This window comes from Pinus tabuliformis, chromosome 9 (genome assembly GCF_031772625.1).
Source record: "Pinus tabuliformis cultivar Carrire ecotype Pingquan chromosome 9, CPIR1, whole genome shotgun sequence".
Taxonomy (NCBI): Eukaryota; Viridiplantae; Streptophyta; class Pinopsida; order Pinales; family Pinaceae; genus Pinus; species Pinus tabuliformis.
The window spans coordinates 1,681,537,267-1,681,609,355 of NC_142307.1; positions in this window are offsets into that span (position 1 = coordinate 1,681,537,267).

The following is a 72,089-nucleotide window of genomic DNA, read 5'->3' on the forward strand; positions in this document are numbered from 1 at the left end:
ATTTCAAGCAAAATTTCCTCTAGCTCAAAGAGTTAGCGTGGCATACTTCCTCCTACAGTCCATCAGGGACATGAGTTAAAATGTGAGAGAGGGTAAACACCAACACCTAGGCCACAACGGCCTCATTAAAATGATAGTGTTGGATGCCTTGAAAAAATTGAGAATCCATGTCCTTTGGCCCAAATTCATAGACATGGATAGAGAAGCCTTCATTAATACCCAAACCCTCACAATAGGTGAGACCCCGACCTCTAGTATTGGGGGAAGAGAGGGGAAATCAAAGGAAGAAGAAGGGGAAAAGGTAGGAGAGGGAAGAAGTAGTAGGGCCAAAGAAGAGGAAAGAGAAAAAAATGCAGAGAATATAGAGGAAGAACCAGAGGCAAAGGTAGAAAAAGAGAAATATGAAGAGGAAGAGGGGGAGAAATAGGAAAAATCAAGTCCCGAGAAAAATACTAAGCCCAGAGAAACAATATATCGCCAGAGCAAGAAAGTTTATTTCCAGTACCCACTAAAAAAGAGGTAGCTACAACTTTAGCTACCTTGAGCACCTCATTCAAAACTAAAAGGAAGAGAAAAATGAAAGCCCCCTTTACTTTAAGACTGGGAAAATAACCAAGATCAAGTAAGGAAAATCACAAACTCCCATGAGGCCCTTATCACAATTCAAGAGTCCCAAAGTAAGAAAGAGGAGGTGGGACCCATTAAAAGAAAAATTGAAGAGGTCACCTCTCCTAAATCCATAATAAAGACTCCTATAACATATGTAAGGAGACCCACCACTAGATTAACCTCCTTCAAACAACCCAAGACACCGACCACCCTCTAACAAGAAGAAAATAGGAAGCTACAGGAAGGGAAAATCATGCTACAGGAAAAACAGAGTGTGTTACAAGAAAAACATAGTGTGCTATAGGAAACACATTGTGTGCTACAAGAGGAATAGAGGATGCAATAGGAGGGGAAAATGAGCAACAGGAGGGGTAGAATGTGACACAACAACTACAGGATGTAGAAGCTTCCCCAAAAACATTTGAGAGGGACTTCCTAGAGTTCCAGGAGCCTAGTCCAAAACCTAGCCTAAGTTCCGATTATAAATTCATTGAAGGAGGGATAATTATTCCCCAAAAATTTGTAGTCCCTCTTTTCTTTGAGCTAGAATAAGAAAGAGGAAGAACCCACAGATGGATTTATATTGCTAAGTCTAAAATGGTGGAAGATGTGGGCCTCATGGAGGAAAAGGTCCTTGAAATGGGAAAATAATTAAGTGAGCTAAGAGAGATGGAGTCCACAATGAGGGAGCAACTATAGGCAAAAAATTGGTGGTTGAGGGAGAAGCTGCAGGTGAAGGAAACTCAACTGGACACAATGGAAAGCCTCTCCATGCAGGCATTACAATGCAAACAACCATCCAAGTCTTATGCACTCTTTGTCAAACATAAGTGGATACAATTCGAAATCAAGACCTTAGCACAACATGGGTCTATTCCATTTCAAGATTACAAAGAATTCATTGAATTTTGCAACCAAGTTAGCATAAAAGATAGAGAAAAATTGACTGAGTTATACATTCATAACCTCACCTTAACTGATATGAATATTTGGATCCCAATTCAAAATTTGAGGATACACAAATGACGGCCTTAGCATCCTGGATGACTCATGAGGATGCAAGAGTTGAGGAAGTAAATAGAGTCATGGAAAAGGAAGAAAAGGAACCCCTATATATTAGGGCAGAGCTAATAAACCCAATGGTTTTCATTAGCAATCATAGCATCATATCCAATGGTGTTGACCTAGCACCCAAATACGTTGCCACCCAGGAACGAGCCATCTCACATTTTGAAGACACGCTTAGGTTGTTAGGGACAAAAATCCAACAAGCCTTCTAGAGGAGATGGAATGCGTTAACCCACTATCTCCAAATAAGGGAGCATCACTCTCTTGAAAGGCTTAGGAATGGATTGGAGAGAACACCCATGTACAAAAAAAATCATGCAAAGATTAAAAGTCAATTGGATTGGACTCAATCTCAGTCCAACCTTTCTATTAGTCCTATAGGAAGGAATAAATGAAGCAGAGGAGAAGAAAGAATGGAAAAAGATAGAAGATAATACAAGATTCTATCCCCAAGAAGGCACACCATCTAAGGAGCCTTGGGATTTCAGGGAGGCCACCAAGGCCATGAAGGACATGGAAATAGATGGCTGAGTTTCTCAGAGGATGAGCAACAATTTTAGTATGGGGTTATGATTAGGCTCATCAATAGGTATGTTGGGTCCCTATAATACTAGTGATTACCCCATTACTATTGTAGTTATACCCCTTATTTATATTGTTGTGCCCCTATTACCCCCATATTGTTATTTATGTGCCCCATAGAATCCCTCTATTGTTATTTTTGTGGCTTTATATTATTATTGTTAGGTCGGCTGGATTATATTGTGACTCCTTAGACTCCTATATATAGAAAGGAGGTTTTGTCATTTGTATCATCCAAGAATTGTTCATTTATGTAATGTAAAGGAGGTTGCCCCCTCGAAGAGGCTGAATTCTAAGGCGTTGATCTATCTTTTCTATCTTTTCTTGAGCTGGTTTCATAACATTTGGTATCAGAGCTTTGGATTCTAGGGTTTCGCTGCTCCAAACAGGTCATCGTGGCATTTTAACTATAACTTTTTTTCTGTGACGTTTCAGAAGTCACAAAAAAACCCATTTGAGAAGAATTTGCGCTGAACATTGGGTCCGAATTTCAGAGCTTTTTGCGTGATATTTTCGGAGATATGATCTGAGGAAGTTGGCAATTTTTCAGACTCCTGAATTACATTCAAAACAGGTGACCTGGGGAAAATCGTCATAACTCTCTCTCTGAGGATCGGATTGAAATTTTGTAAAAAGGTACAGAAATAGGACAGACTGTAGTTTCTTGTGTGTGTGTTTCAGATTCAAAGGTTGAAACAGTGACTCGTGGCACGTCGTACAAGTTCGCTCTACTGAACCAGTCTAAAAGCAAGTCACTGTGGGAGATTTCACATAACTCTTCCTTGGAGAATCCAATTTGGCTCAGACTTGTGGCATTGGAAAGAGGACACAGAAGGCTACTACAGGTAGCAATTTCAGAACTGGATGATCTGAAATTACAGAGATACATCAGATTCAATATCAGGCTTCTATAAAGTGAAAAAAGGTGTGTAGTTTTTTTTTAAATTTTTGTGTAAGCTTGGTTTAACGGAATTCAAAGGGCATAGTAAAGCATTATTATCGGTAACTGATGCCCCGAGGAAAGAAAATGCAAACACCTAGTAAGGAACCTGAAAGCTCTAGCATGACTCATGAAGAAGAAGAAGAAATGCTACATGATATATCAAAATTACAAGAACAAGTGCAACAAATGTCACGCTCACAAAAGCTAACAGAAGCTAAGATAAGTGGCGTGGAATCTAAGATAAAGGGCATGGAAGCTAAGATGGATGATTCGAAGACAGATTTGAAGAGAGACATGACAGATTTGAAGATAGATTTGAAGACAGATATGGAAGAATTGAAGAAGTTGCTACAAGAAAGGGTCACTAATGGTGAAAAGGTAGTAAAGGAAACTCATGATGAGAACAAAAGAAATGTTAATCATGATTCCATAGACGCTAATGTTGGATCGAAGAATCACCATATTCCAAAAATCGATATGAGGAAGTTTGATGGCAAGGATCCCGCCACATGGATATTACAGATGGAGCAATTCTTCGATCTCAATAATGTGCAAAATGCACAAAAGGTACGTATGACAACTGTATATTTGGAACCAAATCAGTTTGTATGGTATCAATGGCTTTGCTCTCGTAAACAATTTATCACTTGGGCAATTTTTACGGAAGAATTGATAGCACATTATGAAGATACAAAAAGCAACACTTTTTTTAGCCAATTGATAAGTCTCAAACAAAAGGGTTCAGTAATGGAGCACATTGAGGAGTTCCAAAAATTGAACATAAGGGTAAAAGATATTCCAGAGGAGCATAGGATTGATGTGTTCATAGGGTCTTTAAAGGATAATATCCAACATGATGTTCGCCTTTGGGAACCTGATTCATTAGAGAAGGCATTCAGGTTAGCAAGAAAAATGGAAAGCAAAATTATGGCAACCAGGAAGCATACCACTCACAACTATAAAGACGGAAGTGTTGTTGCCCCTAGTCTTCCACAACCTATAAGGTTGACACCACAACAATTGGAAGAAAAAAGAGCAAAAGGGCTTTGTTACAGTTGTGATAGCAAATACACTAAAGGTCATAAGTGTGCTGAGAAGAAATTATTCTACATAGATTGTGAAGAGGAAGAAGAAAAGGAGCAAGAAAGGTCAAAAGAAGAAGATATACTCCAGGAACAAAGCCTAGATGAAGAACAAATAAATCCGACCATATCTTGTAATGCATTGGCAGGAATTACCACTCCTCAAACCATCAAGATAGAAGGACAAATCAAGAAGAAAAAGGTAATAGTGTTGATTGATTCAGGAAGCACCCACAATTTTATTCATTGTAGGGTAGCAAAAGAATTGAATTGCTTCCTATATCCAGCACCAGAGTGTCAAGTGATGATTGCAAATGGAGGAACAATAAATTGCTCTGGAAAGTGCCATAATATCAAGCTATCCATGGGAGAATATGTATTGACTAGCCCAATGCTTTCCATTCCAATGGGAGGTGCTGATGTTGTACTAGGAGTCCAATGGCTACAATCCTTGGGTACAATAGCTTTTAATTTTCAAGAACTTTTCATCAAATTTTCTTCGGAAGGAAAGGAAGTTGAATTAAGGGGTATTGCAGGGAAACCAGGAAAGATAATCAGCTCTAATGGTATGACAAAGCTTCTAAAAAAGGAGCAAAGAGGTGTAATTGCACAATTATGTTCGCTAGATGTTTCCACATTGGAATCATCTATTTCTCCAGATCTCCAAAAAGTCTTGGACAATCATTCCAAGGTATTTGAGACTCCCAAGGGTCTCCCACCTATGCGTGATCATGATCATGCTATTCATCTGATTCCAGGAAGTGTTCCTCCAAACATCAGGCCGTACAGATATCCCTATGTCCAAAAAAGTGAAATTGAACGTATGGTTGCAGAAATGCTAGAGGCTGGTATAATTCAACCGAGTCAAAGTTCTTTCTCAGCTCCAGTAGTATTGGTGCACAAGAAGGATGGATCATGGCGCATGTGTCCAGATTATAGGGAGCTCAACAAGCTCACTATTAAAGATAAGTTCCCCATTCCTGTTATTGATGAATTACTGGATGAATTGCATGGATCAATTTACTTCACCAAGTTGGATCTTCGTTCGGGATATCATCAAATCAGAATGAAGATTGAAGACATTCCAAAAACGGCATTTAGAACTCATGAGGGTCATTATGAATTTTTGGTCATGCCTTTTGGCCTTACCAATGCACCTTCAACATTTCAAGGTTTGATGAATTCAATTTTCAAACCATTCCTTAGAAAATTTGTGTTAGTATTTTTTGATGATATACTAATCTACAACAAGTCTTGGAAGGATCATGTTGAACATGTTGACAGGGTGCTACAACTATTGGAGGAGAAACAATTATATGCAAAAAGATCCAAATGTTTCTTTGGAGTCCAGGAGGTGGAATATTTGGGTCATATTGTATCTCATGAAGGAGTTAAGGTAGACCCTAGCAAAATTAAAGCCATTAAGGAATGGAAAATCCCCACATCCATAAAGCATCTGCGAGGATTTCTTGGGTTGACAGGGTATTATCGCAAGTTTGTTAAGAATTATGGGAGAATAGCAGCACCTCTAACAACATTATTGAAGAAAGATTCATTTTCATGGACTCCGGAAGCAACAAAGGCCTTTGAACATCTTAAAGAGGCAATGTGCCAAGCACCGGTCTTAGCTACACCGGACTTCACAAAAACCTTTATTGTGGAATGTGATGCTTCAGGAAATGGAATTGGTGCTGTTCTAATGCAAGATGAAAGACCCATTGCTTTTGAAAGTCGTCCAATCAAGGGAAAGTTTTTAAGCAAAGCTATTTATGAGAAGGAAATGTTGGCAATACTCCATGCACTTAAGAAATGGCGACCCTACCTAATGGGAAGACACTTCAAGGTAAAAACGGATCATGATAGCCTTAAATACTTTTTAGAACAAAGATTATCCTCTGAAGAGCAACAAAAGTGGGTCACAAAGATGTTGGGTTATGACTTTGAAATCATCTACAAAAAAGGGAAGCAAAATGTGGTGGCAGATGCACTCTCAAGAAAGGATGAGGATGTGGAAGCATTGTTGTGTGCCATTTCTATTATCCAACCAGATTGGATAAACGAAGCAAGGGAGGAATGGAAGAATGACGAAGAAGTGTGGGCACTTATTCGAAAGCTACAACAAGATTCCAGTACTTCTGATACATTTAGCTGGCAAAATGATTCGTTATGGTACAAAGATCGCTTATACCTCTGTAAGAATTCCCAGCTAAAACAAAAGATTCTTATGGAATTGCACACTTCTCCCTTAGGAGGGCACTCAGGATTTTTAAAAACTTACCACAGGGTTAAGAAGGAATTTTTTTGGGATGGCCTTAAATCAGATATTCAAAAGTTTGTGGCGAAATGTTTGGTTTGCCAGCAAAATAAAGTTGAAACAATTAAGACACCGGTTCTATTACAACCTTTATCCATTCCAAGCCAACGTTGGGAGGAGGTTTCAATGGATTTTATCACAGGTTTACCCAAGTCTGAGGGAAAGAGTGTCATCATGGTGGTAGTTGACAGACTTACCAAGTATGCACACTTTTGTGCATTATCACATCCATTTAAAGCCAGTACAGTTTCTACTGCATTTATGGAAACAGTTCAAAAGCTACATGGAAACCCAAAGATTATTGTAAGTGACAGAGATCCCATTTTCACTGGAAATTTTTGGACAGAATTATTTTCTTGTCTTGGTACTCAGTTAGCTCATAGCTCATCTTATCATCCTCAATCTGATGGGCAAACTGAGATAGTAAACAAATGTTTGGAAGGATATCTTCGTTGCTTTGTATCTGATAAACAGACACAATGGGTCAAATGGTTGCCTCTGGCTGAATGGTGGTATAACACTTCCTTCCATACAGCAACAAAAATGACCCCATTTATGGCACTTTATGGGTATCAACCACCATCCATCACATCATATTTAAGAGAAAATTCTAAGGTTCAGGCAGTGGAACATCACATCGAACATCAACAACAAGTCCTCCAACTCTTAAAGGATAACCTCGTGTTGGCACAAAATAGAATGAAACAACAGGCAGATCAACATCGCAGTGAAAGAAGTTTTGATGTAGGTGATTGGGTATTCCTACGGCTACAACCATATAAGCAAATGTCCCTAAAGCAAGCTAAGAAGGATAATAAATTATCACCAAAGTATTATGGTCCGTACAAGGTGTTGCAAAAGATTGGTACTATGGCATACAAATTGGAGCTTCCTGCAGCTTCTCGATTGCACCCAGTTTTCCATGTTTCATGTTTAAAGAAGGTTATAGGTGACAAGCTCCCAATTCAAACAATATTGCCAGAACTTGATGAGGAAGGAAAAATTATATTGGAACCAGAAGCAGTCACAGAAACAAGAACTCGACAGCTACGAAATCGATCAATTTCAGAGTATCTTATCAAGTGGAAGAACTTATCCGCTGAAGATTCCACATGGGAGGATGAGAATTTTATGCAGAAGTATCCAGAACTACTCAAGCATTGAGGACAACACTTTTTTGAAGGAGAGGGGCATGTTGGGTCCCTATAATACTAGTGATTACCCCATTACTATTGTAGTTATACCCCTTATTTATATTGTTGTGCCCCTATTACCCCCATATTGTTATTTATGTGCCCCATAGAATCCCTCTATTGTTATTTTTGTGGCTTTATATTATTATTGTTAGGTCGGCTGGATTATATTGTGACTCCTTAGACTCCTATATATAGAAAGGAGGTTTTGTCATTTGTATCATCCAAGAATTGTTCATTTATGTAATGTAAAGGAGGTTGCCCCCTCGAAGAGGCTGAATTCTAAGGCGTTGATCTATCTTTTCTATCTTTTCTTGAGCTGGTTTCATAACAAGGTACATCATAAGGGTCATAATTCCATCCTCCAACTTTAGAACTATCTCTTTCTCATAGTTTTTACAATTTTTGTTATATTATGCTTAATGAGAGCGGTAGAAGATGTTTTTCTATGTCATGTGGCCTAATATGGTTTAAATGTAGGAAATGGAGCATTTTTTAGATCATTTCAATGCAGGAGATTAGAGTAGATAGCAGGGAGAGATTCTATGAGGTTGTCCACCTCTTTAAATCCCTCAATTAGCCAAAATCACCACCCTCTCTCTCATCAGCTCGAGGTCATTGGTAGTCAAGGAGGACGAGGTCATTGGCAGCCAAGCAAATGCAGTTAAAGAAGATCTAGATCAACCCTTCTCAAGTTTTGGGAGACAAACATTCATATTTTCTAAGGAGATGTTAGTAGCTACCCTCTTGTATAAATAAACATGCCAAATAGCTCATTAGGATTCAAACTTTGTTTTCAACTAGGAAGTTACTGAGCTCAAGCACTTGATACTGTTTTTTTTTACTAGTTATGTGATGTATTTGACATTGATGCAATGATAATGAGAATTTTGTTATTGATCAATCACTGAGTTAGTTCCAGAGGGATGAGGTTCTTGGGTTTGGACCCAAACCCAGTAGCTTAGGTCCCTATTATGTATTGGTATTTCTTCTTAGCATAGAATGCTTATTAGTTTTCTACATTTCATTAGAACATAACCCCTCAAAAATCTTGTGATTGCAACCTCTATCTCATCTCTCTCATGGGAGAATGAATGGAAGAATCTACAATCACAACCCAAAAATGCTATGTTTATGATTTCTTGGAAGAAGGTCTATATTAGTCATCTTGGTTTGCATATGTTTTTTGTAGATTAGAAGTTGATTTATTGACTATATCAGAGTTTTTGGCATAGATTAGATGGTATTTAAATTCAACTCATCTTTTCCACCATTAGTTATTTTATTTTGTCAATGATAAAAGAGTATGTGCATGTGATGTTGCAAGGTTTTTGGATCTACAGGAAATGGGCCTTTCACAATCTCCATCCAAGACTTCTTCACCCTCTTTGATGAATCCCAAAATTCTTCTCTTGAGCTCATTCCCTTAGGTCACCATGAGCATCCCTCCTAGTTCAAAATAAGCCCTCCTAAAGTGTTGAGCTTGGATAGAGGTGTTGGCCACCTTTCATCCATCTACCACAACCTCCATCCACCTTACCATCCATTAAACACACCATTCCTACCTCCTAAACCTTCTCGTCATCCTTCCTGTAGCAATCTAGGGCTCCTGTAGCAGCTTCCTCTAGCATGCCTATAGAATCTCGTTTCACCATCTGTTTTGACATATGACACAAGTTTTACTTAGTTTAGGAGTAGGTTGACCCCAATATGAGTCTCCATGATCAAGTATAGGAGCTAGGCCATTCCAAACATCCTTTCCTTCACTGCAAAATAGAATAGCATTAGTTTCTTTATCACAAATTTAACACAAATAGAACATTCATTTATATGCAAGTGTGACCTAGATAGATGATGCATGAAATCTTGAGTTATGATTTGGTTTCCTATCTGCAAGTGGATTTGGTAGCTAGATGATTGATTGCAAGATAGTGTAGTTCCCTTTCATCAAGTAGTGTAGCTCTTATCTTTTCATGAATTGATTTAGTAGCATTTACAAAGTTAATAGCATCTACAAGTTGAGTTTTAAAAGAATTTTCCTTTTTTTCATTAGAGCTAGCTTCTGAATTGCACCTTCAGTAGTTAATTTCTTTCTAATTCAGTAAAAACAATGGTCTTGGAGCACTATTGATCAATTGTCCTAGTTGAAGGTGTATGTAGAATCCCATCTACTATGTATATAGCAATGTCACCTCGAATTTTGTACAAACCCCGGGTTGATAAATAGATTTGAGGAGCCCTTGGGAGTTGCAGCACTATTGGTGCAATACCAAGGCTCACCACCTGGGTTTTAATTTCCAGAGTTAGGGTCAATTATGTCCTCTCCTTTTATCTAAGGCCCTTGTTTGTCTTGGGTTCGAGGTTGGTTGTGTTCCGGTTTGCAGCTGGGAATCTGTCCCCACGACTCATGAAGTTTTTTCCTCTAGTTGGGTTGGATTCCATTGGCCTAGGAGGATGTTGGTGTTGTTCCGTGGCATTTGTAGTGTTAATGTTGGGGGTATGCATCCACTCTCAAAGTTAGTTTACCCTTGTAGTGTTGGAGACGCTAGTGGTGTCTAGTTTTGGGGTGGTGGATCCATTATTTTGCCTCCCTATCGTTGTGGTGTATTGCAGTGGGGAATTGGGGTTTTGACATATAATGGTGGTAAGGCACATCCGTTGGTCTAGATTCTTGCTCTGTCCAAGGAATTCCCATTGTATGTAGGTATGTCGTGGCAAAGAGGCTGACCCCACAGAAGAGGAGGACATCATGGGCATCCCATCACTGGTGTGGGCAAAGCCTCTTCCTCCAGCAAGGAATGCTCAACCATTATCGATAGAGAAGATGAGATAGCGTGGAAACATGGTCCTTCTCTTACTCGTGTTGTGCAGGGCCGAGGCTTCCTCCATGGAATCGATTTCTACTCAATTGTAAGGAATCCAGGCCAACCTGGATATCCTTCATGATCATATGTACGAGGATCGCAATGAAATGGTGGCATACTGGAATGACATTTAGTTGTCTCAATTTAAAATTCTAGAACAACTGGAGAATGTTCGTAGAAACCAATGCCAAACAAATGAATTCTTGCAAGAGCTAGAGGCCTGTTTGGAACACATAGACTTCCATATGCATGAGAAGCAAGGTCATCTAGCTACGCTAAACATGCATCATTCGTGTCCTCCACCTTGAAATTCCTTTGATAGGTTGTTTGCTTATTTTGTCATTTTTTTGGTTAATATGGCTTTGTAGTCCTCCACAAATAAGGTGGAAATTTCTAAATCTATTGCTCTATATTCCAACTCTCTTTACCAACAAATCTGGTCGAAATGAAGCAAGACGAACTGATGAAACTCTATATGTACTTGTTTTCAGCATGGTAATATGACTTGAATGGTTTGATTGACAAAAAAAAAATTTGACCTGACCATAATTTTAATCTATATTTAAAATATAAATAATAAAATTTTATTACAATTTAATTTCATATTTAATATATTTATATGAATATTTAAAAATATAATTTATTTTTAAAATTATAAAATTAAAATTAAAATTAAAATTTTCAGAATATAATTTATAGAAATATCAATATAAATTTTAACACAAATTTGTGCGAAACTCTAAATAATCATCTATTATTAATACCCATAGATAGGTTTTTCAAAAAAGACACTATGATCGACAAAGAATGATTTATCATAGTAGTTTTATTTCAAAATTTCAAAATAATGTTTAATATATTTAATTTAATTTTAAAAATACATATATACTAGTATTTAAGTTTATTTTAAATTTTGATTTTATTTAGATTAAAGGTAGTCATTTATGTTATTCAGGTAAAGAAAGCTCACCGTATAAATTAGTTAGTGTACAATGACAATTTCCATATTTATAGTTTTCTTGTGAAACTAATAATAAGAAATAAACATGATGAGGGTCTCTACTTTTTGTAGCTTCAAGTACATTCCCTTAAGTTGTCTCCCTTGAGATGATCGTTTCATCCAAGAAGCAGATAAAGAGCGACCATGAAGGGTTTCTGAAAGGGCCTATGGGGAAGCCAATTATCATCTGAGTTTCATTAGAGCTTAAATGTCGAACTAGTTTACACAATTTTCTAACTCTATTACTTTGAACTATTATGAGCCTTCTACTCCCTTTGCCACTGCGTTTGTCCCATTTGCACCACTTCCTACGATTGTTGGCTCCACGCTACTTTCCAAGGATCCTGCATCTTCTAAGGAACTTGTGAGTTAGCTCTTATCGTTCTATATCAATGACATACATATTTATAATGATTCAATTCAGATGCCTCAAAGTCGTAAATATATAAACTAAAACAGATGCCTTGAAGTAGAAAATATATCTAAATAATCCATTTTATTGACATAGAATGACTTCTCTAATTGATATGTATTTTTTAAAGCCTAGAGATTGATTTTTGTAACTGATAACATTGTGGATTCTCCCTATTCCTTTTGTTTACGTTAAAAATATAGGTGGAATTAGAGTTAATATAGGATGAACGTTTAATTAGCCTGATATTGTGCTCTCTACCTCGTTCCTGCATTCCACAATTAGTAAAGAGCCAATAGCTCTGTCAACAGCATGTTTAGATAACTGGTCTTTATTCCTGTTATAATTGTTGTAAATGATGAATGATATTTGACATTTGTCTTCCTTCATGCGTGAAGTGGGTTGGTCTAAAACTATTTTAATCATTTATAATACCTTTTCATGCTATCTTTCAAAGATTAAAAGTTAATTGTAATAATTTAGTATGCAACTGTGGTAAGCCTAGAAAGTCTATATCAACGAAGGATTAGTAAAAAAATTTGTAATATCTACATGCAGCAGCCAACCCAAAAACTCCATATCCTTACTTTAACTGATCATAAAAAAATCATTGGAGTTAAAGGAAGTGGAAAGCATGAGTTGCTTGTATTTAAAGGTTGAATTTACTCTTGAATAGTGAGTATTTTGATAAGTAAAATTGATTGGGGAGTTATTTGATAGGTAGAATTATGGAAAATATTATTGTTTATTATATGCGTGTCTAGTTAGTGCTATAAAATAAATTTTCTGGGTGTTATTGCAGGCGTTATATTTGAGTGATTGTTATAACGTAAGTGTACTATTTTTTTTGTTTTATCCACCATTAATGAAAGCTATAACACTCGTGACGAAAAAACAAGTATTTATTTATTTGTTTGTGTGGCTCAATATTGTATATTTTCCTTCCTTCCTGAAATCAAGAGCTGTTTTCGATCTCTCAACAAAGTCATCTTCGATGTGTCTTTCAATCCATTACACCGCCCTGAATTCGAGCTCCTCTGCATCCATTTCTGATTTGATATTGCGAGGAAATTTGGACTACCCTTAAAACAGTTTGAATTAATTAGATTACGTATGGATTTGCTTTAGGTTATGATGTTCGAAAAAATTTGAAGGTAGCAATGGTGTGATAGATCGAAGCAAATTTGAGGCTGACTCTCTATACATGGACATTTCCATTGAAATTTGTAATGCTTTCCCTCGCTCCGTAGGTTGGAATTGTGAATTAGCAACTCGAGGTAGATACAACTCTCTTATTTCTTACCTTTCTCGGGGTCATTCAAGCTGAAGATATTGTTCATCTAGTCATGTATTCTTAGTTGGTTTTGATAAGCTGATTTCTGATGAGCCCTGATTTCTAAAAAGAAAATATGGTTGTTGAAGTCTTTGGAGTGTTGAGAAATCTAGGGCATTAGCATTAGGTGATTTCTCTTATATTAGTGATTGTTTTTGAATTTTTTTACTTGTTTAGATTAGGATTTTCTTCATGTTAGATTATTATTGTTCTTTTTCATCAAACAGTAAACAATGCATGAACATAAATAAAAAAGAGACACAACATGTAGGCTATGAGCCAGGCCAAAACCTCTCACTCTTTGAGAGGAAAAACCCACTTAAATTTTTCTTATAGAGATTCCAATTGACAAATACCAAGACCAAGACCATTGACCTATTAGCCACTCTAAGACCAAGAAACTAGTTCTCTTGACTGGCTTCTCTTCTTCTTCATGACTCTTCTTTCTCTTCGACCTTTAATGAGTTGTAAGTACATTAGAGATGATACCGAGACATAACAATTTAGTGTCACCAAAATGTGAGCACTATAGCAACACCAAAATACATGTCTCCTATACACATCACTCAACTCTTTCACTGCGAGACAACATCCTATACCCTTATCACTTTTCTTCACCAAAAGTATCTTTGCACTTTCTTCGACCTTGTCACTTTATCTATCCTAAATTATGTTGACTGCGTTTCACCCTAGACAGAGACCCACAATCCCTTCTTCTTGTGATTTCATATGAATCTTATGACTGCTACTCGAATATGAATTGGCCTTGAATTAACCTCTTCCACTGTCTATCTGAAATCAAAGATATATCTGACTTGCTCTGTTCTTTGATCCAAATTTTGAGCTTCCCTTTAACTGTGATCACCCCTTAAGCATATCCTTGTTGTCTCTACTTGATGTCCCTTTTATTTGAATTTTATCTCTGAACAATGGATTGTAATCACCCATCTGAAAACCACAGAGAGATTTGAAATTATCATTGTCTAATGTGAAGAGCTCAACCACATATATATATTATTTCGTCCATAAAATAAGCCGACTTGTGCATCAAATAGGTGCGTCTATTAAATAGGTAAGCCGACATGATTTCTTCTTGTTTTTAGGAGGCCGAATTCAAGAGGATGGCTAGTGCTTGTTGTTGGAGAGATTTTAGACATTTGTGTAGACTATTATACATTGTTATATCTCCAATAAGTGTTCTTCAAACATGACATAGACTCTGTTAGCACTATGTAATTTTCTGAGGTTGCAGAAGAAAATCACAAAGGTAACCAATAAACCACTTTGGAAGCTAGGATCTAGCTCTGCCAGCTTCAGAGAGAGATCTCTCTATTTGATATAAATTTTTTGTATTAGATATTAGGCTAGTTATGAAGGTTCAAAGTTTGATTTTAAAATGGATTGGTTCATTAAGTTCATGAAACTTCCATTGGGTTATGGAGTCTATAGTTTAAAAGGGGTCTGTTTCAGCTTTTGGAAAGGAGTTTCACACGACAAGATAGCTAAAGTAATTGGATCATTTATATTAAAATGAAATGGAGTTGGAAAAAAGATATAAGTTCAATTGAAGTTAAAGATAAATTAAGAATTCCTTAACATGATATCAAAGGAAAAAATTGAAATTATTCATAGCCAAGATCAGAGTGTGCATCTAAAAAAATTATGTCCTTCAACTTTCTATTGAATAATTAAGATTTCAGAAAACATAAGCATGGAAACAAAGCAATAAAACATAAACAGTGAGAGAAGCACATCACCAGATAGTCTAACACATGAATTCCATGAAAATGTGCTTTTTATAATTGATCAGCCCATCTAATAAAAAAGTACAATATCTTTGTGGAATGCAGAAATCAACAAAATCAACCTTTGATACTTCAAAAAGAAAAGTATTTATAAGATATTTACAAAAAATCCTTTCAAAACCGATTAAGATGTATTTAGGAATTCCTAAACTCAATCTATCTAGCTTATTACAAAAATTTAGGAAAATTTAAACTGTTTGAAGTGGTGGCACTAAATTGGTGGAACTGCTAACGGTCTGGCCCTTCAAATCCTATTGTGTTATTGACGTTGAGTTGTACAACTAAATCATCTGCTTATTATAGCAATTCTTACTAGGGATATAATTCTTCAGTAATTTTCTGTAAACCTCGTCTACTTCGGTGTATTTAGCAAAAGTCGGTTTAGAGATAAATATATGCTTAATATCATACTGTATATCTAGATCATATGTTAACGCTTCCAAGAATGCTTTTCTTGTCATGTTGATTCTTCCTCCTGTAATTTTAGAACCATCTTTAGCCTTGGTCATCAATTTCTCACTTTAATCGGACCATGTAGTAAGCTTATCATTTATTACTAATAAATTACGAAGTCCCTTTTTGTAGAGGGCTTCCAACTTTTAGAAGAACCTCTGTACACCAATGTCCATAATTTGAAACTTTTCTTCAAGCTGTCTCATTAAATTTCTCTTAGTGAGTACCTTTTTGACCTCCAATATAGTTTTTGTTCTATCTTCAATCTCCAACTCTTCTAATTCATGTTTATTTTTAGAGTTGAGGAACTTGATGAGCTCAGTAGCTTCAATGGGTTTGTCACCCAACTATTTTTTTACTTCTTCAATGGCTTCATTAGATCTTTCAATCAGTTCCTGTTGCTCAAATATGATTTGTATTGAAGGCCAAATATCTATCATATCTTCATTGATCCATTTCCAAATATTTTCTTTGACCTGGGCTAGGATATTACCCATGGTAGTATATTTTTCCATCTATTGTAATCTCTAGGACAGTGTCTGGGATTTCTGCACCTCTGTTAGGAGGGAATTCTCATATCTTGTGTTCTTCTCTTGTAGGGTCTTCACATCCTCTCCAAAATTCTTTATTTCTTCTCCCTGTATAGACATGTTTTCCAGGGATTGGGCCAACTTAATTGAATCATCTGCAGTTGAAGAAGGAGGTACTACAGAGGAAGATGTTCCTAGTTTTGTCGTTGTTGTAGGGATACCTGTTTGAAGTAGAGAGGCAATTGCTACTACATCAAGAGGAGCTACTGCAAGTTGAAAATTTTGATGCTTCTCTTTGATCAAATTTTCCATTTCTACTTCCATCTCCTTGATTTGTGCACTATGCTCCACCAGTAGCTTCAACATTTCTTCTTTCTGTAACTCTGTCTCTCCTAACTCCTTTGCTTGGGTATCTTCAGTCGTAGGCAACTTTAATTGCTTCCTTAGAGATTCTATATCACAATTCTTCCTTTTAATGACCTCTTCCATCGCTTTTGAATTGTCAGGATCAAAGCCTACTTTAATCACCATTTCCTCCAAAAATTTAATTCTATTATCTTAGGCCAGGGAGGAAATATTCTCCTATTTGAGTTGAGATTGTTAGGCCCCTATAATACTAGTGATTCCCCCATTACTATTGTCATTGTATCCCTTATTTTTATTATTTTTCCCCTATTGTCCCCATATTGTTATTAGTATGCCCCATAGAAACCCACTATTGTTATTTTTGTGCCCTTATGTTATTACTGTTATGTCGGCTTGATTACATTGTGACCCCTTAGACTCCTATATATAGAAGGGAGGTTTAGTCATTTGTATCATCCAAGAATTGTTCATTTGTTTAATGTAAAAGAGGTTGCCCCCTTGAAGAGGCTGAATTCTAAGGCATTGATCTATCTTTTCTATCTTTTTGTGAGCTGGTTTCCTAACATTTGGTATCAGAGCTTTGGATTCTAGGGTTTTGCTGCTCCAAACAAGTCATCGTGGCATTTTCACTATAATTTTTTTTCTGCGACATTTTAGAAGCTAAAAAAAACCCATTTGGGCCAAAATCATTCTGAACTTGGGGTCCAAAGTTCAGAGCTTGTCTCGCTATATTCGCGGAGATATGATCTGAGGAAGTTGGCGCTTTTGCAGACTCCCGAATTACATTCCAAATAGGTGACCTAGGGAAAATCGTCATAACTTGTTTTTTGAGCATCAGATTAAAATTTCGTAAGAAGTTTCAGAAAGAGGATGGCATGTAGTTTTTTGTGCATCAGTTTCGAGTACTAAGGTCAAAATAGTGACACGTGGAACATTGTACAAGTTTTTTCCACTGAACTATTCTATATTCAAGTCACCATGGGAGATTTGGCATAACTCTTCCTTGCAGAATCCAATCTTGATCAGAATTACGGAGTTAGAAAGAGGACTCAAAGGGATACCGCAGGACGAGATTTCAGATATTCAATCTCTGTAATTACAGAGATACAACAGATTCAATATCGAGCTCTTACAAAGTGCAAAAAAAAAGGTGTGTAGTTTTTTTGAATTTTGCATAAGATTGGTTTGAAAAATTAGTTTGAAGGAATTCAAAGGCAATAGTGAAGAATTATTAGCATTAATTAATGCCCTCGAGAAAGAAAATGGAAACACCTAGTAAGCAACTTGAATGATCCAAGTGGATGTTGGTGGCCACCCACCTATCCCATTTGGACCCCCACAACTGTCTCTTTTTAGTTTTTCAGTTTCCTTAATTATAGCGCAGTTTACTATTTTTAGCAGTTTTTCGGGTCCTAAACTTCTGGATCCGTTTTGAGGCCCTAAACGACGTTTTTTGGGAAATCTACCTTTGCAATTTTTTGGTTAAAAAATCGTCTTTTCCGTCGTAGTCCTCGGAGAGATCTTTCCAACGGGCTATCATGCGCATAAAACGGAGATCGTATGCCAAAGTTACGACCCCGGGAAGTTGATGTACCAATTTACCCAAACGGGGCCCATAGTTTGGTGTTTCATCTTCTAGGGTTAGGTTTTGGAATGTTAAGGGTTTTCCATCGTTTCTCAATAATAAATAGGCCTTCGAGCCTCATTGTAAACACAGTTCGAAAAAGTTCAGAGGCATGTAGCCGACACATCTCTTCTCAGAGATAAGCTACCATCGCCCTAGCTGGGTTATTTCTATTTGTAAGCATATTTCAGTATTCTCCATTAATGAAATGAAGTATTATTTCCGCTGCATCTCTGTTTTTATGGTTATCGCATCTCTGTATTTATGGTTATCTCTGTAATCTATTGTGTTCCTGCTTAAATCCGGATCAGTGGTCTCAGAGCGGTCTGCTTTTGCTCTGTTTTTCTTTGCATGTCCCCAACGAGGTCGGGATATAAGGAGTTAGGGCTTGAATTGATCGAACCTTTGCAAGACCAGCCTCGCAAATCTCGACGACCTCCCATGGCGGATGAGAAGAAAGACGAGGGGGCAGGAGATCCTATCAGAATCTTGCTCGAAGAAGCCCTCGAGCGACAAAGGAACCCGATGATGGATAGCTTTGCGCAGATCCTTCAGCGGCTACCCAGAGGCGACGCATCGGCTTCCAACAGCTACTCTGGAAACGCCACACCGTTTAAGGTACAAGTTAATTTTGAAATCCCCATCTTCAAGGGTCAAATAGACGCAAATGCCGTAGATAAATGGTTAAATCTGCTAGATGGGTATTTTTCTGTTCATGAATTTTCAAGTCGGGAAAAGATTGTTTTCGCTCTTCTCAAAGTAGCCCCCCACGTCAAGGACTGGTGGGAAACATACTGCGAGCAGAAGGATGAAAGTACAGGCTCACTGTTTTCAGCCGCCCCCACTTGGAATGACTTCCGGGATTCCATCAAAGAGCAGTACTACCCTGTCAAAAGCTATGAGGACAAATACATCAAATGGACCACACTACAGCAGGGACGAGACCAAGATGTACCAGAGTTCACAAATATTTTTCATACCCTTCGCACACAGTTGGGTATCAAAGATTCTGAGCTACATCTGGTACTCAAATACCGTGGTTGCCTACACAGATACATCTAGGAAGAGATGGAGTTCTTGAACATCTCCTCACTCGGCACAGCATACCAATACGCTGTCAAAATCAAGCAAAAGTTCAAACAGAAGAAGCGAGACTTTGGATCTGCAAATCGAAGCCCAAAGGACAAAGCCAAGGCGGGGTGACCCAAGACAACCCCTCTAAGCTGCAAGAAAAGAAAAAGACCATGAAGCCAAAGAAGGACACAGGAAAGTGGTGTGAGTTCCACAAGAGTCCCACTCATAACACAAGTGAGTGTCGGACCAAGCAGTTGCTGGTGGCCGAGTTGAAGGCTTCTGAATCAGAGGCATGTTCTGACTCTGAGCTGGAACCCGACAAGGGGGATGGAATAGGGAAACAAATCATTGATGCGGATCCTAGTGCCACTGTTGCCACTGCCAAGATCCAGAAGAATGAGCCCGAAGAGCCAGAGGAGGGGGAACGTCTTTTCCACTCACAGAGGTGGGTGAAGGGTTCACCGCTGCAATTCATTGTCAATAGTGGTAGCCAAAAGAACCTCATTTCAGCAGAGGTCGTGAAGCGGTTGGGCCTACCAACTATGCCACACCCACAACTGTACAGTATCGGGTGGCTTCACGAAGGACGAGATCTCAAAGTTCACCAGCAGTGCCGCCTTCCCTACAGCATCAAGCCCTTCACAGATGAGGTATTGTGTGATGTTACACCTCTGGATGTTTGTGATGTACTATTAGGCCAGCCATACTTGTGGAGGCGACATGCTGTGTATGAGTCAAGGCCTCGCACTGTCATTATTTCTTTGGATAATTCATTATACAGGATACCAGAGGTAGCTCCACCTACCACCACCTCTTTGATCACTGCTAAGAAAGGCAGCAAGCTCATCTCACAGACTAGGAAATTTATTTTCTGTCTGGTTCGCTCCCAAAGTAAGGGGAAGATCGTTGCTACATCCATGACCCCCGCAAAGGGTTCCTCCACGCAGCAGCAACAACATAGGGATACAGTCATGACAGAACACAGGAACAACTTCTCCTTACCCAGAGGGGTACCACACAAGTTTCAGGTGGGCGAAAAAGTTTGGTTACATCTGCAGAGAGAACGCCTTACTAGAACCTATCAGAAACTCAGACCGCTTCGACATGGTCCTTACACCAGTAACAAGGCTGTGGGAAACAATGATTTGAAGCACAACATTCCTCCATTCCTTTGCTTGCACCGATTGTTCAATGTGGACCATCGCCGACCATGCATCCCACCATTTCTGGACACATTAGAGATTGCAGAACAGCTCACTGGAGACCCAGCTCAGCAGAAGCTTCCTCATCTCAAGGAGGAACGCAACGCAATGGGGACCATTGCTTCCTAAGGGGGGAGGAATGATCCAGGTGGATGTTGGTGGCCACCCACCTATCCCATTTGGACCCCCACAACTGTCTCTTTCAGTTTTTCAGTTTCCTTAATTATAGCGCAGTTTACTATTTTTAGCAGTTTTTCGGGTCCTAAACTTCTGGAGCCATTTTGAGGCCCTAAACGACGTTTTTTGGGAAATCTACCTCCACAATTTTTAAGTTAAAAAATTGTCTCTTTCGTCGTAGTCCTCGGAGTGATCTTTCCAACGGGCTATCATGCGCGTAAAAAGGAGATCGTATGCCAAAGTTACGACCCCGGGAAGTTGATGTACCAATTTAACCAAACGGGGCCCATAGTTTGGCGTTTCATCTTCTAGGGTTAGGTTTTGGAATGTTAAGGGTTTTCCATTGTTTTTCAATAATAAATAGGCCTTCGAGCCTCATTGTAAACACAGTTCGAAAAAGTTCAGAGGCATGTAGCCGACACATCTCTTCTCAGAGATAAGCTACCATCGCCCTAGCTGGGTTATTTCTATTTGTAACCATATTTCAGTATTCTCCATTAATGAAATGAAGTATTATTTCTGCTGCATCTCTGTTTTTATGGTTATCGCATCTCTGTATTTATGGTTATCTCTATAATCTATTGTGTTCCTGCTTAAATCCGGATCATTGAAAGCTCTAGCCTGACTCGTGAAGAAGAGGAAGAAATGCAACATGATCTATCAAAATTACAAGACCAAGTACAACAAATTTCACTCTCACTTAAGGTAAATGAAGCCAAGATGAATGGCATGGAAGCTAATATGAATGGCATGCAAGTTAAGATGGATGGCATGGAAGCTAAGATGGATGGTTTAAAGAAAGGAGTAGAAGCTAAGATGAATGGCATGGACGATGTCACACGGAATAAGTCGATCTTGCGGAAAAGATAGACCTTGCTAGAATCTAAAGAAGACCTAATGACAAGCAAACCAAGCAGACACTATCTTTCTCTAAATATGCTTTGATAGACAATAGCAAACAAGTGTTTTTAAGGCCTACCTTAGTTCCAACGCTAGCTTGTGGATGCACTCGCTCCTTCGATCCAAATGAGCTCCTTTTCGCGAATCTGCAAACACAAACAAGGCAAACAAATTAAATTGCACCTGAAAATCCAATTGCATGAAACATATTTAACATGAAAGTCAAGGAGTCCATGAAACAAATAACATAAGATACTTGTTGAGAAAAATGAGTTTGATTGTATTAATTCAAAAGAAGAAGAACCTTACAACCTTTGCCTTGACGCTGTACAAGCTCCTCCTAGGGTCCAGCAAGAAGTCTCCTCTACTTTGACAAGTTTCACTCACTCCCTAATGAAACCAAAAAAGGTATGTGATCTCTCCTCTTTAGGCTTAACTAGGAAGTCTTGATTTCACCAGCATTTACCCTCAAAAATGTTTAGCTTCTAACCTCCCTAGCAACCAGCCCAATGCCTGTATTTATAGTGCAATGGAGGGAGGTTACTAGGTCCTCCTTCAAAGGGATAAAGCCCTCCTTCAAAGGGATAGCTCCTCTCATCAAGGGATTAGCTCCTTCTCTTTTGGGATGCATGAACCACCTCAGAGCGAACAATCCATGTCAAAATTCCTTCTAGAAACCTCTAGAATTAACCCAAAGTGAGTTTTTTAAGATAAAACTTGCGCCTTTTGACTTTCACAAGGGTCCGCACCTACACCGTTAGGGACAGAGCGGGCAGGTCCGTAGTTTTTGTACACAGAAGGTGCGGGACCGCAGGTGACCATGAGAGAAAGTGCGGAACCAGAGTTACATTGATTTTTAATGTCTTTCTCTCATTTCCAAAGCTTGATTTGAAGAGCTGAGGTCTGAGACTTGATTAGGAGGACAGTACAAGTGATGATAGACCCATACTGACTGCAAATAATCATGATGACGATATTTTTGTGTAACAGATTGCCCCCTAAAGTGTGAAGTCTGTAGTAGATGAGGATTTCTTATCATTTAGGAAGAGTGAAGTACTTTATCATTTCGAGGATCATCTTGTGGAGAACCCGGTTGGAACCTGTAAAAACATTCAATGCAAGATATATATATGAGATCATATCATCGCTGAGGTAGGCATTCCCATACTCAGATAAAAACTGACTAGAAACTAACTACTGTTCTGATACAGGAATGATCTTGTAAAACATCACAAGTATAGACTCATGTGGACACAGTATGGATGCAGCCATCTGTTTATGAATAGTCCATTATATAATGAATACAAAATTTCTTGCAACCTGGATTGTGGAAACTAGATCCAGGGTCTTCATTTCTACTTCCCGAAACAGTACGATTCTATCCATGCGAATAAATGTGTTGATGTCGAACATGGTAGAAACCACTTGATTACCAGTCGATGATGTAAACTGTTAACAAGTGTGAGAGAAACTACCAGTAATGTCAATGGCTCTCAAAGTACCTAGTACAGTCCATGAGATGCGAATAGATGTGTTGATGTCGAGCATGTCACGGAATCCTTTGATCGAAAGTCAATGATGTAAACTATCGTCAAAGGCGAGAAACCTGCCATTGATGCATGCAGATCTCAAGGTACTGACGATTCCTAGATCGTCTTTCTAGATAATGAGCTGATGTTGATAGAAAGCTATCCGTCGTAGGCAAGCCCACAACATGAAATCATAGATCAAGTTGAAGAAATTTAGTTGCAAAGACTGACTCAGGGATGGTCAAGATGGATGTTGTACCTACATTTATGTTATTTAGTACCTACTTTACCTACTATTAGCTGTGGTACCTTAATCATTGTGGTACCTTACTAACTGTATTTCCTATTTCTTCTTATTTAGCAGTGGGAACTCGAGCTACGGGAGCAGTGGTACTTCTACTTTCACTTTTATCGATAGATTACGAATCAGTTCGACCTATAGATACCGGTAGTTTGTCGCTACAGGAACTGCTATCTTACCTATATAAACCCTACTACCATCATAATATACATATTGGGAACTTGAATATGAGACACCTAGAATTGATTAGAGGTATGTAGAAGTATGAATTTTTTAGACTATTTTGATACAGTACAGGCCTACCCAACTAGAATAGAACCACAGGAAAGGAAAGGTCCGGAGGGCTTGCGCTTCTGAGGGCAAGGGAGCCACCACTTTGAGGGAGGAGTCTCCACTTAGGCACCGTTATCACATATATAATATGAGAACACGTACGCACCCCCGTTAGGAATAAATAAAGAAGTATGTTCTTAATATTCTAATTATGAGAATTTGGACTATCCATTAGTGTAGTGTCCTCCGGAGGCCGAGCCTGTTTGGGTTTATGCCTTATTAGCTTTGATTTTTACACAGACATTAGTACCGGGGACCGAGCCCATTATCATTTTTCGGGGGCCGAAACAGTCCGATCTGCATGCATATTTGAAACCACAACCACGGTCGAAGTTTGTTCTTATTAGATTCGATACGCTCCAAGGATGAAGAGATTAGATTATTAGTTCGATACGTTCCAAGGATGAGATTACACCCGTGTATATATGAAAGGATTAATTACTTTGACCTCCGGGGGCTCAACCTGTCCATACTTCCAGCCTGTCCATACCTTTTGAGACCTATAGATAAGCAGTGGGACCTCCAGAGTCACTAACAGAACTCTATTTCGCTTTGGGACCTTGCTTCGGAATTCTACTTTCCTTCGGAACTCTACTTTCCTGTGGGACCTAGAAATAGCTTCTTTTTAGATTACACATACTTTGAGCTTGGACCTGGAGATACTGCTAGTTAGTTGCTACAGTACCTACTTTAGGAACTAGAGATAACGTACTACTTTACCTAATACAGACCATATCGCTGGTACTTAAGCGGCTCCTCGGAATGGAAGCGGCTTATCGTTACGGTCGCTGGAACTATTGATTGTTGCTGGGGGAATAAAGTGGCTACTCGTAATGGTCGCTGGAAATCTCGCTGGGACTTCATAAGCGGCTGCTGGTACCGGTCGCTGGGACTCTTGAATATGCCCCTGGTCCTTAAGCGGTGGTACTGGTCTGGGGCATCAAGCTGGGCTCTGAAACTGGTATGAAGCTGGCTGGGACTGGTCGATGTTAACACTTACTTACCCCAAATAACCCAACTTTATCAAACCAATAGGAGGGAGGAATCTCCACTTAGGCACTGTTATTACTTATATAATATGATCACACGTACCACTTTTCTTATATTATGTTAATTTGGACTTGAAATGAGTGTCCTCCGGAGGCCGAGCCATGAGGAGATTATGCCTTCTTAGCTTTTGATTTAGAAAAAGACATTAGTACCTCCCCGGGCCGAGCCCATTAGTAGGAATGTAACCTCTGAGGGCCTAGTGTTATCATACTTCACCTTCCTTAAAAACACTTTCCAGAATACAGGGGTTGAGGTACTCAATGGCGCACCCTCGGATTACGGGATCTTCAGGTAAAGCCCTCCCTCCTATATAGGCAAGGGGATCTTAAGGAAGGGGAAGCCCTCCTTCCATTAACAACTATGGTCTAAGCTCCCTCTTTATGTACGCTCGCCTGTAGTTGTTCATTCCTTCCGGAGGTTTACCCTTATTATCCCTCGTCCTTGGTGCAAAGAGAATAATTAGTATAGGAAAGGTTCATTGCGCTAAACACTCGTACCCCCGCTCGACTCCCTTAAGCAGGACGTTAAGAGCAGTTACCCGTTCAGGCAGGCCTTGAATATGGGCAAAGGAACAACTCGTCGAGGGGAGGGGGGGGGGCTCATTGCGCGAGCCTGAGAGATTAGAGTGAACCCTTGCAAACCCCGATGCTGTTCATGGTATCGTATAGGTTTTCATTCATTAACATATATTAATGGTTGAAGGTCATCCGTCGCAGATGTTGGTGTTAAGATTGAAGGAAGAGATAACTCCCATATCGTTAGACGTAAATGCCTGTACTAGCCGTAACTTAATGGAATATGTGCTTAGGAATATGTGTATAGTCGGATCATACTCTTATATACAATCATTCTCCCCCGGATCAAACTGTAATAGGCTCCCGTCCTGTCTGGATTCAACTTTCATAATATACAGAGAAAACCGTAATAAATAGGCTTCCATCCCGAGGCTTCCATCCCGTGCGTATCATCCCGTATTGAACAGGCCAGTCCGACCATGAATCCGTATAAACTGAAAGCCGTATCAACGTTTCACCCGTCAAAAATCCAGCCGCAGAGACATGACTTCCGTATAAAAAGTCCAGCCATATCATTCGTCCAGCCTAACCATTACATCCGTGTATAAAAGAATCAGCCGTATCAACCGTTCCAACCGTCTCAAAGTTACATATGTATAACCATGAAAGCCGTATAATAAGTCCAAACGTATCACCATGACATTTGTAGCATCCGTCCATCCATCAAACTGTGACATCCGTATAAAAGTATTCTAGCCGTAGAAAAGAATTCGTCCAGCCATACATATAAACAGTCCCGCCCGAAATCCGTACCACGATATCCGTACCAGAGCATCCCTACCATGATACGTACCATTCTATCATATAATCATTCCATCCGTAGAAAAAGAACAGCCATATAATATAGTCCATTCATATAATATAGTCCATCCATATAAAAGAATCCCTCCAGCCATACATATTGTCCATCCGTATCAATATGGGAATATGTATAATCAGTACATCTGTAGACACAGATCATACGTAAAAACAGACCATTCGTAGCATCCGTCCCGGATATCGTGGTACGGATTTCGGGCGGGACTGTTTATCGGGCAAGGAACCTAAACTACCACATGCTCATATATAACTACCACCATTTCACCGGGCTATCAATTAGGAGGGGCAGTCACTTACTCATTGTCTTGATGAACCAATTAGTTCGAGATCTCGATTGCATAATGACCAGCAGTCACTTACTCATTGTCTTGGTCGGCATTCATTATATACGTAATTACGTCATTCGAGATAGGAACCAGAATAGAATCACCCACCTCCTCTTTTCAATTTACTTATTGGGTCTCTCAAATAAGTAACTAAAAAAGAGTTCGACAGGCTCACCCTTGCCCTCCTAACGTCAAGCAAGCGGGTTCATTTGACTTACTTTTTGATCAGCTCCCTTGGCGGAGGTTTTGGACATTCTCCCTACGAGATTGGCCATTTTCCCTTGGCGGAGGTTTTGGAATATTGAGCAACGAATGAATGCATAATGACATATATAATGAATTCTCTATCGACCATAATGACATATATAATGAATGTCACTCTCTATCGACCATAATGACATATATAATGGATGTCACTCTCTCTGGTCTCGAAGTCGAAAATGAATGACGTAATTACGTATATAAAGAATGACTGGAATCACTGGTCGAAATGACATATATAAAGGTGCGAAGCCGCTTGTCCCTCCCCGGGTAAGGAATTTATTGCTTGCTTGACGTTAGGAAAGCAAGGACCGGCAGGGGCTCGACTGATAAGGATGCGTAAGCAGGCTCGACTGTTAAGGCCGCCATCACCTTTAGGGTGCGTAAGCACGCTCGACTAATAAGGACCCTTTAGGGGGCTCGACTGATAAGGAGAGGAGAGGTACTCGACCATAGGACCTTTAGGTACTCGACTATTAAGGACCTTTAGGTGCTCGACCATAAGGGAGAGGAGAGGACCGGTAGGGGCTCACCATTCCGATGGTGAGGACCGGTAGGGGCTCAACTGTTAAGGAGAGGAATTTATTGCTTTCTTGACGTTAGGAAAGCAAGGACCGGCAGGGTGCGTAGCACGCTCGACTGTTAAGGATGCGTAAGCAAGCTCGACCATAGCCCCCCCACCCAATAAGTAAATTCAACCTTTAGGTGCTCGACTATTAAGGACCCTTTAGGGGGCTTGACTGTTAAGGAGAGGAGAGGAGAGGGCTCGACCAATTCACTTCCATTCCATAAGGGCAGGATTATTCCGCAAGCCCAAGCTTCCGGGGCGGGAGGAGCAAGCACATAGTCCCGCCACCCCGGTAAGGGCCATCGCGGCTACTCCGACCATGAGTGCGTGCAGGAGAAAATGGTTGGGTGCGTTAAACACACCTGGTGGGGTGCGGGAACAACCTTCGGCCCAATTATACAATGAATCTACATTACGGGAAGTAGGCGGCCCGTATCCCACTCAATTAGCACTCCATCCCAGGGCCAGAGCTTGGTCAAACGAACATCACCCCTATGAAGGAAAAGGAATGAAGTGGTGATCTTCTATCGAAGGGAACAGCCAAGCATCACCATGACACTCGAGCTATCCCCTCCCCATGGATCATATCCCCCCCTTAGGTTATCTCCCTGGATCCCGTTCTCCCTCTTCCGGAACTTGCAAACGCCCTAGACAAGGCCCTAAAGACCGGGTACAGGGACAAGGAACCAGAAGAGACACAGGGATGAAGAAAGAAAATTCATTGAACAGGACCCTTTAGGGGGCGACTCGACCATAAGGGAGAGGAAGTGGACCTAGAGCAGAGGGAGGACAGTAAGAGGGGAATGATTGGTGAAATTTCGCCTAATATTCAGCTTTGAATGGAACTGGGGGAAATATCTTACCGCCTAAAAGGCCGCCATTCGAGTCACCAAATTCCCCTAAAACCTAGAACCTGAACTCGATAGAATCGATTGAACTTCCAAGGGGCGCAGGCTACGCAGAGAGCTCGAACAGATGATCACTGAAGGGACGATTTCTTCCCTCTATGGGACGCGTTTGGTCATCGGATGACCTCCCACGCTTCGGGACATGCATGAACTGTCTCCAGCCATGGATTCAGTTTCTCGAGGCATTGCCCGAAGTCTCTGAATAGGCCTACTACAGTTCGGCTCGATGTCCAATCTTCGGCCTGACCTAACAGGATTCATAGGCTCACCAATTTTCTTGCTGGGGTGAAGCGATGGGCTTGACCGACCCTCAAGGTCCGTTAGGCCCCTCCCATAGTGATTCTGCAAGAATTCCTATGACCGACTAGTTAGTAAAACACTATAATATGATCAAAGGTGGTGGGTGGCGGGGGAACGATGGGTAGGTCGGGGTTCCCGCCTTTGTGTGTTTTACCAACCGCTTGTTACGATATGTAAGACGATGTAGGAATTTCGCTATCAGGGAGAGAATATGACCAATGAATGGAACGAATTGGAAGAAGAATTACACCCTCAATTTACAAGTCTCACCGACCGCAACATATATAATATGTTGAAGGTGCGAAGCTGCTTGTCCCTCCGGGGGCAAGGAATTTATTGCTTTCTTGACGTTAGGAAAGCAAGGACCGGTAGGGGCTCGACTGATAAGGAGAGGAACTTGAGTTGCTCGACTGATAAGGACCCTTTAGGGGGCTCGACTGATAAGGATGCGTAAGCAGGCTCGACTGTTAAGGAGAGGACCTTTAGGTGCTCGACCATAAGGACCTTTAGGTGCTCGACTGTTAAGGAGAGGGAGAGGAGAGGGAGAGGAGAGGAGAGGATGCGCAAGCAGGCTCGACCGCTAGGGAGAGGAGGCGGAGGTTTTCACATCTTTCTCTCCTATTCATAAAGGCAGTCTCATAAAGGCAGTCTCATAAAGGCAGTCTTCCTCTCCTCTTGTTCGCTGACCCAACCAGACTTCTCTTCCCGGCATTAACTCTATCGGACCCAAGCAAACCAAGGCAGTCGTAGTCATAATTGTTCGCTCTCATTCCCCAACCAGAAGGCATTCTATCTTTCGGTCTCAATAGCACAATAATCTAAAGGTATTAGTGCCCAATGAATCATTTGCTTTCGCTCTTCTTAACAGGTTCCCATTTCACCATTAGCTTTGTTAGTAGATTGGTATGGTAGTATATGGGGATGTTCTTAGTTTATAGAAATAGTGTATATAGTATAGCATAGTGGGAATGGCTTCGTAACAGTGTTCCGTCCCTCCCGTTTATTGTTCATTAGTCTAAGTACTCACATGGTTCCGTATCATCCTGTACCATTAGGTAGAAGAGGAACATAGTTCCGTTCCGTTGAGTGTTCGTCGAACCATTGGCTAAAGCTCTTTCTTTCTTAGAACGCTATGCTCTATTATTAGCGCTCTGCTCTAGCTATAGGTTGATTAGCAGATCCACCTTTGTTTGTTTGTTTGTTCGCTCCCGGAGGGCATTATCGGTCGGCTGTTCAACCCCCACTCCCTAACCACCCCCCAGGGTCTCATGCAAGTGTACTTCTGGCTTTCCCACGGCCTAATGGTGGAAGTGTCAAAACGATATCCCACTTCCTCAAGGCAGCAAGGTCACCTTCTCTATCCAACCCCACGTCCTCATTACGCAAGTGACAAATCCCTACCCTATCCCTAAGTTTCTGTAGTCCCAGTGTTCCGTTCAGTGTGTTTAAGTCGAAGTAGTCACCATGTTCCTTTCCTTTTTTCCCGTTCAGTTTGGAAAGAAGCTAACAGAAAAGGGTTACTTACTGATTCACTCCGAAATGGGCTATATTCTCGGAAGCTAAATGGGCTATAGTGGATAGTGTTCCCAATAGGACGAACTAAGCTCACCAAGCAACCTAAGCCAACTAAGCTAATTACTAAGAACCCACTAAAGGACTAACACGAAGCCAACTAACAAGAACTACACGAGCTAAACTAACTGCACTAGCTAATTGGTAAGAACTAACGATGCTAAAGGCCCACTATGCCAACTACGCTAACTATGCCAACTAAGAAGAGCCCAATGAGCTGAGGTCCCACTAGCTACCAACCTTCGACCAAAAGAAAGGACACTTGAAAGACTATGAGCCAAGGAAGGGAAGGAGATGGTCACCAGTTAATGACACTCATGGTTGACTGATCGCTAACGGTTGTCCGTTCAATACCCATTACCTGAAAGACGTAGAGATAGAAGATAGAGAATTGTCCAATAAACTACAGCTATTTAACTAGAAAGAAGAGCATAGAGGGACAATAAAACCACAGCTCTAAGCTATTATCAAATTCACTAGTCCAATAAAGAGGAAACTATTCCAACTATTACAACTAAGAAAGCTAATTGTGCATTTTCACTTATATAATACAAAAGAATGAATGAATTAGCTAACAGGAATGGTTTACTTACTGATGAACGAAGAACATGGGCTATATTCTCGGAAGCTTGCCAGGCTATAGGGAATAGTGGAACCAATAGAACTCACTATGTGAACTAAGCAAACTATGCCCACTCAACTAACGAAGCTAACAACTGGATCAATAAGCTAAATTGAGGCCAATGCTACCTGGAAACCATGATGAGCTAACGGGAATGGTTTACTTACTGACTTATTCACTACGAAATAGGCTATATTCTCGGAAGCTAAATGGGCTAGATAGAGTGGTTAGTGGAAACTATAGCAATCACTATGAAAAACTATGCGAACTATGTGAACTATGCTAACTATGCCTACTATGCTAAATAACTAAACTATGCTCACTCAGAAGAGCCCACTAAGAGCACTATGCCCACTATGCTCACTAAACGAACTAAGCTCTAACTATGCTCACTATGTAAACTAAGCGAACTAAGAGACCACTAAGCTCACTAAGAGCATAAAATCACTATGCCAACTAAGGCAACTATGCTAAGAACTAAGAGCTAATAAACCAACGGCTAAAAGAAAAGAAAGAGTTAGATAGATGAAAGCTATATGGATGGTGGGAACTATCTAACTTCACTCTCTTGTTGATGCGCCAGGGTTTCGAAGGCCCCGAAAGTAGTTGTTGCTCTCCTGCCTTTCCCTTCCGGAACCAAGAAAAGATTATGTTCGACCGACATTGGGTTATTCTTATGCCCAAGGTGTTCCCGATCCGAACATGATGAATTAATGGAGCACCTAATCCGTAATGGTTATTCCAATAACTAGCTACATGCAAGCCATCTTCATTACCTTTCTCTTCGACTGCTTGAGATGACTTATGTTCTTTGTATACCGCTCATTCAAATAACCCCTTGCGGGCTGGGGTGAAAGCGCCCTTCTCGGTTCATTCGGAGTGGGCAGCGAAGAACATCCATCATTTGATCCATGTTAGTGAATCTGATACAGGTTCTGCATTAACTCCGGCCTCTTGATTGACTGGAGTAATGAAGTGGCTCGAACGGACAGAATCAAAATTGTTGCTGAGTTCCTCCATGAATCGTTCTGTCTCGCTCAAATAGAAACATCTTAATGCTTCGGGACTATTGTTTCTGGTGAACAGGTGCTCTTAGCTACAGATTCAACACGCCCATTTGACCAATTCATTGTTCATATCAAATTAGATTCATCTAAAGAAACATTTGATCCTGCGGAATATATATATTATTTGGAAAAGGGTGATCAATCAAATCCTGGTTGTGACGCAGAGACATGCGATGTCGAGAATTGGTTTCACTATCTCCTGAGTGAAATGGATTGGACCAATTAGCCGCTTCATCAGTCGTTGGATGGATTCATGCTTCGTTTGTTCCTACTTCATTCGAGGGTTTGTGTCACCAATTACTTATGACAGACTCACTGGATCAAATCAATAAACACCAGTCTTATCTATATACGTAATAACTGACATCACCGAGTTCATATTCGGGGATTTGCTACTACCAACATGTTCGAATCCATTTTAGTGCTTATCCCCCACGACCAAATCAATATTATAGTGCGTAACTCGAATGAAGCACATCTCGATCAGTGAATCTGAGAGAAAGGATTGACTAGGGATCTGAGTAAATGGAATCACAAGAACCGAATCTTCTTTCCATCGTGTTTAGTACTTCTTAGACGGGTCTCGATTCAGCCGCAGGAAACCTTAAGGGATATGGGGGAAGCAACTAATAGATTAACCTCGTTCCATTAAGCAACTCGACCTAGTAAGATAAGAGGTGCAATATCATCACTGGATATTGATTGGTCGGAGCTGCTGTCCACTCGCTACCAACCAGAGTCGAAGCTTCCATTGCATCGGGATTACCGATCCCATTTTGACGTGGGCTCAGCAACTTATTTTGCAGATGAATGGCTTATTGGCAGTGACCTCTTGAACACATAACGACATGACAGATGGTTTGGTGACAATTGACCCAAAGTTAATACCAGAAACAGGCTGAAGACTTTCAATGTGGTTTGATCAACTGTTAGGCAAAGGATTTCCCAACCCAGGTGAATAAAAGTGCCATGTTCAAGAGTGGTTACAAAGTATGACAAACAGGCTCATTTCTCTCTCTTTTCCCCCACCATTTCTGGCAAGTACCTCTTTATTTTTGACAAGCTTGAGGAGGATAACATTTGCTTGATTATAAGCTCATCCTTCGGATGAGTCCAACTTATTTTAAATTCAAACCCTAAGAAGGAGTGGTTCGTTCCTGTTTGTAATTGAACAGGTCCTTTACTGTGAAATTTTAACGAGTCCAGTATAGGAGAAACTCGGCGTTTTTCAATTTTAGAGAGTCTGAAAAAACTTAAGAAGACTCCAGGGTTAACCTTTTTCGTACATTTGTGTCTCCCAAGCCCGAAAAAGTATAAAATAATACTTGAGAGAACCGCTTGATCTTTTACGACAAAGGAGTACTTTTCGTCATTAGTGCCTTTGACCCGAAAAAATAAAAAAGCGATCAATGACACGTCGTTTTATAACCAATATCGAATTTGAAACGACAAAAATCCGGCAATCTTTTCATGTTTTTACGGTCGGAAAAGAGCTGTAAGGGGAACGTCTTTTAATTCCATTTTAACGAGTTTAAAAGAAACACTCGGCAATCTTTTCATGTTTTTAGGAGTCAGAAAAGAGCTTAAAGATGACTCTACATGTTTTTCTGTTGAAAATGGTAGATTTCGCCTGAATAATCCTTTATTCTGCACAAAAACACAAACATTACTCATACCTATTTGAAATGGATAAAAACGTCGCAAAATACCTTTTCAAAGTGAAACATAAACAAATTTGTGATTTATTTACTCAAAAAACTTATAAAAAGGGCCTTTGCCAATTCATTTTTACCGTTTGAATTTGGGTGAGAAAATAGTGCTTTTGCTTAGAAAACTTCCCGTGAAGATTTCGGAAAATCCAACCGTCGGAATTGAGCGCTATCTTCTCCAGGTAATCCACATCATCCTACTCTTCATTTTCAACCGTTTAGTTTTTTGTTTTAGTCTTTCATTTCATTATTTGGGAGGGTTTTTAGGCGCAAAACCCGTGTGCGGGGGCCCGCAGGTTTACCATTGCGGGCCTGCAGACCCCGACTTTTTCTCCATTGGGAAAAAGCTCAGGGTCCGCACCTTCCGTGTAGACAAAGTGCGGTCCCACGCACTGTGTCTAACTTGGAGGGTGCGTACCCCGCCGCAAGGGTTTTGAACCCAAAAATTCTCAAAAATGGACCAACCAAAGTATTTTCTAGCAATTTAATTAATCTTTATACTTGATGCAGAGAGTACATCATGCTAGATTGGCGTGAACGAGAGCACGAGGACATGGATGCTGCTGCATGGAATCATCAGCCTTCACTTGATGCTTTGAGGGCGTGCGGATTATATAAATTCTGGGCCATTCCTGGCATGAGGGCTCAGGTGGATTTCTTACAGTGGCTGGTTGACAGATGGAGTATACAAGACCAGTGTTTCTTCATTGGCGGCCACCAGCTCGAAATCGAGCCGGCGGACATATATTTCTTGACTGGTTTGCCCAAGAGAGGCGAAGACTTGACTCTGCACGGGACTAGGCCAGGTGGCCAGTCTGTCGATAGCCTCCGGCTAGAGTACTGCAACAGCCAGGCTAGAGACAAAGGGATAGACATAAAGACGATATCCCGTCCTGAACTCATGGTGATTGCGTTTACTGTCACCAGACTTTGCGGAGCTGCCGCATTACATATTACCACCGGATCCCAGATGCGTATGGCAGTTGATTGCTTTCGAGGCACCATCTTCAACTGGTGCGATGCCGTGTTGGCCAATGTGAAAGGCCAACTGACCAGGGCCAAGAATGGATGACTAAAGACCTTTGGTTATGGGGCTTTGGTCGTGAGTTTTGGCCTGGAGAGAGTTCCTATGCTGATCCCACAGCACCTTACTATTGGAGTTGGGCTTCCTCGAGAGCCCAAACTGATGCAATGGGTCATAGTCATGGCCCGTCACCCGGACGAGAGGACAGGGGTTGCTCGCTTCAAACCTGAGTATTTCCAATGGTTGGAAAACCAGGTCTTTTCCATTCAGGACTTTCCTTATGCTGGGATAGATTTTCGTGGTGACCCAGACATGGTTCTTCCACCAGGAGAGCAGTGGGATGAGTCAGGTAAAATCCTTTCCAACATTTTCCTATATTTAATTTTTTTTTTTTTTTTTTTTTTCCATCGTCTCAAAACTGATAGTAAAAAATTTTAAAATGCAGATGTGGGTCCACAGCGACCAGCCGCTCTCCAGCCTTTCGAGAGGAAACAACCAGTTGCACCCGCGCCAGCCCCACAGGACGAGTCAGCAGAGGTTTTGGCCGAGTTGGAGGGTCATCTTGAGCGCTTGACAGGAGATATTCCTGAGGCCACTATAGACGACATTCCTCGTCGACTTCAGCGCTATGTGATTGGAGTCCCGGGACCTTTTAGGAGGTTCCTTTGCAAGGTGGCCCGTGCAGTGGTTTCTTATAGAGATCATCACCAGTGATAGGATGATCGCCTATTGTGGGCACATGTGACATTTTTGTTTTTTGTACTTATCATTTTTGCCGATCATAAGGTGTTTTTCAACCTATGATCGAAGACGATGTATTTTTTTACACACTCTATATATATATATATATATATATATATATATATATATATATATCACTATTACCGGCTTTATCTTGTTAATCATGTTATGGAATGATTTTAAATTTACATGTATGATTATTGCAAATGTCTATTTAACATTCGAGAAGCAATTGCATCTGCTAATGTATTTAAAGACCTTGGAATATGCTGATATTCAATGTAATCAAACTCACGTTCCAAGAGACGCACTCTCAAAAATAATCTTAATAACACTAGATTTCTAATGGCATACACTCTATTAAGTTGTAATACAACGAGTTCAGAATCTAACCTCACTATCAAACTCTGAATCCCAAATGAAATAGATTCAGACAATAACTCAATCACTGCACTGTACTTGGCAATGTTGTTCGTTGTTTGACCGAGGCTTACCCCATGCATAGATACTAACTCGTCAGAGGGCGAATAGATAACCCAAGCTGCGGAAGAGATGTTCCGTGTATTACGACAAGCACCATCAGCGAAACCAATGTATGTTTGGAGAGGCATCGACATCTGCAATATCAAGAGTAAAACCAAGATAAGTAGGAATAATGACGAAAAACACTCTCTAAGCTAAGCACACTGTTTAAACTAAAACACACCAGCAAGAAAGAAAAACTATCCTAACTAAAAAATCTCCATACCCATTCTTTTAAGCATAATACCTCTTTAAGTAAAGGCCATTTCTGGGTTTACCCAAAGAGTCCCCATCAAAGTCTACCAATTCATAAGCCCCTTTGGCTAGCTTTCGCTTGACAACATAGGGACCATGCCACATAGGAACGAATTTTCCAGCACCTAACTTATCATTAGCTTGATCATAAACTAAGACTAGATCGCCTTCCAAAAAATTTCGAGGGGTCACATTTCGATCATACTGAGCTTTCATTCGTTTTGTGTGAGTCTCATTCGCCCATGCAGCATCACGTCGATTCTCATCTAATTGAGCCAAGTATAACAAACGCTTTTCCTCTTCAGAAGTGGCTGGAAGTAATTCGATGGCCATTTGCAGTGACGGGATTTCGCATTCAATGGGTAACACGGCTTCCAAACCATAGACTAGTTGGAAAGGAGTGAACCCTATTGATGTTTTTACTGAAGTTCGGTACGCCCAAAGCGCTGAAAATAGCATGTTGTGCCAATTCGACCGATGAATCCCAATGATTCGTCGGATCATGATAACTAAAACTTTGTTGATGGATTCAACCAGACCATTCGCTTGTGGATAATAAGGGGTTGAACTATCGTGACGTAAACCAAGCTGGCCTGTAAGTGGTCATCATAACGTTTCGAAAATGATGCCCATGATCAGTGATTATCGCTTGCGGGACACCAAACCTAGCAATTATATGATTGAACACAAAAATTGCAGCTGTCTTGCCGTCTGCCTCGAATGTAGGCATCGCCTCGGCCCACTTAGTAAAATAATCTACCGCAAGGATGATATACGCATGCCCCCTGGCTGAGTGAGGGTTACATGTAATAAAATCGATACCCCATTTGGCAAAAGGACCAACGACAATTATAGGGTGGAGAGGAGCAGGTGGAGCGCGCATCTTACGATCAAAAATCTGGCAGTTGTGGCATTTTCGGACCGCCGTAATACAATCTTTAAATAAAGACGGCCAGAAGTAGCCAGCGCGCAATATCTTTTGGGCTGTGGCAAACCCAGACATATGACCGCCACATGCTCTAGAGTGACAGTCATTTAGAACCCTTTCAGCTTCCTCGTGAGTTAAGCAACGTCGAAAAACAGAGTCTGCCCCACGGCGATAAATCCTGAATTGTTGGGACTGGAATCGAATTTTCCGACGTTCTGACCTTGAAATTTCTGGCCGAAAGGATTGGGTCTGGAGATAAACAATGATATCCCCATACCATGGATCTAAAGTGCTGATTAGAAACAAGGATTCGTCCGCAATGGGCTCCTCCACCACAGTTTCTGTGTCAGCACGCGGGAAGTCACACATTAACTCCGCAAAAACTAAAGATTTCTTAGACTTAGATTTCTCAAACTCCAAGTCGAACTCTTGCAGGATAACGATCCATTTAGAGTACTTGCCCCCTAGCAATTTCTTGGTCAAAATGTAGATCATAGGGTTGCAATCCGAAATTACCATAGTTTTACGTAGTAGAATGAAGTGACGGAAACGTTGGACAGCTTGCACAGCTGCCAATGCCAATTTCTCCACATGCGAGTATTTTAGCTCAGTTGGATTTAGCATGTGACTGAGGTAATATATCACATGTTCCGTTCCTAATTCATCTTCCTGAACTAAGACCATTCCAATGGTGGAATGAGAGGCGGCGAGATACAAGAAGTAATCCTGGTTGTAGTTGGGAGGATGCAACAACGGTGCATGGGTCAACGCGTGTTTGAGTGCATCAAAATATTTCTAAGCTATCTCATCCCAATAGAATTGAGTGTTTTGCTTCAACAACCGGGTAAAACCCTTTGTAACCTCGGTGTAGTTAGGAATGAATCGTCGTAAAAAGTTTGCTTTCCCCTGCAAACTTTGGAGTTGGCGAAGACTCGAAGGAGGAGGCAATTTGATGATAGCTTCGACCTTCGAGGGATCAACGCGAATGCCGGCTTTCGAAACTACAAACCCCAGCAATCGACCCGTTTCTATACAGAAGACACATTTGTGTGGGTTCAACTGAATCCGATAATGCCTACACCTCATAAAGATTGCTCGTAAATGGACGAGGTGATCAGCTCGATGTAATGAATGAGCAGGCAAGTCATCGAGATACGGTTGCACAATGTGCTTGATGTCATGAAACGCATAAGACATCGCCCTTTGAAAAGTTGCCCCGGCATTCTTAAGCCCAAAAGGTAATTTGCAATAAGCAAATGTCCCCCATGGACAAATGAAAGCCGTTTTTGGTTGATCGGCAGGTAGAATATTGATTTGATTGTAACCAAAAAACCGTCCATGAAGGAAAATAATTCGCTGCCGGCACAATCATCAATGATTTGATCGATATAGGGAGTTGGGTAATTGTCCTTCGGATAGGCTCGATTAATGTCCCTATAGTCGATGCATATTCTTATTGTTCCCTGCTTTTTGTTAACCGGAACAATATTCGATACCCAATCCGTTAAAGGGATCGGATAAATGAAACCTGCTTTCAATAGTTTTTCAACTTCTGCTTTAATTGCAGCAGCTTTTCATGGGTGAATCTGACGCAAACGTTGCCAGACGGGTTTAGCGTCCGGGTAAGTCTTGATCTCATGAACAACAATCGCAGGATCAATTTCTGGCATTTCCTGATAGGACCAGGCAAACACGTCGCGGAATTCTTGAAATAGGGCCTTATATAATTGAATTTCGTCATCTGTACACGAGGCACCTATATGAATGTTTTCAACAATTCCGGGCTTAACCGAAATGTCAATAGGAATAGTTCGAGAGATGTTCCCCAAATTTAACTCTGAATCGGGATGTTTCATTGGATTCTGAGGTTCCTTGACGTATTCAGTTGTAAAAATTGATGAAAAATCATTTTCAAAACGATCATCCTCAGGTAAAAACGAAGATCTGTGATGGAGATCTTCCCATGGTAAATCATCTACACACAGAGTTTCACGAATTTGCTCATCAGAGTGAACAAGTTCAGAAAACGTATTTAAATCTGAGGTTGATGTGAAAAGTGATTCCTCACGGACCACATTCATTAAGTCATTTTTGGTTGAAAACGAGTCAGCAAACGACTGCACAGCTTCATAGGCAATTTCATATGGACTCAAAGGCATGGAATCACCAAATGAGTCTATCTCAGATTCAGAAGGAATGATCCAAGGATCATCATAAACAATGGTGTCTGATGTAATCATATGAATGGTTGCAAATGAAGATGATGCGTTGATTGGAGGAAAAGGAAAAGTTCCCAGTAAACCGGCATCTTTAACTAATCCTACTCCAACATCCTTATATGGGATAGTCATTTTACCAACATGCTGAATACTCTTCGAAGAGGCTGGGTCAGATGAAAAGTAAGCCAGCTGGTCTATTATTACGATCTTTCCATTGTGTGGAAATTTTATTACTCGAAAGACCGATGAAACGATCGCTGTCATAGCGTAAGACCAACTTCGACCCAAGAGAAGGTTGTAGTCTAGAGGGGCATCAACCACCTCCACATCTAGACTAACAGTTTTTCCTTCAACCCCTATAGGCAAATCCTGTAGAATGCCAAAAGGATGAAACCCACGGCCATCAAAGGCCTTTAGAATCGTCGGGGATTGATTTAGTGAAGGAGAACCAAGCGATCTCCAACACTGTATCGACATAATACACGTTGAGGCTCCCTCATCAATTACAGTCCGATGAATAGGCCTGTTTTTTACTATCACTGGTATCTGGAAAGCCATTTGATGAGGCAAATGCGGTGTACTATTTTCTAGATCGAAAATTATTAGGTTCGGGTCCTGAATATCAACAGCTCCTATAGCCGACAAAAGTAATTTACGTTGTGCTGGGCATGATTGCAGCACTTCCAAAGCCGACATTGCTGAGGGTGAAACAACTAAATCCTCAACAATGTTATAATTCTGAGCCGCTCTCGCATGTGGATTGAAAGCTGACTTTCGAAGTATACCCTTGGCGGGCGGTTTGATTACTAATTCTGGATTAGGTTTCTCGATCTGTAGTGGATCGGAACCGGGAGCTGAGGTTGATGGATTAGAATGAGAAGATTCTGCTTCTTTACCATCAACAGGACTTTTACTACCATAATCTTGCGATCGAGTCGCAATCCTAACATGGGACATCATCAGTATGGGTTCTTCATTGGCACTCGAGGATGAACCTATCATCTTGCTGTCTTGAGTCGAAAAAGGATCCTTCAAAACAGCAGGAGTTTGGGAACCCTTGACAATCTTCGCAACCTCTGCACGATGAGGGCAGTCTCTTGTAAAATGTTCATCGTCACAAATGAGACAAGGATAACGAGGTTTGCGCTTTTCGTCATTGGATTCCGCCTTTTCAAGTTTCTCCTTTGAACTTTTGTCCGTTTTATTCTTCTTCTTTCCTTTCTTCTTCCCACCGGATTTTGATTTGGCTGTAGATGACTCTACAACGTGAACATCGGCGGAAATTTCTGCAGAGGAATCTCCTGTTAGGGAATCAGGCAAGGTTATGATAGGGGAAGAATTCTTGGAAGACTTCTTCTTACTTTTAGTGTTAACCGTGTCGATCATACCATCAGCGGCATGAGATCCCGAAGGAGCTGTAGTGATTTGATTTGACTTGGGAAGATCGGGGAATTTTTCATGTAACGTACCTGACTGAGTATAGACCAAGTCAAGGTACTGTGCTTGAGCAATGACTTGCTCCTCAGTAACAACTCCGGCTCTAGCAACATCTTCAGTGATCTTTGGCAACAAAGATTTTACAAACCACTCAGCCAAGATTTGATCCGGAATAAATACCTTCACTAAACGGCGTCGACGTCTCCACTCGTGAATATGATCTGAAATGTACGTGGATGTCGATTGTTTTAGCGAAGTTAACAATTTCGTGCCATTGTCATATCGGACTGGCAACTGAAAATGAGTTAAAAACGAGGTAGCTAACTGACTAAAATTATAAAAAGTGCCTCGCGGTAACTCAATGTACCACTTGGCCGCGAGACCAATTAGATTGCGCTAGAAAAGTCTAAGACGGATCGAATCATCTGTGATGGAGTTAGAGGCACACCAGAGGTGGTAAGTCATCACATGGTTCGACGGGTCCTCTCCTGATTTACCTTCGAACTTGGGAATGTCACTGGGCAACTTATTCGGCATTGGTGGCCAAAACGGAAGATAATTAATGGGATCGTTTGTTAGGCGCGACAAGTCAGGTAAGTCTAAAGTTGCGATAAACGGTAACTGTCGATTAGGATCCCTAAAACTCTGGGTCATGAGACCAGCCCCAGGAGGAGGATATCTAGGATAACTAGGAATAGGAATCGCGTTTGGGATATTGTATCCTCCCGGAAAACCAGGATTAACCGGACCGTACTGAGGTTGTTGAGGTTGTTGATAAGTGTACCCAGGATACGGCTGATACTGATAAACTGGCTGCTGGACAGCAGGACTGAATTGGTACTGTCCCTGGTACGGTTGATAGGTGAATTGTGGTTGACTTGTGATGACCATACTTAAACCAGGTTGTCCTACAAGCATCTGAACCGAAGTTTGAATCGTAGATCCAGACGGTGGTAAAGATGTCTGAGGAGTAGATACAGGAACAGTAGAAACCGGAGCTGTCGATACTCCAGAAGTAGGTGGGGTAGATTGAACAGATGTAGCGACAGTTGTAGCAGTCGTTTGAGGCGGAGTACGAGGTGTACTAGGCCCAGGCAGAGAAACTACCGAAGGTACAGAAGTTTGAACGTTAGACTGGACTGGTTGCTGGGGTGCACCAGAAACTAAGGGTTGTCCAGTTTGAGATGACAATTATACACTTGGCTGCAACACCTGTTGGGTTTGCGATGGATCCCACACTATATTCATTTCGGGGTACTGACCCATAACTGGTTGAGAATACTGAAGACCATAACCGGGTTGAGGGTAGGATTGATAATTGAAAGGTACATTTCCCGTTCCTTGAACAAACGTTTGACCTTGGGGTGGTTGGAAACCTTGGTTCGAGTATTGACCTTGGGGTTGATACCCTTGAGGCACATACTGATACTGGGGTTGACCTTGAGGTATAAATTGATACTGGGGTTGACCTTGGGGTACATATTGAGTCTGGGCTTGACCTTGAGGAACGTACTATCCCGTAGGTATGTACTGTCCTTGAGGTTGCCCCCCAGATGCAAATTGTGTACCTTGAGGTTGCCCCCCAGGCGTTAATTGAGGCTGCCCCCCAGGCGGTAACTGGCCACCTTGAGGTTGAGGATTGGGAATGGAACCTGACATCATAAGAATGTCTTCTACGCTCAACGGCTTTGTACCATTGCTTCCAGTTAATAACCCTTGCTCAATGGGTTGAGGAGATGCTCCCAAAAAAAGTACCAGAAAGAGACTGATACCCAGAGGGAACAAATGGACCGCCGTACAAAAAGGATTCGGGCGATTGAGTAAACATGGACGACTGTCCTGCATATTGACGGGAGTGTAAAAACCTCTAGGTGTTGAGTGATAAGGAGCACGAGGTGGTGAAAAACTTAACCCTGAGTTTTCTAAATAATTAGTCAAAGAAAGATACCAAGAACTACTCCTAGGCGGACTGTAAAAAATTGATTCACGCTCCCTTAATTCAATAGTAGGTTGATTTTCAGGGATAGGGATGCCTACTTCTTCTTCTTCCGGAGCAAGTTCTTTAATAGAAATCAATCCAGAAGGAAGATCTTGAGTGATTACTCTTTCTACCCTAGGTGAACCAAGACCACTAAAATATGGAGAAACAAACCCCGATGTCGGAGTAGCAGCAAATTCACTTTCAGGCTCGGATATTTCGGGTTCTTCACCTATATCGCTAGTGGATGAAAAGCTACCAGCGATTTCGGAGACAGACACTGACTGTGGATTATATTCTGCTACTGGCATTTGAAAATCAGGATGTACTATCAAAGAAGATTCTCCTTCTTCGGTGACCCAACTCTACTGTCTCTAGGAGTTACGAGGACTTTTAAGCCTTCAAGTTGGCTCGATACTTCCTCAGGAGGTTGGCCTCGAAGTCTACGGGACTTCCTCAGTAACTCAGCCACGTTTATAATCTCAGGAGACTGGCCCCGAAGTCTACGGGACTGTCTTGGTAATTCAGCCACAGTTAAAGATTTTTAACTACTTCACACGCAAACAAAGTAAAATCTCAATGAAAAGCACCTAAAGTCTCTAAAGAACCAAACAAATTTGAATCACACGCCTAAAGAATCTAGGAGATCAAACACACACAAACAGTAACTTTCCGGACCGAAAACACTAGTTGGTGATGAAATCCAACGTCGCAGAGTTTAGTACAGAAATGGCGGTTGGAACAGTTACCCCGGCAACCTGCTTAATGAATAGACTGGCACAAGTTCCTCCACTTAACCGTCTCGAGTGAAGTGAACCCCCCAGAAAATCCAAGTGAGTCTAGCCGACGTCTGCTCCAGGTACAGTGTGATCTTCCCACCACTGTCACCTTAGGAAGAGTCCTAAAGAATATGGCCACTAAGGTTACCAACTGAGACAAATACACCTGGGGGAACAGTCTACGATCCGATATGCACGCAAGGGCAAAGTAGCAAGCTCAATCCCCTTGAAGGCTCCTTGACATAATCCAAGGTTTACCAACAAGTGACCCCAGGCTCCTCGACAATGGTTAATCCGAGGTTTACCGTTTGTAATACGTGAATATCTGGCGTCGTTCCCAATGAGGAATGATTGATTCCCACACTGGTTCAGACACGATCTCGTGCTTCTCCTTTAAGAGGAGCTTTCCCAGAGCATAAATGCAACAATTGGATTTCTTCCCTACCACAAGATACAGCTACTTGTTTGTTTTTACTTTCTTGGAGAGTTAATTACTCTCCTACTCCAAGACACTAGCCTAAGCTAAGTTGGTGTATCAGAGCCCTAGAAATAAAAATGTTACTAGGTGAATTTTACTTTAAGCGTTAATTTTAGTGGTTTTTGTTTAAGTCCAAAGGTGCGGAGATGAAACTCGTGGTATGAAGACTCGACTCAAAATCACTAAAAATGCACCTAAGATGATCCAAACAATCTTTTTCTCTTCGATGAACTTCTAAACTAAGAAAGAGTTTGAGAATGCAAATACTTTTGTAAACACAAATCTTTCTCAATTAAACAAATTAAAAGAAGAACTTTTCCTTTCCAAAGCACTCAAAATGAGACAACTAATTATTTCACAAAAATTTCCCTTTTTCGTTTCAAAGCACTCAATCACTACAAAAAACAAACTTTTTTCAAAAGATATTTTTTATATTTTGTAAATAAAACACTCAAAACTAATGAAAATATACTAACTTTGAGAGCTACAAACTATAAAAACCTATTTGAAGTCAAAGCCTACTAAAAGTCTTTTTAGAGGATGTTTTACTCAGCTAGATGTAAGCTAAGGACTAATTCATGCAGAATCACAAATCAGTCAAGAACAACCAATTTCGTTTTCTTTTTGAAAATGAAAATCCAAGCTCTCAAACACAAGCTTTTCGAAGTTTTGAAATGAGAAAATACAAAGCGGATTCCTCAACAAGGGGAGATTTCATACATGGTCAGACTCATAAGAAGGCTGGTAGACACTAAGGTGATCTGAAGTCCCTACAGCTTCTAAGCTCAGAGCCACTACACAACCAAAATGAAAAACAAACCCAACAAGCAAAACTCCTAGGAATTTCACCTAAAACCCTAACACTAACGAAATCAATCCAAGGAAAGCTTCTAACAAGTTATATGCAGGTCTGGGCAGTGGATAACAATTTCTAAAGACAAACTAAGCTGACTGACAGAGGAAATTTTAGGGTTTTCAAAATTTTGACAGGGTCCGCAGGCCCATAGTTGGCACAGGTGCAGTCCCGCTCTGTGCTAAAAGCCAAGCTGCGGGTAAGTACGCACTGTGTCAAATGGCTAGGGTGCGGTCCTCTCCCAAAGCTATGAAAAATGAAAAATAACCCTGGATCTACAAACTCTACCCAATTTTACACACAACAGGCCAAAAATAGAAACAAAAATAGAGTTTCTCAGGTCAAAGTAAACACAAGGAAAACAATCAAGTCCCCAGTAGAGTCGCCATTTTGTCACACGGAATAAGTCGATCTTGCGGACAAGATAGACCTTCCTAGAATCTAAAGAAGACCTAATGACAAGCAAACCAAGCAGACACTATCTTTCTCTAAATATGCTTTGATAGACAATAGCAAACAAGTGTTTTTAGGGCCTACCTTAGGTCCAACGGTAGCTTGTGGATGCCCTCGCTCCTTCAATCCAAATGAGCTCCTTTTCGCGAATCTGCAAACACAAACAAGGCAAACAAATTAAATAGCACCTGAAAAGCCAATTGCATGAAACATATTTAACATGAAAGTCAAGGAGTCCATGAAACAAATAACATAAGATACTTGTTGAAAAAAATGAGTTTGATTGTATTAATTCAAAAGAAGAAGAACCTTACAACCTTTGCCTTGACGCTGTACAAGCTCCTCCTAGGGTCCAGCAAGAAGTCTCCTCTACTTTGACAAGTTTCACTCACTCCCTAATGAAACCAAAAAAGGTATGTGATCTCTCCTCTTTAGGCTTAACTAGGAAGTCGTGATTTCACCAGCATTTACCCTCAAAAATTTTCAGCTTCTAACCTCCCTAGCAACCAGCCCAATGCCTGTATTTATAGTGCAATGGAGGGAGGTTACTAGGTCCTCCTTCAAAGGGATAAAGCCCTCCTTCAAAGGGATAGCTCCTCTCATCAAGGGATTAGCTCCTTCTCTTTTGGGATGCATGAACCACCTCAAAGTGAACAATCCACGTCAAAATTCCTTCTAGAAACCTCTAGAATTAACCCAAAGTGAGTTTTTTAAGATAAAACTTGCGCCTTTTGACTTTCACAGGGGTCCGCACCTACACCGTTAGGGACAGAGCGGGCAGGTCCGCAGTTTTTGTACACAGAAGGTGCGGGACCGCAGGTGACCGTGAGAGAAAGTACGGAACCAGAGTTACATTGATTTTTAATGTCTTTCTCTCATTTCCAAAGCTTGATTTCAAGAGCTGAGGTCTGAGACTTGCTTAGGAGGACAGTACAAGTGATGATAGACCCATACTGACTGCAAATAATCATGATGACGATATTTTTGTGTAACAGATGATAAGATGGAAGAATTGAGGATGAATTTCAATAAGTTGCTACAAGAAATGGTCACTGATGGTGAAAGGGTATTAAAGGAAACTCATGATGCGAACAAATGAAATGTTAATCATGATTTCATAGACTCTAATGTTGGATTGAAGACCCACCATGTTCCAAAAATCAATATGAGGAAGATTGATGGCAAGGATCCCAGAACATGGATACTACAGATGGAGAAATTTTTCGATCTCCATAATTTGCAAAACACACAAAAGGTATGTATTGCAACTTTATATTTGGAACCAAATTAGTTTGTATGGTATCAATGGCTTTGCTCTTGTAAACAAACTGTCACTTGGGTAATTTTTACGGAAGAAATGATAGCACATTATGAGGATACAAAAAGCAACACCTTTTTTAGCCAATTGATAAATCTCAAACAAAAGGGTTCAATGATGGAGCACATTGAGGACTTCCAAAAATTGAACATAAGGGTAAAAGATATTCCAAAGGAGCATAGGATTGATGTGTTCATAGGGACTTTAAAGGATAATATCCAACATGAGGTTCGCCTTTGGTAACCTGATTCATTGGAGAAGGCATTCAGGTTAGCAAGAAAAATGGAAAGCAAAATTATGGCAACGAGAAAGCCTACCACTCACAACTATAAAGATGGAAGTGTTGTCGCCCATAGCCTTCCACAACCTACAAGGTTGACACCACAACAATTAGAAGAAAAAAGAGCAAAAGAGGTTTGTTACAGTTGTGATAGCAAATAAACTAAAGGTCATAAGTGTGCTGAGAAGAAATTATTCTACATAGATTGTGAAGAGGACGAAAAAAAGGAACAAGAAATGTCAAAAGAAGAGTATATACTCCAAGAACAAACCCTAGATAAAAAAGAAATGAATCTAACCATATCTTGTAATGCATTGGCTGGAATTACCACTCCTCAAACTATCAAGATAGAAGGACATATCAAGAAGAAAAAGGTAATAGTGTTGATTGATTCAAGAAGTACCCATAATTTTATTCATTGTAAGATAGCAAAGGACTTGAATTGCTTCATATATCCACTACCAGAGTGTCAAGTGATGGTTGCAAATGGAGGAACCATAAATTTCTCTGGAAAGTGCCATAATATCAAGCTATCCATGGGAGAATCTGTATTGAATAACCCAATTCTTTCCATTCCAATGGGTGGTGCTGATGTTGTACTAGGAGTCCAATGGCTACGATCCTTGGGTACAATAGCTTTTAATTTTCAAGAAATTTTCATGAAATTTTGTGCAGAAAGAAAGGAAGTTGAATTAAGGGGTATTGCAAGGAAACAGGGAAAGATAATCAGCTCTAACGATATGACAAAGCTTCTAAAGAAGGAACAACGAGGTGTAATTGCATAATTATTTTCGCTAGAGGTTCCCACATCGAAATCATCTATTTCTACAGATATCCAAAAAGTCTTGGACAATCATTCCAAAGTATTTGAGACTCCCAAAGGTCTCCCACCTATTCGTGATCATGATCATGCTATTCATTTGATTCCAGGAAGTGTTCCTCCAAACATCAGGCCATACAGATATCCCTATGCCCAAAAGAGTGAAATTGAACGTATGGTTGCAGAAATGCTAGAGGCTGGTATAACTCAACCTAGTCAAAGTTCTTTCTCTACTCCAGTAGTATTGGTGCACAAGAAGGATGGATCATGGCATATGTGTCCGGATTATAGGGAGTTGAACAAGCTCACTATTAAAGATAAATTTCCCATTCCTGTCATTGATGAATTATTGGATGAATTGCATGGATCAATTTACTTCACCAAGTTGGATCTTCGTTCAAGATATCATCAAATCATAATGAAGACTGAAGACATTCCGAAAACATCATTTAGAACTCATGAGGGTCATTATGAATTTTTGGTCATGCCTTTTGGCCTTACCAATGCACCTTCTACATTTCAAGGTTTGATGAATTCCATTTTCAAACCCTTCCTTAGAAAATTTGTGTTAGTATTTTTTGATGATATACTAATCTACAGCAAGCCTTGGAAGGATCATGTTGAACATGTTGACAAGGTGCTCAAACTATTGAAGGAGAAACAATTATATGCAAAAAGCTCCAAATGTTTCTTTGGAGTACAGGAGGTGGAATATCTGGGTCATATTGTATCTCATGAAGGTGTTAAGGTAGACCCTAGCAAAATAAAAGCCATTAAGGAATGGAAAATCCCCACATCCATAAAGCATCTGTGAGGATTTCTCAGGTTGACAGGGTATTATGGTAAGTTTGTTAAGTACTATGGGAGAATAGCAGCATCTCTAACAAAATTATTGAAGAAACATGCATTTTCATTGACTCCAGAAGCAACAAAGGCCTTCGGACATCTTAAAGAGGCAATGTGCCAAGCACCAGTCTTAGCTATGTCGGACTTCACAAAAACCTTTATTGTGGAATGTGATGCTTCAAGAAATGGAATTGGTGATGTTTTAATGCAAGATGAAATACCCATTGCTTTCAAAATTCGTCCAATCAAGGGAAAGTATTTACACAAAGCTATTTATGAGAAGGAAATGTTGGCAATACTACATGCACTTAAGAAATGGCAACCCTACCTAATGGGAAGACACTTCAAGGTAAAAACGGATCATGATAGCCTTAAATACTTTTTAGAACAAAGATTATTCTCTAAAGAGCAACAAAAATGGGTCACAAAGATGTTGGGTTACGACATTGAAATCATCTACAAAAAAGGGAAGAAAAATGTTGTGGCAGATGCACTCTCAAGAAAGGATGAGGATATGGAAGCATTGTTGTGCGCCATTTCTATTATCCAACCAGATTGGATAAATGAAGCAAGGGAGGAATGGAAGAATGACGAAGAAGTGTGGGCACTCATTCGAAATTTACAAGAATATCCCAGCACATCTGATACATTTAGCTAGAAAAATGATTCCTTATGATACAAAGATTGCTTATACCTATGTAAGAATTCCCAACTCAAACAAAAGATTCTTATGGAATTGCACGCTTCTCCCTTAGGAGGCACTCAAGATTTTTAAAAACTTACCATAGGGTTAGGAAGGAATTTTTTTGGGATGGCCTTAAATCGGATATTCAAAAGTTTGTGGTGGAATGTTTGGTTTGCCAACAAAATAAAGTTGAAACAATTAAGACCCCAGGTCTATTACAACCTTTATCCATTCCAAGCCAACGTTGGGAGGAGGTTTCAATGGATATTATCATAGGTTTACCCAAGTCCGAACGAAAGAGTGTCATCATGGTGGTAGTTGACAGACTTACCAAGTATGCACACTTTTGTGCATTATCACATCCAGTTAAAGCCAATACAGTTTCTATTGCATTTATGGAAAAAATTCAAAAGCTACATGGAAACCCAAAGATTATTGTAAGCGACACAGATCCCATTTTCACTGGAAATTTTCGGTCAGAATTATTTTCTTGTCTTGGTACTCAGTTAGCTCATAGCTCATCTTATCATCCTCAATCTGATGGGAAAACTGAGATAGTAAACAAATTTTTGGAAGTATATCTTCGTTGCTCTGTATCTGATAAACAAACACAATGGGTCAAATGGTTGTCTCTGGCTGAATGGTGGTATAACACTTCCTTCCATATTGCAGCAAAAATGACCCCATTTATGGCACTTTATGGATATCATCCACCATCCATCACATCATATTTAAGAGAAAATTCTAAGGTTCAAGCAATGGAACATCATGTCAAGCATCAACAACAAGTTCTACAACTCTTAAAGGATAGCCTCACGTTGGCGTAGAATAGAATGAAACAACAGGCAGATCAACATCGCAGCAAAAGAAGTTTTGATGTAGGTGACTGGGTATTCCTATGGATACAGCCATATAAACAAATGTCCCTCAAGCAAGCTAAGAAGGATAATAAATTATCACCAAAGTATTATGGTCCATACAAGGTGTTGCAAAATATTGGTATTATGGCATACAAATTGGAGCTTCCTGCAGCTTCCTAAGTGCACCCAGTTTTCCATGTTTCATGTTTAAAGAACGTTATAGGTGATAAGCTACCAGTTCAAACAATATTGCTAGAACTTGACGAGGAAGGAAAAATCATATTGGAACCAGAAGTAGTCACAGAAAAAGGAACTCGACAGCTACGAAATTGATCAATTTTGGAGTATCTCATCAAGTGGAAGAACTTATCCACTAAAGATTCCACATGGGAGGATGAGAATTTTATACAGAAGCATCCAGAACTACTCAAGCATTGAGGACAACACTTTTTAGAAGGAGAGGGGCATGTTAGGCCCCTATAATACTAGTGATTCCCCCATTACTATTGTCATTGTATCCATTATTGTTATTATTGTGCCCCTATTGTCCCCATATTGCTATTAGTATGCCCCATAGAAACCCACTATTGTTATTTTCGTGCCCTTATGTTATTATTGTTATGTCGTCTTGATTACATTATGACCCCTTAGACTCCTATATATAGAAGGGAGGTTTACTCATTTTTATATCCAAGAATTGTTCATTTGTGTAATGTAAAGGAGGTTCCCCCCTCGAAGAGGCTGAATTCTAAGGCGTTGATCTATCTTTTCTATCTTTTTGTGAGCTGGTTTCTTAACAGAGATTGAACATTGTTCAAAGACAGTTGTAGTTTGGAAGCAGTGAGGGTAGTCTATGTGAAGGTTGATTAGACCATTTCTCTTGTGTCCCTGTGCATGTCCATCTGATCCAAAGGATGAACATTCTTTGCCTCAAACTCAAAGGTAGTCTATTTGAAGTCAACTACTGATTTTGGTTGTGGAACCTGTGCCTATAATAATGCCATATGCATTCTGCCCTTCTTTGTTTCATAAGCTGAAATGAGCCTGTGCTGGGTTGAGGAAGACTGCTTCCTGAATTGAGCATAGATGTTGTCATGAAGGGCTCCATTCCTTTGTTTAATTTTTCTATATCTTTGGAAAATATCTAGCTACCTCTATTCCATGAATGTCGCTGGTGTATGCAGTGTTGTAGTTGGAGTCTCTTTAGTAGTCGAGGATGATGGATAATCAGTGATACTGTTGTCAAACTTCAAATTTTGAAGGCCAGAGAGCGCAATTCTACCTTGTGTTTCTTCCAGTGGTGCGAAATCTATATTAGAACTTGTCTTTGCCTTCTTTGTATAGATCTCAAATTATTTGGCTGAGACTTCAGTGATTGTAGGGGAGTCCTCCTGTCTTGGTCTTTTCTCAATCTTTTCTCTAGGTATAGGAGTGTCTAAGGTAGTTCTAGAAAGCACCTACTCTTCGGCCCCCTGCAATGTGTTCTCTACCCAATTATGTCGGTTCATGTACTTCTCTATTTCTGGTCTTTGGGTATGCACATATGGAGTTGCCTTCTGTTCCAATCTTAGCTTAGAAATTACCCCAAAGGGTTCATAACACCATGTAAATATAATAGGGCAACTCATTTTTTTCAGTAAGAGGTCTACTTCCTCTCCTGCTGCTCTGTTGTTACAGATAAAAGGTGTTATCTGTGTCTTAATTTTGAATTGAGACTTCTTCTTAGCTGCCACAAAATGGATATTGTCTGAGTGGATTACTTGTCTGATGTACTCCAAGGAAAATGTCCTCATTAGAAGGTACTTGGGAAGCTTAGATGGTGGCATCCCAGAGCCATAAACTATGATTTTTTCAAATGATTGGTATAGATACCAATCCCATGTCTTCACCTGGTCACTGAGATGCAACACTTTCTGAATATCCTAACTGATTCTTGGGATCTGCTAGCCACTCAGAAAACAAGTTGTTGGATATACACATTGATCAATAAACTCTTTAAATTTGAATTCCTGTGATTGTTTTCTGATCATGGAGATCCAGAAAATAATGGACTGAGGCCCTCCTTGTTGATTGAGTATCTTCCCTATAAAGGGAAACCTGTATGTCTGGAATAAAATAAACATATACATAAGAATTGAAGAATATCTAAACATTCCTTCAGTTAAAAACTGAAGGAATTTTTCATGAATTATATCTGCAAGGAAATGACCATAGTCAAAGATGACTGATAGTCCTTCTTCTATTGAAAGGGTGGATAGAAAGCCTAAAATAGGCTCGTCTACCCATTCATTTGAAAAGTAACCAAGTAGGTAGGACAAGACATAGATAATATGTCTAGTTCTTTGGGCGAAAATAGAAGATGGATAAGGGGGATTCTTCATGGGGAGTTGAGAATCTTCTAGCAGGAAGACCTTAGAAATCCTGGCTCTCTGGGAAAAGGTGAGTTTCTGATAAATTTCTTTAAGAGACTCAATGGAAAAGGGAGTCGCGGAATCAATATATGGGACCTACAACATTTGGCTTATATTTTCAGAGGTAATGGTGAAAAAGATTTGACCATTAGGGGAGATGATAGCCCTCTTACTTGGGAGATAAGAGGCATGAAACTTGAGGAAGAATTCATGGAAATAGTAGGATTGGGAAAAGATGAATAGGTGTAGTCTAGATTTCCAGAGGCCAAACTCATCATACTGGTCTAGATAAGTATTACGAAACCAATAGTGTAATTCGAAGAGGTCGAATTCACACTGCATTTCGACGATTTTATAATCTCTCTCAGCTAGGGGGATGTGGTCTAAATCCACAGGGGGAGGGAGCATGGGGTTTACCATAGTGGCATCAATCTTAGCTTTGGGAGCCATCATGGTAGAAAGATGAAAATTCAGAGGATGAAGGAAAGAATTTGTAGAGGACAACTATTAATTGCGCGGGAAAAATCTTGGAGGCAATTCCTTTGTGATTAATAGTCGACAGGAAAAATAAAGAGAAGTTATCGGGAGCACTGTGAGAGTAAGAGGGTGAAAAAAGAGTGTTATTACGGGAGAGAAGGAAGATTTATAAGATTTGTCAATGGAGCGAGACCATTAGCTAAACAGTCGTTTGGGAGAATTTAATTAGCAACGAGAGGGTTCCACAATGGAAAGGTGTAATGGTCATCGACGTGGCAGCAAGGGATAGGTGGATGAAGGCATGGGAATTTTGGCGGGAAGTGATAGGTAGAAGAAGCTACGTGGAAGTAGGGGAGTGGAGGTGGAGGGTGATGTAAGCGAAAATAAGGGTTATGGCGGGAGCGGGAAAAACCACTTTCAGACGGGGGTAGGAGTGGTATGCGGTATTGAGGGGGGGGGTGTGAAATGATGAGGGGAGGAAATGTAGTGGTGGGGAGACCACTTTTCGGACCGCCCCCCCCCAAAACCCCATGGGTAAAGGGAAACATGGCAGGAGGGGGGGGTGAAAAGGCCTTGGAGCTGTCGGATCGAAATAGGATCGTGATCGGGAGAGAGGAGATGTGCGGTATTTAACGCCAATGGTACAACGTCATATCACGGGCGTATACTTTTTACAATAAGATCTAACCTTGGACAAATAGAAATATCTACAAATAGTGCTCCTTGAGATGAATTTAATTTTCCCTTAAGCTAATCTAAGTAAACCAATTAGGGTGAATTTGAAGTGCAAACCCTGATTTATTTTGCCATTTTAAAGGACTAAAAACATCTATTCAAGCAATAAAACTAATCTACCAACTGCATTAATCTAGATTAAACTGTTGGATTAATATATTTACCTATTCTACCTATCTAATCTCAGCCAAGATTACATTGTTTAGCTAAGTTATTCACTCTAATCCAATTGACATAAATTGAAATTTGTTTGAACATGATTAATCTGTATGTTTCAAACAAACAAAGGTATTGTGGCATTTTAAACAAGATGCACACAATTTCATGGATTTATTCTCTACAAAATTATTGGACTATCAGTGACACTTCAACTGGCATCACTTTCACATTTTTCATTTTTTTTTTGTGGGGTTATTTTATCATTTCTTTTTCTTTTTCTATTTTTTCTATTTATTTTCATTTATGTATCTTTTTTTGGAAATCATTTGCAGCATGCAATATTATTTACAATTTGATATACTAAAAGAAATCATTCAATCACCATTTGATCCTATAAATTATAGGACACTGATAGACTATTTGACTTTTAATGACCAATCCTAAGGCTCTCAATGGGAACCATCTAAAATAAAATCACTTTCTCATGAAACCCATGAAGCAAGGTTTACAATAATAATTTTATTCATTACATCATTTACAAAATTCACAATTACATGTCATTATGAAGACCAAACCTAGTTACACTTTTCAACACACCCTCTTAACTAGGGAGGTATTCATAATGGTACTTGGTCATTCTCAATCTAAAGAATTTCTCATAAGAAGAATCGGATTGGTAACCCATTTTTATAGCATCATATCAACCAGCATTGTTACATAGCAAAGCCTTGACTAACAACTCTATCTCTCCACAAGGCCTGAGCTCAATGCTAGTGAGACTAATGATTTATAGACACTCTCATCATTGTCTCTCCCAGAACATACCCTACCTGGGTTCTCAGGGTGTGTTCCATAAGGACTATTCTTAACTTGGATTCTGAGTCCTCGAATAATATCAGTCCTCCATGACTACTCTTATCTTAGATGCCCTATCTCATCCTCAAAGAGTATTAGATGCCAAATGTTTACCCAATCCTCCATTTTGTCTTCCCAAGTGAAGACAATAATGATGTGTCTATCCCTCCCTCTTAATTAGGGAGGACATATTTATTAGAATAAAGGAATGTACACATTCCTACACAAGGAATGTATCTAAGATCCCTCTTGGCTTAGGAATTTTCAAGTTTCTTCCAAGTAAGAAAAATATTTCCAGACTCCCTCTTAACTAGGGACCTACAACATCTTCTCATGTGGAGATGATAGGATGAACAACTACTTGAAGAGATCCTTTCTTCGATGTCATGAATTTCTTTTGTCATGGAGTCTTCATCTTTTGGGACTTCTTCTTAGGGCATAGACCATCCATCCACGAGTCATTCATGTCATCATTCCTTTCATCAGAAAGTGATCCATCAGTATTCCTCTGGCCTTGCTTCATGACATGCTGCATTCTTCATGCCATATTTTCCAGAAGGATCTTAAATCCTTCTAAATGGTCCTCTTGGAAGTCATCAACAGTTCTTCCCTTTAGCAGTCTAACATTAGCCCATACAGATATTTTTTGAGAAGTAAGAAATCAACACTTAAAGCAAAATTACCTTTGTGATGGTCTTTCATCATGACATCTTCCAGTGTGAATCAACATCCTACAAGTTGACACATCTCCTAAATATATCCATTGTCAAGGGTCTCCAACTTTTTCATACTTCCACTAGAGTCTTCATATCTTTCTGAGAGATTTCCTAATAAAATCTTTCTTGCTCTTTTGGATGTTGATTTCATTTTACCATGGTTTCATATCTCACGATATCTTCCTTCTTTTCTTCACACATCCCATTCCCAAGAGATTCCAATAAAATTTCCTTAATTGTAGGCAACCACCTCATACCATATGAGGACATATTATGTTTATTTCTTGTAGTGTGAATTATGACTTCCTGTATCCTTTCAGAGGAGGAGATCATTTCCCCTTGATCATGCTTCTCCAGATAGAATTAGTGATCCATGTTACCTGCAATCATACGACATGAAATTATAATATTAAATACAAGCATACATACCTCATTGACCTTTAGATCATCTAGGCTTCTTTTAGTAGCTTCCTGGATTGAAAAGATCTTCAACCCCTTGATTTGCTTCATCTCTTATGTCATCATACCATCATCCCATGAACTCCACAAGTTGGAGTTCCTGATGAAACACTTGCTTCCTCTCTAGATCGATGAACCCTATGATGAGGATTACAATAGAGAATCTTGAGGATCTTGCATATCCCTATCCAACAGATGTTTCCTTTTTGACTTGATGTATGATGAGCCTTCTCCTAGATGACTTCTTCCTTTCCCTAAGTTTTCAATGAGGTTCCCAAGAGCTATATCCTCATATTTGACTGCCATGGATTTTGTTCTGTTTGTCCTTCATTATTCCCTATGGTGATCTCATGAGCTCTTGTTTCTAGTGCTTCCATGATGCCACGATGCATCTTATTATTTATTATATCCATATCGTGTAACAAAATATTTATAGGCTATGACAATAACTTTTGTGAGGGAGACTATCTCAGCATAGAGATCTCTTACTTCCTCTTTTATTTGACTTCTTCTCTTCAGCTTCCTCCACTTCTTCGATGATATGGGATTCTTCTATTCCTCTTTTGATATTGTCCCTTTAGGACAATATTTCTTGTAATGTCAATGATTTTTACGTCCATAGCATTGAATCTCAGCTATGCTCTTCTTTCTTTTTTGAGGACCAAATTTTCCAAATTTCCCTTTTGTTCCTGCAAATGTTTGATTCCTTTAACTTTCAAAAGTTTTTCCCTCAACTTGTCTTCTTCTATCTTGCATAGAAACCACAATTTTTCGAATGAGATAACTTTCTTATCCCCATGGACATTTTTTATCTTGTTCATGTTTTAGTGCATTTAGAACAATGATGATTATCTTCTTATCATCTCTCCCAGATCTTGCATTTGAGATCTTATGAAGATATCCCTTCATTCTTTGATACCTTCAATTTTGTGTAGATCAGATCTAAGTCATGTGACCTTCTGTTGACGGTGTTGGATCTACCAACATTTATGGGATCTTCCTGATATGAATTCCCAATTAGACCTCACACCATTTTGTGTAGGAGTCCCGTCTGATATGATGGCCCAGTTGCCATATACTTATAGATTTACCTCAGCTCTTGCTATTCATCACATGAGAGTGTTACACTGGTACCTTCGAAAAACAAGGTGAGTGTGCCTAGTGAGTGTGTAACCTAACTGTGTCTGGGTTATCTTACTGCAAAGAGGGGGAGAAAAGTGAGCCTCTAAGTAAGAGGTAATAGTACCACCCAGGAAAGAGACACACGTGCCCCAGAAACGTCTGCCAACATCCAACATAATATTCCACAACAGATGTGGCAGTGATTACAACCAAAGTACAGGGAAAGATTTGTTCATCATCTAGCAGAGTAGTCCACAACGGATGTTACGGTCGTTATAACCAATAACAAAGGAAATTGTTTCTAGTATCCTACAAAGTAATCCATAAGGATGAGACAATGATGATAACCAATAGAACACATTCCCAACAAGGTAAGCACTAAAACAATCGAAATAGTTCAACTATCTTAGTACATGTGAAACAAACATGAATTACAAATTCTCAAAGAATAGTCTTAAGAACATCCACAAGTCATGCATGGAAACATTCTGGCCTGAACAGGCTTTTGTATTAAGAAAAAATTCCAAGACACATATTTACATCATACATCACTAGCCCCAGTAGTGGGACATTGGAGCCACTCCTCGCTCCTCAAAGAACTGACTGAAACTCTCTATTCTTTGTGGGAGGAGCCAAGGTGAAAATTCCTTTCTCATACAATGAGGGGGTATATATAACCAAGGGTGATGCTTGACCCCTGTGACTCTTAGACTACCCTCATGATTGTTCAACTTAATATGACTTTTCAATTGACATGACCCTTCATATTCATGTGTGTCCATTGGACTCTCACTTTACATTACATTCGATTTACAAGAGATATGGCCCATAATAGTGATGTGGCCTTTGAAAACTCATGACACAACTTGACATACCACTGTTGACATGGAATGGCTAGCTACGGTGGAATGTCAACCCAATGTTGTTGCTGAGTGATAGACGTGTTCTTGGATGTTCTTTCTCTTCTCCTCTGCATGGCTTGATGATGTGGGGTCTTTAATGATCTTTGGTCTTGAAATCTGGTTGCATGCCTATGTTCCCTTTGCTTGTTCTTGGAAATATTCTTTGTCCATTTAGTTGTACGTGAGCCTTTTAGCATGTTTTCTCCTTATTCATTTCATTCATCATCTCACTATAATATAACAATGTACCTGTTCCTGCAATTCACTCATGACGGAATGACATCAAATAAAAAAACCACCTAGTCTAAGATGATGCATTATTATCTATGGACTAAGTCTGGGACAAGTGACAAGCTGGGAAAGAGGGCCCAATAACTATGCATTCCACAGTTCCAAGTGACAAGGAGGGAGACTGGTTAGAGAGACTTTGTAGAGCACAACCTAGGCTTGGCTAAGGAACTCCTGAGTACAGTCTTCACTATCGGAAAGAATTGCACAGAGGCCACTGGGAGATAGGATTGTGTAGTTGAGACCATCAATGGTTGCTGCAAGGTGAGACCTTGCAAGGCAAGTTTGTGCATTTTTTAGAGACAAGACAGGACTAGGCAGCAGAGGGACTAGGGAGAATAGATATGCACAGTTCTTAGGATCAGTGAGTCCCGCCTAAGCGAGGACACTGGGGGACACTTATGCGTAGTTCTAGGAGGTAAGGCAGTATTTGATCTATATGCATTGTGGGGTTCCACCATGTAGGGAGGAAGCTTGATTAACGATCTTGTGAAATGCGCAGTTCAAGTCAAGTTAGTATAAGTTAATGTACAATTCTAGGGAGGAAAGCAGTCTTCTCAGCCCTGGAATTGTGCAATGTAACTACCCCAGGGGATAATGACTACACATTACACAGATCTAGGACGCAGGGTTGCATCACTAAGAGCTGAGACTGCACAGTGCTATGTTCAGTCAGTTCCAATGAGCAAGAGTTGTCCAGTCAGGAGGATTTTTGGGAAAATGGTTGAGTGTGGGAGGCAAGTAAATTTATGAGGAACTTGAAATTGCGATCACAAACTTATAATACTTCGATGACATGACAACATAGAGCACTAAAACAAAATGACAAAGCATTACCCTCTATGAGATTGTCAAGAACAAAAAGTGACAAGTGTGACTCTTGAGATAGACCCTACAACAATCGTGACGACACTTATGTGACAATGCTTAAAAATGTGTGTATGAATGTGACTGATTTTTACATGGCTAGGAAATCTCGAACACACAAAGAAAAACCTTCGAAATCACCAGAAAAATACCACAAGCATGATAAAGAAAATCAAACATGCCAAAAGACGACAGTTGATGAAACAAGAAAAAGGGGTGAAAAGACTCTGAGGAAACTCATGAAATGAGCTTAATTGCTGGCAACAATAAAGGAAAAGACCAAGGAAGGCTCTGAAATTTGAGTGCAAGCCAAAATTTTGGAGGGTGTTGCAGTTGCTACAACACTTGGTGACACACCGGTTGAATACCAATTTCTCTATCTTGGTTCATTTTTAGTGTAGGGCCTTGGTCCTTTGGGGAGTATTGATTCATCATGCAGATTACTTTGGCTTCCCTGTTTACCCCATGGGAAGACATGGTTCCATTTGTACCTTCTTAGTTGAACACAACATAGGAGCTAGATCACAGTGTTTCGAATTGGGAAGGGTAGTTTAGCTCATGAGCTTAAGATTTTTAGGGTATAGTTTTTTCATCTCTAGTATTGCTCCGCTGTGAGCAGGCCTAGATAGTACCCTGATGGAGTCATGTAGGAACACAATAATTTCTCCACTACCAACGAGCCTAGACAATACCCTGGTGGAGTTTCCTACTTCACCTCTCTACGCAGAAAGCCTTTCTCTTCTTTTTCCTTTACTTATTTTTAAAGAGAATTATGCATATGCACTTATTTATTTTTTGGGTGGAAGAGGGATCCTAACTTATTGAGAGCAGGAGAGATTGTTCCTTCGGAGAAGCATATAAATACCTCAGATTCAGGTTTTCTCATTTATATTTTGCCCTTCTTCATTTCTACTAGTTGGATGAGCTTGAAAACACCAAAGCAGAAAACTAAGAATAGGCATGAGGTTTCTAGACTGGACATAGGTTCATGGTTGACCATAACTCTCCTTACAAATGGATCATATTTTTTGTCAAGGTTTCATTGACCAAAGGTTACAACCAACTACAAAGAAGATGAACATACGATTGGCCAAGGGCTGTAGTGTCACAAGACTCTTTGAAATTCAACCACACACACATTTAGAAGCTAGAATGAAGTAAGGTACAACACTTATTTACATAAGTAAAAACAATAGAAAACCAAATAAAGTATAACAAAAAAGATTCAAAATACTATATACGTAATGCGGGGCGCAACCCCAGATCTCATTGAAAATAGTATTTTAAGTCTTGGCCATTGGTAGGGAGAGAGTCAATCTTCCCATCAAGTGATTGAAGATGATACATGTATTGGCCAAGCTTCTTGTGGATAGTGTACAGACCAATCTATAGAGATTGAAACTTAGTGTGCTTTCCTTTGTCCTCATGGGCTTTTTCCCCCTTTAAGAGAAATTCACCCACACTGAAGCTAGTATTCCCTGCAAAATTTTTGTTGAACCATCTTGGTTTTGATGGAGTGAACATTTTTCTTTTTCTTTCAGCCTTTCTTCCTCTAACTTGTGTAAAGTGTCCAACCTATGCTGAACTATGAGACACGAATTTCCCTAGGATTCTTGGGACAACTGGAAAGCAGGAAAGTATATGTTCAGCGGGAGGATGACTTCCTTTACATATACTAGGAAGTAAGGGGAAGTATTCAAAGAAGGCTTAGGTGTGACTCGGTTAGCCCATAATGAATTCACCAGAGTGGAGTGCCAGTTTTGCTACTTAAAGAATATGGTATTCTTGATGATGCAAATTGGGTTCTTATTTGTAGACTCAACAAGACCATTTCCCCATGGATAGTAGTTAGTAGAATGTTTCAAAATAATACCATTTTCCAATGCAAATTCATAAATCATTATCGAAGAAAAGTACGTTGCATTGTCAAAAACAAGAGACGTAAGAACATTGAACCTGGAAATGATATTATGTTGTAGGAAGCTGATGACTTCCTGATCATTCACTTATTTCAGTGGAACTGCCTCTATCCATAGCATGAAATAATCTATAATAGTCAAAATATAGCGGTGCTGCTTTCACGAATGTGGGAAAATTTCCTCAATGATATCCAAGCCCCATTGTTGGAATGGTTCTTCCACTGTAACAAGCTGCAGCAGGGTTGATGACTTCCGATTTTTTTCGGCACACCCTTGACAGGCCGTACACTTATAGCATAGGCATGATCATCCTTGAATAATGTAGTCCAGTAAAAACCATCCCGCATAACCTTGTGTGATGTGTTGTTACCCATGAAGTGTCCCCTGGCTGGTCTGTTGTGGAGATCACATAAAACATTTTCTGAATCTTGTGCCTCCAGACACATGAGCAAGATGCCATTATGGAGCTTTCTATATAGCACCCCATGCACCAGCTAGTATGATAATGCTTTAAGTCAGAGTGGCCTCTTTTTCCACATAGAAAATTGAGATGGCACAGTGGTATGCTCAAGGTACCGACACACATCTCCGTACCAAGAGTTTTCGTCTAAAGTGGGAGAGACTCACTCAACATTGTACATTTCTATTTTTTGATCCCTGCCTATGAGCTCTTCTTCTTCCCCTTGTTCATGAAGTGCTTCCGCTGCTAGTTTTCAAATATCATGACCGTTGATGGTATGAACTAGTTTATTATCGAGATCATATTCTTGTAGTCCTTTCATCTAGTTCACGCTTCTCTCACCCAGCTCTTGCTGAACAAGTAGTGATCTAATTGCTAGGTGTGGCACAAAGATAATGCAATGGTTTTTTAACAAGTAAGGTCTAAAATTCTTCATCACCTTGTACACTGCATAAGATTATTTTTCCACAACGGGATAGTTGAGTTCTGGTCCTTGTAGGCTCACACTCATGAAGGAGATGGGTCATCCATTGTTCAACTCATCCTTCTAAGTGACCACCGCAGTGAGATAAGTGCCGAAAGAAAAAGTGTAGAGAAAGGAGTCTTTTTTGAAGTCTGGGTTGTATAGCACCGGTGCTTCTACTATTTCTTGCTTTATATGGGCGAACACATCCTTTTCCCTTTTTCCCCAACTGTAGACTGCATCCTTCTTGATCATCTCCTGTATGGGTTTAACAATATGAGCATAGTCGGAGATGAACTTTTTGAGGAATTTGATCTTCCCCAAGAAAGACTACATTGCTTTCTTATTCACGAGGTGGGGGATCTGTGTGATGCTCCAAACTCTGTCTCGATCTACCTTGATCCCAATTTTGGTAATCATTTGTCCAAGTAGGTTACCCTCAGGCACTACAAAGATCCTCTTCTTTGGATTCAAGGATATCTTGTATTTCCGACATCGCTCAAAAATCTTCTTAAGATGGTGCAGGCAGTCTGATTGTTGTCTTGAGAACATTGTTAAATCATCGAGGTAGACCACTATACTTTGTCTGATAAACACATGGAAGGTGATGTCCATTGCATGCTGAAATGTTGCACCTGCGTTAACTAACCCAAATAGAATTATGTGAAATGCGAACATACCCCACTTGGTATAGAAGGAAGTCTTGAGTTTGTGAGGCTCTACTACCAGAACCTAGTTGTAACCTGTAAAACCATCAAGCAAATAAAACATCTCTATGCTAGATAGTGTCTGCAATATATTCTCCATGGACAAAACTGGGTTGTTTACCTTGTCTAAGGCACGATTCAACTTGCGGAAATCTACGCACAAGTAGATCTCCCCAAAATTCTTCTTGATAGGGACTAAGTTAGACACCCATGTCGAATGTTGCACTTTATAGATGATCTGAGCATCCAACAACTTGGTCAGTTATTTTTGTATGAGGGATTAAAGTGTTTGATGAACTTTCCTCAATCTCTGTTGAAAAGGCTTGGCCCTTGCTTAATTATGACATGCTAGATTATTCGCATGTCACATGTCTTAATATCATCATACGTCCACATGAATACATCACGGTACTACTTGAAAAGGTAGATGATATATTTCCTCTATTGTGACATATAGTAGGTACTGAGATTCACATACTTCAAATCTTTTTTCATTCCCAGATTGATTTGTTCACGTGACAACGTAGAGCTATGGGTTTTAGCATTCACAGGTCCCTGAAAATGGTTCTACAAGTCATACAACTTTTCCAGTGATACCACACCCTGATGGATGAGGTTACCTTTAATTGTATTAGCTGCATCCTACAAAGACTGTTCTTGGTCATCCTCGTCTATTGCTACATCCTTAAAGACATCAGTGTTAGCCATGGAGTGTAATTTTTGTTGATCATCACCAAAAACACGTAAATTAGTGATGTTTTCTAGGATATATGGTTTATAAAAAAATTCAACAAAAAAGTTGTCCCTTAACGATAACATCCTAGCAACTTCGTTTTCCAAGGCATCCACAGATGCATTACACATTCCTAGCACTGAAATAATGTTAAAAGCTTGGAAATGAGAGATGAGTCGCCATACCTCTTGTTGATAAATCTTAACATGAGGTGACACATATTGTATAGTGTTACTTACCTGACACACCACAATTTCCGAGTCACCTACCACTTCCAGGACAACAACTTTGAGGTCAATGGCTTTCTGTAAGCCCAAGACAAGTGCTTCATACTCGGTGGTGTTTTTCGTGCACTAAAATTCAAAACGACTAAAGATTAAATGTTTTCTTTGTAGCAGGTTTGTTGAAACACAACCAGCTCCAAAGCCCTCCTATGTTTTGGATCCATCAACGTACATGGTCCACATATCATATGTAAAGGGACCGCTTACCACACTAGTACTATTGTTGCTACTACTATTACAATCTACTATACAAGTTTCATTCTCACCAATTGGGCACAATGTGTCTGGTGGGACAAGGGATGGATTTGCAAGATAGCACCCCAACTGCGTCTCCAAAAAGCAACTTCCGAACATAAGTTCTATGAAATCCAACTACTCATTTTCTCCATTCAAGGGAGTCATATTGTGCTTCATGGATATTCTAAAAATACTTGTATTTGGTTGTTCCTACCCTTGTACAAAAGCCATAAGTGTGACCAGTAATTGGAAAAGTATACTTGCTACTTTCTTGACCAGTCTCTGCTTAGCAATACCCTGTATGCTTCCAGGGTGTCCACAATTACAATATTGATGCATTGATAAAATCGTTCATCAGACTGTAACCAAATGATCACATCCCTGAGTTCACCAATTGTTGGCACACAAGTTTTGTCTAGTTCAATGATCTGTGCACTACTCTTACTCCATTACACTTTGATATTCTTGGCAATGGAGAGTGGCATGACATTAACCAATGCACCGGAATCAACCAAGAAGTTATGAACATTGAAGTTAAAGATTTCAAATGATAACAATAATGGTGGGCAGAGTGAGTTTCCCTCCATGTGGAGCGCATTGAGCACATATGTGAGAGCATCACAAGACTTACTAGGTCCCTTTTTCGAAGAGGTGGAATCACTAGTATAGGTTTTCCAAAGTGCTCATAGAAGAATGTCCCACCAACTCGTGATTTTGTAAGTTCGAATAGAGAAATATTTTCACGAGTCTTCTTCATATATTCCATGTTATTGTAGTCTATTTCGAGAAGACTCACCGAGGTGTCTGGGGCTGGAACTAACTTCATGGTTTCTAGTGAGATAGTTCTATCTTTGTTGCTCGTGGAAACACTTTGAATTGAAGCTGTCTTCCTGGACTTGCTCTGAGTGTTATGTGTTGTGTCGACTGACAGACCCATTGTCCTTAACGTATCTTGTCTTATTTTATTCTTCAGTATCTCAATCACAGTGGTAAGCCCTTGACTCTTATTGATGGTGTTCGACCCACCAACATGTCAGGGGATATCCCTGGTAAGAAGTCCCAACTAGACCTCAGACCGTTTAGATTAGGAGTCCTAGTATTGGGTATTAAATCTATTCCTTGACTTTGATAGCGAGCAGAGCTATGCAAGATATCCTTGTCAGAAGAAAGTGTGTCACCTTGTAGTGAGTCAAGGGAGATTCATGGGGAGGTTCTAACACATGAAGGGGAAAAGAAGTGTATCCCTTAGAAGCCTGTAATAGTACGCAACCTGAAAGGAACACACGACCTGAATGACATCACAAGATGGAAATCAGAATAGTCAACAATTCGAAGTGATGGATTGAATGAGCAGCACGACTTCAACAAGATTCATACAATCGTATACAAAATATTTCATACATGTTGGCTTGTTGGGGCCTGACCCAAGTTTAGCGTTAATTAGCTAGACAAATCCCTACACTACTGGCCCTTTCGGCATCAGCATGTGGAACGTGGACCGAAGTCTCACCCGAAGTAGTATGGGGGGATGTTGGAACCAAGTTTCCACACCCTGAGATGGTCATGATGTCGGTTTATTCCTTGTATTCCTGCTTTTGCACAGGTCATTAAGTTCTAGGGATCTGTCTGCCTAACCCCTTATTCCTCCCTTCACGACCTCTGTGAAAGGGTGTGGCTGACCTTCGCGTAGCCCTAACCCTCAGTTTAGATACTTTTGCACTGTTAAGGCAATGTTTTGCACAGATTCCCTAGTTATCTTAAGGATATTACTTATCTTATTAATCAATCACAGTTAGAACCGCATAATCAAATGTTCTTACTTGTGTTCACTTAATAAACGTAATTACATACATTCGTGCATCATATAATAATTATAAATGGAATTCATACACAATATGACAAGATGCATTAACCGGAAAAAAGACATAGAAATTGTAGAATGCTTCTCTTTATTGATATCTTCAAGTGATTATAGACTCTATCTGCCCTACGCACACAGCTGCAAGGATCCATGCACTCAGTTGCGGACTTCCACCCTACGCCTCTACGCACTCAGTTGCGGAGCCTCTACCTATGCTATGACTCGAGACTTAGACTTCCTACTTCAAAGCTAGGACTAGCTTAGCGACCATTAACTACCTAGAGCTTACTTACATATCTCTTTTTATACAATCCCATGGTCCACGGACCATGGGTAGATCTTTTACAGCCGACTTTACTTTACAAAAATAAGGGTAGACAACCCTTTATGACTCATGACACCTTCATGCTCCACGACCATAAAATGTGGAGACTTCACAATTTTATTACAAAATTTGACCCAACATGGGCTTTTAGCCCCAAAATTGTCCTTGGGGGATCCCTTTCCCAACAAGTCCCCAACACAAACATCATGACTCTCCCTCGAGTCACTCGGTAAGTGCAAAGATCTTAGTGCGAAGACCTTCCAGCTTGACCCATATGACCGCAATCTCAGCAATGTACTGAGCTGCCACCTGTGTTGCGTCTTCAACCATCTTCTCGGTCAGTGCTCCTGAACTATCAGTCTAAATCTTTTGCTAAGTGGCTTGCAGAGTCGCAAGCTTTCCTTCAATAGATTCTGTCACTGTGTAAGCTTCATCTAGCCAGGGATTTAGTCTTGCCTTCAGCATTGCTTCCTTGTGCAGTGCTGCATCCAACTGTTCTTTCAGCTGCTCGGCCTCCTGCAGCTTTGCCAGTCTTTGTGTCAACACAATGGTTCACGCTGTGCCCTCGACCTCATCATAGTGTTGTTGTAGCTCGCGTGCTTCTGTCTCTAGTTGTTGTACATTGGGGTCCTCCTGCAAGCTTGTTAGGACCTCAAATGACTACTCAAAAAGTTTCATGTAGTCTGCTACTACACTACGCACCACCGCTATTGCTTCTGTGACAGTGGTCGCCTGCTGCTCCTTTACTTCTGGCAAAGTTGAAGACTAGGCCTTCAACTAAAACTCTATGACCTGTAGGTTTAACTCCAATTGAACCTTCGCCATCTCAGTACGAGTGTCGCGCACCCCCGTAGCCAATTTGTGGATGCACATCTCGACTGGCTCCTCCTCCGAAATGGCCAACTCTGGGACCATTCGGCATGCCTCCTCGACAACCTGCATAATGCGCTTGTTCTAATTAGTCGCTTCAATAACAGCGGCAATGGCAAAGCCTCCCTATAGTACCATATGTTTGTTGTTGATCTGCTATTCACTGATCACCTGGAGGACACGGTGCTCACGAGCCCTCAACTTTGCAATCACTCCATCCTGCAAGAGGTGGAGCATTTTACTAGGGAGCACTGCCAGATTCAACCCTACTCCCTTTAGGGCACTAACAGTGGGCCTGTTAGCCTCCTTCTATGTGGTCAGTTCTCCATGAGGCAGCACTATCGCACTAGAGGCCTTCACGCGCAGCATCTCAGCAGCCTCTAAAGTGCCGATAACAAGGCTGGTGGACACCATGCCAGCCTAAGATGCGTGGGTTTGTAGCTCTTGTAAACCTATCTGGATAGCCGCCAATATTATCTGATGCTGCTTCTCAAACTATTGCTAGGCCTCTGCGTTGACATCCCTCACTGTGTCGGCGATATCATGCAAATCGCCCTTTGTGAGGGTGATGGCATCCAGTGATGTCTTGGTAGCCTTTGATTTCTTCCTAGACCCTCCTTTCTCCTGCTCCCTTAGACGCTTGATGCGGGCATATGTCTCCTAATGGTCCGCGTTGTGTTGTTCTGTCTACTCGTCTGTCTCCTCCTCTGTCTCAAGTGAAGGTGACCTCGTACCTTTGTCAGAGCCTCGCTCTATCCCACCTGTCTGCTACATGGCATCGTGCTTCGCCTGGGCCTTTTTAGTGGCCTCCTTTTTCCTCTTTTCGGCCAGCTGTGTCATCTTAATCTTGGCCTCCTCCTTCTTTCTCTATGCATAATACTTTCCTCCTCCCACCGTCAAGTCTGTTGTAGCATGCCACTCTACTGGCCATTGATCGAGTACCGCATCAATGGCTTCATCCATGGCTAAGTAAGGCAAGTCATACCATTTATGTGGAGGGTCCTTCAGCACCCTGATGGACACGTGGTGGAAGTCTGCTTTAAATTTTGCATAGCCCTGCAGGTTGGCATACACCATAGGCGACAACTGCAGTTTGCGATTGATGGCCATGCGGATGTTCATCTCCATCAAGATCTACAATATCTTGCTATCCTTGACGTGTTGCGCATCTTTTTTGCCCAAAACAAGGCGTACTTCACTGCTTCTGGTAGGTCTAGTGCTACCGAAGGGAATTGACTGTCCTCTAGCAACTCCCATGCTACCAGCACAATTGACAGCAAGAGCCACGCGTAGTGGAACATCTTGCTGAGCTCTTGCGCTTCACGGTAGTTTGCTAGGAACTCTCCATGAAGGTAGTTCGACCAGTTGAACTGGACTCCTTCGGCGCACTGGGCTGCTAGTGCGACGACAGGCACTGGCACCTCATCGGTGCGACACTTCCTCATCACCTTCCCTGCTAAAATCTGCATAACTACCTTCACAACAGGGTCATAGATGCTAGATATAGAATATTTGCGTGGCTTCTTCACCAGTTTAAACTTTTCTTTCATAGATTCTGTGAGGGCCTACTCACCACCTTTTCGGCCAAATATCATGGTTGGATTCTCTCCCGTGTGAGGAAATCACGTGATCCGATGGATCATCCTATCCATGATGGGTATTGGCTCCTCTAGCCATAGACACCCATCATGCACCAATCATAGCAGCTACTTGATGACCAATACTATCATCGGGGTGCGGTTGTAGTGTAGCACCCAAAGGTGGTTGAGCAACCCTACCTTGTCTACCCCTCTGAGCCACCTCTGCGGCTCCAATGCGGTCATTCCAGTATTTTTATCGATGATGCCATGCACCAACTGCTCAATCGCCAAGTGTGGTAACTTCTCGTGATTAGCCAAGTCCCAGTCCTCAAGTTTTAGCAGCGGCACCCACGCCAAGCACGGTCCTTTGAACACAATCTCATCTAGTAGCACAGGGGTTTGCAAGGGGGTCTTGCTCTCATCGATGTCTTTCGGCACCTTGGTCTTGGGCTTGCATGGAGGGACATGCTCAGGCAACTGAGTAATAGGATCAGCATCCTAGGCTTCAACCTCTTCCACTTCTACTCCCACATCCTCATCATCCATCGGGATGTCTTCGATTTCTTCCTCCTCCGGCTCCAAATTTATGGCTTTGCCCTTCTCCTCTGTGGTAGGCTTCAGTGGGTTTCTTCTCGATGATGTGGGCACCCATATTGTAGGTTGCTTTCCCTTTTTATTCTTCATGGTATCCTTGGTTGGGGTGGGCTTTGGTCTTGGCATTCTCGGCGATTTAGGGACTTTGGCTAATACCTCGGCAACCTCTGGAGCAGCTACTTCTGCCTCCATTACAACTTCGAGCACCAACTCCTCTACTACTTCTTCGATATTTATAGCTGTTGTGGCTGCCGACATAACGCTTTCCAATAGTGCTCGCGGCGTCTCTGGTAAGTTTGCAAACGTTGGAGGCGCTTTCAAAGCTTCAAAGAATTCTCGGTTCATGTGTACCTGAGAGCTCAAAAACTTAATTCTCAAAATGCCAAGTGTTTTTCGCTGGGTAGCCACCTATAATTTATGGGTCATTTTGAATTCAAATCCAACCATTCCCCCCAAATTAAATTCATTAATGTTGGATTGGCAACATATTTCCAAGGATCTGAGCCATAAATTTCGTCTTAATTGTCGGCCGCTCGCTCCATTTGGTCGCATTTCTCCCCTTAAATCATGAACAGTGACTTTAACGGTCACTTTCTGGCCGACCTGTGCGATTTCTCCCTGGGTAGTGCAGCTCCCTTCGCGTTGCCACGAACCCTGTGACACTTCCTTGCTTCCCACAATCTTCCAGTCGCGCAGCTCCCCAACCCGGGCAGTGTAGTTTATAGTCCGGCACCTCCTTTTAGTTGCCTGGAGCGCTAACATTGTGCTACCTTCATCTAGTCACATGACCAGACCCCCGGTGTATAGCTTCAATCAACTGCCATTCACCTTTCCTGGGAAGGGATCTCCATTCAATTTGACCAGTTGTACCACTCCTCCGTCGGTAATCTCCTTAATCACATAGGGCCTTAACCAATGCATTCTGAACTTCCCTGGAAATTTATCAAATTTACTGTCATATAACAAAACTATGTCATTTACCTTAAAGGTGCTCAACTTAATGTGTCGATCATGCCATGCTTTTTCGCACTACTTTTGGACCTATTGGTGAAATCCAGCTAGAAATCTCTCTTACTCAAGCTCATCCAATTGTGCGAGCCTTTCCTCCAAGGCTCCACAATCTGTCATACCTGTGAGTGTCGCTATGTGTAGACTAGGCACAATGTATTCCATGGGCATTACTGCTTCAACACCATAGACAAGCTGAAAGGGTGTTTGTCCAGTCAACTTCTTGCATGTTGTCCAATAGGCCCATAGTACTGCGGGTATGCGTAGGTCCCAATCAATTCACCGAGCATTGCAAAGTGCATTTTGTGGGTGCAGAGTGCATAGTTTGTAAAACAGTCATAGGGTTGTCTGCCCTAAATTTTGTAATGTAATGTCAGCTTTAGAGATCTACCCATGGGTCGTAGACCATGGGATTGTATAAATAGAATAAGGCTCTAAATAGTTAAATAAGTAAAGAGATCGTGGAATAATAAGGATGAAGGATTGAGTCGTATCTGAAGTGTAAAGTCTAGTTTTGGGTCTTAGAGTAGGAAAAGGCTCTGCAGCTAAGTGCGCAGAGGCCTAGTAGTCTATAGCTATGTGCACGGACCCCTGCAGCTAAGTGCATAGGGCGAGTCGAGTCTGTAACAGTTGGAGAATTAATAAAGAGAAGTTTCATATCCATTCTACGTATTTATTTCCTATTTTATCCATCAGTTACATTAAATATACATTGCACTTGTAATGCTTATATGATGTGCAGATATGTATGAATGTGTTGAATAAGTGAATGCAAGATAGAATATCTGCTTACGTGAAGTTAACTAAGATATTTAAGAAGATAAGTAAGATACGAGGTGTAATTTAGGGAAATAGAGCAGGATGTTTCCATAGCAGTGTTAAAGCATCTTAGCCCTAAGTTAGGGCTGCGCGAAAGGTGATTATAATAGATCTTGAAGGTATTGAAGGTTAGGACAGTGTGCAAAGTGACCTGCACAATGGTAGGCACAGTTGGACTAAATCGGCACCTCAGACATCTCAAGGGTGCGGAAACTTGGTTCCAGCATCCCCCCATACTACTTCAGGTGAGACTTCAGTCCACGCTCCATGGGCTGATGTCGAAAGGGCTAGTAGTGTAGGGATTTGTTTGGCTAATTAACTCTGAACCTGGGTCAGGCCCCCTCAAGCCAACAAATGGTTTTGTTGCTGGGACTGGAATCTGCATAGAGATGTCTGATGTCGTATCATTGGAATCCAACTAAGAAGGAAATTGAAGGCTGGTTGGTGTTAGGATATTCTGACACATAGGAAATAGTTAAGTACAACTTGGTCTAGTATAGAGTTAGGTATAGAGTTAGGTAAAGTGTGTTTCTTTACCGTTGTACATTTTGTAACTTACAATCCGACGGTCACAATATGTAGTGATCCGACAGTTCATTCTCTCCTCGGTATTACCGACACTTGATCCGTGGCTTGACACCCGATTAGTCCATGATTTCTATTTAAAGCACATGGAGGGTCATTTATAGGGTAATCCGTGCATGAGAGAAGCATATGTAAATTTTCATTCTTTTATTAATAAATTGCTTGAAGTGGCCGCGTTGGCTCAGGCCGTGGACTGTTTCCCTCTTTGAGGGTTTTAACCACGTCAAAATACTGGTGTTTTGATCTGTGATCTAGTTGTGAGCGGTGTCCTTTCGGTGTTCTATCTGAGGAACTTACCCTGTAAATTCCTACATGGTATCAGAGCTATTTGAGGGCCGTGTCCGTTGGTGATCCAAATCTGAACCCGGTAGAACTGCATCCGACTGTCGTTTCCTAGATCTATTGTTTCTGACTACTTTCGGACCGAGAGGACTGCTCTGTTGTGTTGGGAGCATCTGTTCCAGTGAGGAACCCCTTTCGTTTCAGGTGAAAAGGTTTCCAGTAGCCCTAGCTGCGTCATTTTTAAGATCTGGAGGTATACAGTGTTTATTTGCAGTTTACAGTTATTTTCTCTCTGTTTATTTCGGTTTCGGTTTATTTAGCATTTTTTATTACCGGATCTATACCTTTCATTTCTGCGTATGCTCTTTGCCCTGCGACTCTGTGCGATTTAGGCAAATCAGAAACAGAAAGGAAGGATTTTTCT